General features: G+C 37.0%; 1 protein-coding gene across 1 annotated transcript; it reads left to right on the top strand.

Annotated features, from left to right (window-relative positions):
- Positions 1 to 8297: 8297 nt before the first annotated feature.
- Positions 8298 to 36200, top strand: ITM2B (integral membrane protein 2B). The gene is made up of 6 exons (XM_058685457.1): positions 8298 to 8599; positions 30358 to 30486; positions 32001 to 32207; positions 33673 to 33783; positions 34211 to 34361; positions 35460 to 36200. The coding sequence occupies exons 1-6, from the start codon at positions 8483 to 8485 to the stop codon at positions 35543 to 35545; spliced, it is 801 nt and encodes a 266-aa protein (XP_058541440.1). The 5' UTR covers positions 8298 to 8482; the 3' UTR covers positions 35546 to 36200.
- The last annotated feature ends 35889 nt before the right edge of the window (positions 36201 to 72089 follow it).

Raw genomic sequence — 72089 nt, forward strand, 5'->3', positions numbered from 1 at the left:
TGTGTGGTCTCTTAACACAAATGGTAGTTAAACGTGCTATTTCTGGCTTAGGTCAGGTATTTTCTCACAGTGGATTTTATAGGCCTTTTATGCAGTGTGATCAATCAGCCCCAAGCATATCCTAAGGAGAAACTTCTGCGTTGAGTATACCTCACATGGCTGAATTTCCCCTGGCCTTCAAATTTGTATATCCTGGGGGCGCCTGGGTGACTGAGTCGGTTATGTGTCCGATTTTGGCTCAGGTCATGATCTTGCAGTCTGTGAGTTCAAGCCCCACATCGGGCTGTGTGCTGACAGCTCGGAGCCTGGAGCCTGTTTCAGATTCTGTGTCTCCCTCTCTCTCTGCCCCTCCCCCATGCATGCTCTGTCTCTCTCTCCCTCTCTCTCTCAAAAGTAAGTAAACCTAAAAAAAATTTTTTTTATATCCTGAATCAGCTCTTATTTTATCTGTCTGAAACATCCTTTAAGGGAAATTACGAAAATAAAAAAGAGGTTTTTACATAAATATTTGGGTCTAGGTTCTTCCGAGTTTTAATAAATCAAACCTTTGTCTCTCTTTGCTTAAAATAAGCCGAAGGAGAAGGAGATGAAAGATAACACAGAAACCGCCTCTTTAGATGCTGTCTGCCTCAAAGTACAAACAATTTTTCTCTTGGGTTTAAGTCCTCTCTGTTATGCAATGATTCGAAGCATAACAGAAGAAAGTGGATTATACCAGATTGAAAGTAAAAATCCAAGTAGGTTTCTCCAGCTCTGGTGGGCCTATTTGCATTTCCCATATTCTTTTTCAGGTTAGTTAAAGTGGTCCGGGACCCAGGCAGATGTGTCCAGTATGGACTGGGGAATCAATAACTCCTTTTGTATCTGAGTGCTTTGTAGGGAGTAGTCTGTAACAGGCAGGCTCTTAAGCACATTTCTTTAAGACCTCTTTTTTTTGTCCCTGGTGTGGGTCACACAGCACAATGTATTTCTTACATTTTTATGTCACCTGGAGCTCCTTTCATTGTAAGCTCTCAATTTCCTTTACCATTATCACCTTACTAAAGAGATAAATATTTGCAACAGTTTTCATCATCAAAACAATCTTAAAAATTTTTTTTAAATAGAAAGTATGGGGGCAGAAGAAGAAACCAGCTTATTTCACCAGCCCAAGGATCTTGCAATTATCACCAAATTTAAGAAACACAGTTCCTCAAGTATATGCCCTACCTAGGAGTGCAGTAGCATGGAGACTGATCTAGGTAACATAGGTCAACAATGTCAGTTGGTTCTAAGGGTTTCTTTGTCAATAACTCATTGTGAGATCTTTCCTAGGTCTTTGTGTCTATTAAGAGCGAGGAATGCAGGGGACAGTTTTAGGCAGGCATAGACTGTCATGTTGCTCTAGGACATGATATCTGAGTAAATAGGAAATAGACTTCTCATCGATATTTATGGCGGAAAGCCATCTAGACTGGAACCTACCTAAGAGTCATGAAGACTAAGTGTGGCAAAAAGCTCTTCCTGTTTTTGTGCTGCTAATTATGCTGTTTTATGAATGATTTTGTTGTTGTTGTTGTTTAGTAACTATTGGCAGGTGCAATGTATCTTGGGGTTCCGAGGTGGAAAGGTCACTTTAGTGATCTTTGACCACAGTTCTGCAGGAGACCAAAATCATTCAAGTTTTTCTTTGATTTTTGAATATTTTGCTTAATGATCATAAGAAAGTAATTTTGTGGTGGCTTTTAAAAATAAGTCTGTCTAAGTAAGTGTGACCTTCCCATTAGCTTGAATTGCAATCTGTTCTTGGACTAGGCAGAAAAAGAACTATCAGAACTTCTTGAAGTCTTTTTTCCAGGACTTTGATTCTATTAGCTAGAACACTGTTTGAACACAAGGCAAAGTCCTTTAGCTGTTCAGTCTGAAAACATGAAACTTCACATTTATGGTTTTCAGAAATTTGAGTGTCCCAAGCCAGCCATGTTTGTTTTGTGATTTCCTGCCCAGTGCACTTTTCCTATTTTGACTTAATCAAAACAATTTTTTAATGTTTATTAATTTTTTTTTTGAGAGAGAGAGTGCAGGTGGGGGTGGGGGGGTGCAGAGAGAGAGGGAAACACAGAATCCAAAGCAGGCTGCAGGCTCTGTATTGTCAGCCTAGAGCCCAATGTGGGGCTCAAACTCACGAACCGCGAGATCACGACCTGAGCCAAAGTCAGATGCTCAATGACTGAGCCACCCAGAGACCCCCTGATTTAAATTTAAATTGCACATATTTTTTTTTAAAAATTGCACATATATCTTAGATGTAATTAATGAGTAGGTATGAAATATAAGATATAATATACAAGCATATTTAGAGATGTGGAATATCAAACTCTGATTAGACTATCTCACCCATTCTCATACAGGTTCTAGACAAAAGAGTTTTTAAAATTATTTAGCAGTTAAGTTTACAAAATATCTCTGGGAGATAATGTATGTTATCATATGTTCCACCAAGGAGTGCAGCTACACTTTAAACTATTTTCAGAGTTAGGATTAAGTAATATTATTTTCTATATTTCATGAGAGTGTCACAATGTTAAATAATTTACCAGAATTCACATAAAGTTAGCATTGTTTTTGTCTCCACTGTGGGGAAAAGGTTAAAAAACAAGAAAAAATTTTTAGGGATTGCAGGGGGCCTTTTAATTAGATCCTAGGGTGATTAATACATTTTTAAAAAAATCAGTGTTTTTTGTTTTTGTTTTTAGAGAGACAGAGAACTTGAGTGGGGAAGAGAGGTAATATTAAGCAGGCTCCATGGTCAGCTCGCTGCAGGGCTTGATCCCATGACCCTGGGATCATGACCTAAGCCAAAATCAAGTTGGACACTCAACTGATGAGGCCACCTAGGCACCCCTAAAAATCAGTGTTAAATGGAATCTGCCTTCAGGTGCTTTTTATGTGTGTCCTATTATATGTACCAGGTTTATCTCATTTTAGGAAAGTGCACAAAAAAGATGAATTAATGGTCTGAAAATTTAGTCAAGCATCTAAGAAACCCACTGAAAGAAATTTCGTAGTACTAACTTCAGATTCCTTTTCTGTTATAATAAAATGGCATTAAAAATGGCAAACTATTGCTTTCTCTGTATTAATTAAAATAATAATTTTGATAAAGATAGAAGGAAGGCAAATTCCTGTACCGAAAGCCAGCCAGAATAGAGTGACAGAGCGCTGGGGATATAAGTCTGGCTTGGTGACAGAGGGCCTCAAAATTTAAATTATATACATACACACATTGTGTGCATAGCAGGGGGCTGTGAATCATATATGTAGTCATGACAGAGAAATATCAGTGCCTCCTCCCACAATTCATGTTGCCAAAATAATGATTATGATAGTAGCAATACTCTCTTTGCCTTCTTGGATGAAGCCCAGTATGATACTTGGTAAGATTTAACTGGAGTAGGGTAGGCTTTTTATGATATTTGGCCAGGCTTTGTGCATATGTCTTTTACTTGACTTAAACACACACATGCTCTCTATTATAAATTATCAATAATATTGGTGTTTACAGTATCCCTTCTTTGAACATAAATAAAATAGCCCTATGACCCAGCAATTGCATTACTAGGTAGTTATCCAAAGGATACAAAAATGCTGATTCAAAGGAGCACAAGCACCCCACCCAATGTTTATAGTGGCATTATCAACAATAGCCAAGTTATGGAAAGAGCCCAAATGTACAATAACTGATGTGGTATCTATATACAATGGAATATTATTTGGAGATCAAAAATAATGAAATTTTGCCATTTGCAACAACGTGGATGGAACTAGAGTGTATTATGCTAAACAAAATAAGTCAGAGAAAGATAAAAATCATATGATTTCACTCATATGTGGAATTTAAGAAACAAAACAGATGAACCTAGGGGAAAGGAAGGAAAAATAAGATTAAACCAGAGAGGGAGGCAAACCATAAAAGACTGTTAAATACAGAGAACATACTGAGGGTTGCTGGAGGGCTGTTGGGTGGGGGGATGGGCTAAACGGGTGATAGGGATTAAGGAGGGCACTTGTTGGGATGAGCACTGGGTGATACATGGCAGTGATGAATCACTAAATTCTATTCCTGAAATCATTATTACACTATATGTTAACTAACTTGGATTTAAATACAATTAAAAAATTAAAAAGAAGAGTATTAGAAACTTATCTAATTTATCCTCATCAAATAAATAAATAAATAAATAAATAAATAAATAAATAAAGGAAGGAAGGAAGGAAGCTTTCAATGGCCTGGAAACTTCCTTCTTTCTTATTCACCCAGAATGCCAATCAATCTTCACAGAGCAATCTTTTTGTTTTGTTTTGTTTTGAACAGGCTATTTGCAAAAACTCTCAGCAGTTTTCTCAGAAAAAAAATTCCACACTACTCATTTTAACACAACATGGAGATTTATAGCTCCATCCTGCCTATCCTGCTGTTATGCCCCACATTACTCTGCATGTACCTGCTGGAGGCCTCTCAGCCCTCTCACGCAGTGGTCTTGGTGTCCTTGTTCATGCCATTTCCTTCACTCAGGCTTTTCTTCCTCCTCCTTTCTCTGCATCCAAATCTTTTCCATTCCTCTAACTAAAATCCTGTCCCCTCTATGAAACTTCACCAGGCCACTCCAGGTCGTTCCGGACCTCAATGTCATACTTAGAACAGTTGACTTATTCGAGTATTACTGGTAAAATATGAGGCATGGTGAAGTTTAAGCAAGACTAGGGCTCATGTTGTTTGAGTGGATTCTGACCATTGGACCCATCTCTGTGCCTCTCTTCTATTTCTCACTCTATCTCTATCTCTGTCTCTCACTCTTTTTTGTTTTTCTCATCTTTTCTCTCTTTTCTTCTCTCTCTCTCTTTTAAAGGTGAAGGGACATACTCCAAATGTGGAGGTACTTGGAAAGCCATGCTTTGAAGGGGGAAGCTAATAGATGGTAACTGGAGAACTGGAGCATCCAGTGTGGGGGCATATCCAGTCATTCCACCATCAACACAACACAATCCCAAATGCCAAGAGAGCTTCATTTATTGTTAGGACAATTCCCAAAGGCATATTACAGCCTGAGATTCTGAGAGGAAAAAAACCAAAGCCCTGAAAAACTAATTCAGTTCATCAAAGAAAAGAATGACATGATATAAAATAAAATAACTGAAAAACATATATGGTATTGAGGTAGGGAGGTGATAAGAAATATAAACTTGGGAGGTAAGACATTTAGAAACAATAAAATATATTTAAAGTTTTGGAGAGAAGAGCAGTGCCTGCTTAAATCTGAAGAGAGGTAAGTTGAAGCCTTAGCATTGCCTGGAAGAAATACATTTTTTGTTTTTAAATTTTTTTATTTGAGAGAGAGAGAGAGAGAGCACCCTTAAGTGGGGGAAGGGAGCAGAGAGAGAAAGAAAGAGAATCTTAAGCAGACTCCACACTCTGCATAGAGCCAGATCCCACAACACTGGGATCATGACCTGAGCAGAAAATAAGAGTTGGAAGTTCAACCAACTGAACTACCCAGGCACCCCTGGAAGAAATATTTCTTAAGTAAAAGTTGAGACAAAGGCACAAAAGATGCCCAGCCAAGCCACACACTGGGTTAAGAGAGAAGATATCAAAAGCACATTTCAAAGGGCATACTGAGTAATGTTGTTTCACTAGGGGCCCCAAATTTGCAAAAATTTCCAATCCTCTTGCTAAATCTGAAAGAGAATGAATTGAAAGCATGGAGATGTAAAAAACCTAAAAAACGAAAATCCTTATCCAAGCATTTAGATTTATAAATCTAAATGATCTAAGATTCTTAAATACTTTTTTAAAAAAATGTTTATTTTTTTAGACAGAGGGAGAGACAGAGAGAGAGAGAGAGTGCGTGAGCAGGGAAGGGACAGAGAGGGAGAGAGAATCCCAAGCAGACTCCTTGCTGTCAGCACAGAGCCAAAGGGGGAGCTGGATCCCAGGAAACAGTGAGGTCATGACCTGAGCCCAAGATCAAGAGTCTGATACTTAACCAACTGAGCCACCCAGGTAGCCCTGATCTAAGATTCTTGAATTAAGTTCTCTATGTTTTGTTTTCCCTGATGGTCTTTTTTTTTTTTTTTTTAAGGTTTTATTTTAAATAATCTTCACTCCCAATGTGGGGCTTGAACTCACAACCCTGAGATCAAGAGTCTCATACCCTATGGACTGAGACTGCCAGGCATCCTGTCTTCCTCCCTGGTTAAACAGAAAAACAAACACCAACATCAAGAAGAAATTTAAAGCAAGGATCACTTTTAAAATAGAGTTTCCTTACTCTCTCAAAATTAATGTGAAAAAGGAAAACAAAGGTCTTCTAGAACCCCTTTACTTGCAGTAGTTAATGGTTACTTACCATTATGTTTTTAGCTTTCTTTTGTTGAGTCATCAACTATTCTCCTCCCCCACTCCTTAGATTCCAGGGTCAACAGGCAACCTTTTATTAAATCATGGGACTGCGTTTGCTATGTTTGGTCTTGATCCAGCTTCTTTATTATCTGTGCTGTTGTTGTGCACTACACTGTTTTGTAGACACATCAGATAAAATGGGGAAACAAAACCGGGAGACTATTCCCAGACTATTTGCCAACTGATTTTAGACTGTTGCTGGGTGCTGGTATGCAAAATAATAAATAGTCTTTTATTCCTAAGTCTTGTAGAATAGAAATGGGGGGGGGGGGGTTGTTAATTTCCGATTCTGTCAAATGCCTTCATTCTTCCTTTGCCTCAGTTTCCTAATTTAATAGTGTCCAGAATTTTTTCTTTTCTTCCCTAATTCTATGTAATGCAAATGCCTTCAATATTTTTCCATCATCCCATCATAACAAAAAGAGAAGCAGGAAGGATATATGTATAATCATTTATAATCCTCCAGATCTTGTTCTGGAATTCCTTAGTTTTCAATGGTAGTGTCTCAGGAAATCTATGAAACTATGCCAGTAGTTCACAAAGTAAACCTCACAGGGTTGATCCCTCATCAAGTGAGGGTCAGGGAGTATCAGTAAGGTGCTGCAAGACATATGGCTAGCTGGGATCAGAACTCACCAGAACTGGAATTCAACTCTTGGCCATTCTCAACTGAACTCTCAATTTTCAGTGGAATTTCAGAATGCCTAAGCAGACTTAGGGTCTGGATTGGGTTTCTGAGTCCAGTATGACCTTTGGAAACATGGTCTGAAAGATTTGACAATCTTGGGTTGTTTCACAGGGATTTTGGGGTCTGATTCTACCGAGTCTGGGACCTAACCTCATTCTGGAGCAGAGCCACATTCCCAATGACCTCGGCCTCAACCTACTTCCTTCACAGTTGACCGAGGTCAGAGTTGACACAGCTGAAACATTCTACACTGTATCCACCTTTCTGGTGGAACAAGGACAGAGTGGGGGTGGAAGAGTACAAGATCAACCATTTGTTCAAAGAGCTACACAATCATTAACCCAGTTAACAGTGCAGGCCAGTATCCTCTCTCACATTAGTTATAAGAAGAATCTTTTCAAAATATAATTTTGCCTTACCCTGATTATTATTTTTAATTTTGCAGAAAATTACTAAAGACTCATCATTGAGTACCTTGCCTTTGAATCACAAATCATCCGGTGTGCACGTGGGTTTTGTTCAAATCTGCACCAGAGTGGAACATTTTGTTTTAGGAATGTGAGAAGTACGAAATACAAATCTGCCAAGAGTCTTCCTCCAAAGTGCTCTGGGATTAGGCAGGGTAGGTATTGACCTTCCAAGGGAGGGGGTGAAGACATGGCAAGTCTGAGTCCGGTAACGCCCTTGGGTGAGGTCCCAGGAAGATAAAAGTAGTCAGATCACAAGGATAGATTGTATTAAACATTTCTGCCCTCCACTGGGCCAGTTCCATAATATAGAGAGGAAACGGAGGTGTGGACGCCCAAAACTTCCAGTCTTTGGACTTGCGGTGGGGGCAGCGAGCAGGAAAGGGCCTGCCTGCTACTGCCTGAGGTGAAGCCACTGTGCGCGGCGAACCCAGCAAAGTTCACCTGACTTCGTTACAAACCTGCAACATTGAGCCCGGAGGAAAACTGGGTGTAAAAGAACTCAGAACCGGAAAATCCAGGCCCGCACCCAACGAGCGCCCGTCCCCGCTCCCCGCCAACCGGCAGGATCCTGCGTGGGACCTAGGGCGGGGGCAGAGTCTGGCGCGGCGCCCGGCCCCGCCCCTCCCGCCTGCGGTCCCGCCCCTCCCGTCCTCCCCGCTCCAACCCCGCCCCCGGGGGTGCGAGCCGTCTCCGCCCTCGCCCGGGAGCTGTGAGGCTGCGGGAGCGCTGCAGCAGTAGCCGCCTCAGCAGCCGCGGAGCCGCTCGCTTCACCTCCGTCGTCGCTGAGCCGCTCCCGGCCGAGGAGGCTGCAGCCGAAGCCAGGAGCCCTCAGCCCTCGCCTCGAGCTCGCCGCCGCCCTCCGAGGGCGCCCCAGGCCGCGCCATGGTGAAGGTGACGTTCAACTCGGCTCTGGCCCAGAAGGAGGCCAAGAAGGACGATCCCAAGTGCGGCGAGGAGGCACTCATCATCCCCCCCGACGCCGTCGCGGTGGACTGCAAGGTCCGAGGGCCGGGGAGGTCGAGGGACTGGGAGCTCGGCTCGGCCCGCAGGGCTACGAGGGCCCCGGGGCGGCTCTGCGCTTCGCGGTGGCGCGGGGGTGCGGGCGAGGGTCCCCGGGAGGGTCTCCGGGCTCTCCTTCTTCTGAGGCTGCTCCCCCTTGCGTGTCCGGCCGCAGCTTCTCCTTTGTAAGAAAGTGCGTGTGCAGGAATCGGTGCTTAACACGGGATCGGGGGCTTGCGAGGCCTGGAGAGAGGGATCGAAGAATTGTGCCGAGTTCACGGTCGTTGTGCAGTCGGGGGAAGGTGCGTTGGGTCGTGACTGGGTTCGTTCCACCTGGAGACCGGCGGCGACATGCAAAACAACAAAAACAACCACAGAGTTTGGCACTTCCTCCCAGTGTAAATAATGTGCCTAAAATGGCTGACATCATTACAAGCCTAAACCTCTGTTGCTTCCTACTTTCGTTTCCAGGCTGAACAGCACTTGGACTAAGTCCAGCTGCTGTAAGTCTCTTAATTTTAAAAGCATTTTCTTTACTTCCTTTTTCCACGGCCCTTCGGTATTGGCAGGTGAACTTCACTTTGGGGTCTGGAGAGGGGGGGCTGAGGAACGGGTGACGGAAGGAAGCGAAATGACGATCTTTTCAGAGTAGCCTTTGGCTACTGATTTTATAGTTAAAACAAATATTCCCGGTAAAGATCCGTAATTACTGTGTACATGTTAGTGTCAAACCGACAACTGGTTTTTCAATTATATAAGCGTCTTTATGAGGACCCCTTACGCTAAGTGAAACTAAACGGGAGAAACTTGTCCAAGTCCCTTATAAAATTCTCCTTTATTTCGCAAACTCCCCCTTTTAGTCCTAATTAAAAATCAGGAGTGGGACCATAATTGTGGTAGCTTTTAGCGGCTTACAATAATAAATCATTTAGAATACGATTGTAATTGTCTCAAGTTAAAAAGGAAAGACTCCTAGCCTATTTTCTACGAGATCTTCGGGCTGCAAAAATTCAGTCCTCTAGAAATTAGCTGTAGAAGTTACTTATGCTGCACAACTTACTTTTTCCTTAGCATTTTTCAAGACGTGTTATCAGTAGGGCACACTTAGTTTTTACTTAAAAAACAATAATTGTGTGCCGGTGTGAGTAATAAGTTATTTTTTTTATATGGTTTAGTGAAAGTTACTATTGAAAAATATGGCACTGACATACTATAAAAAATTTGAGATTGTGTGAAGCTGGATGTGCCTGTACTTATTTTTTGGGAATGTTCTAGTTAAAAACAAAAACATCAGGGGTTGATTTTTAAATGACTGCCTTGCCTTGAAATAGGAACAGTGAACTGATTCCCTAAAAGGATTAAGAGTTTTGGTATTGGTATTGTTTTTCTGAATCCATTGCAAACAGTCTTGGTCTTAAAAGAAAATGTTTGGAATGCACAGAGGATAATTCCAGTAGCAAATTATTATCCTAGCTCTGTGTTTATTTAACATTCATTGCACCTAAAATAGATTGTCAAGTGCCCTGTCATAACAGTCACAGTCTCAGATACATATAGAGATTTTAATCGTATTATGTATCTTTTAAAAAATCCTATAAATAAATATAATTCCTCCCGTTTAAAAAAAGGGAGGGAGAAAGCATCAGATGATGTCACTTCAGAGAGCTTTTCTCTGTTTCTCTGTACTGAAGGAGATTTGAAACTCTGGATGAACGACAGAATTAATTTGCTAGGCAGCTTTAAATCTGACTTTTAACATTTTCTGTCATTTCTGAAATGTTAACTTTGTTTTCAGATTTTCAGAATTTCTCGCAGTTTCACCATACGCTAATTTTGTTTTCCCAGCAGTTGTGAAAAAGTAGCCATTGGTAGCTCTGTGCTTTGTTTTCTATTTTCTTTTTCTATTTGCTTTCTATTTTCTTAGATCCTATATCTAAATAAAAATACTTGAACTAAGCTGTGAGGGCCAGAGTATTCCTTTGTAACCACACAGCAGTCATGGATGAATAGGCAGATAAAAAAATGACTAATTCTTTTTCTAGCAATAAGCTCAAAGACTTCTTTTCTTCAGTGAGTGACAAAATATTGCTCTACATTAAAAGTAGAACCCGTATAATCAGTCACTTAACGGTAAATGAAGACTTTGCTTAGTAATAGACGTTGTGAAAGAACTTCTGATCTGCATCTTAGCTTGGGCTGTGATTACATAATGTGCTCTAGCTCCTTGGGGTGACTTTACCAGTAACCACTGGTTTGACTGCCCAGATTCTGCACCGAATCAGCCTTCCTTTTTTCCCCCTGGGGCATTTCCTTGCCTGCCTGGTTGGTTGAGAGAATCAAGTAAAGCTAATTATGGACCAGAACTCCTGAACAAGACATTTTTAATACCTTTAAACCCTCCTGGAACTCAATGTCCAAAAGACATTTGTTTCTCAAAATGTACAGTTAAGGGCCACCTGCCCTGATGTCATTTTGGATTCTGGTTAAAAAATGCAGGTTCTATTGGTTAGAATCTACCAAAGAATTCTGATCTCTACCATCAAGAATTCTGATCACTCCAGCCATCTGTCTTATGTAACACACATTCCAGTACTTTAATGTTGCTTCTGTCTTTTGCTGTTTCTTTAGCTCTTATTGCAGGTTCCATTGCCCCATTTTTCAGTCTTGTCTTTGCAGTAGCTGTCAACTCCCAACAGCCATGTCTCTTGATTATCTCAACTAGCTCGCTATTTACTATTCTTAATGTTTATTTATTTTTGACAGAGAGAGAGAGAGAGAGAGAGAGCGCGCGCAAGCGAGCATGAGTGGGGGAGGGGCAGAGAGAGAGGGAGACACAGAATCTGAAGCAGGCTCCAGGCTCTGAGCCGTCAGCACAGAGCCCAACGCGGGGCTCGAACCCACGGGCCACGAGATCATGACCTGAACTGAAGTCAGATGCTCAGCCAACGGAGCCACCCAGGCGCCCCTATTTACTATTCTGTCACTACATTTTCCCTTTAATTTTTCACCTTCCTCTGCCTGTCCCAACTGTCACAAAGCTCAGAGATAAAGATACAGAAATAGCAGAGTATGACCTCTGTTCTGTGTAACAGGTGAATTTGAAATCCCATGCATGTTTTATGTTAGGTGCAGCAATTCATTCACTTACATTTGTGTCTATAACTTTGAGCCTTGGAAAACTGTTATATATTTGCAGATATGAAAGAAAATACTTAATGTACTGAGTCAGAAGTCCCAGTTTTGTCTTTACATAACTGAGCTTGGGCTTAAGTTTTTCATTTTCTTTATCTGTTTGATGAGCGGGTACAGCCACATGGTCTATAAGGACTCTTCCAGTTTTACAATTTGATGAAGATGTTAGGATTACATAATTATATTTGGCAGGAATTAAGTTGTTTTAATTGTGAAAAATAACAACTAGCTCCTCACCCTAACCAGGCTGTGCCCTTTCTTCTTCCCCATGTTTAGCATGTTACATTCCTTCTTCGTATTAAGTAGCAGTGGGTCAAAGAGAAAAGAAATGGACCAAGGTTTTATGTAATAAACCAATTTTTTATTTTGGGTTACCTCACCAAGAGAGTGCACCCACATGAGCAAGGGAGGGGGCAGAGGGAGAGAGAGAGAGAGAGAGAGCGAGGGAGGGAGAATCTTAAGCAGCTCACTCTCAGCTTAGAGCCGGATGCTGGGCTCAATCCTAGGACGCTGTGATCATGACCTGAGCAGAAATCAAGAGTCAGACACTCAACCAACTGAGCCACCCAGGTGCCCTTTGGGTTCCCTCATTTTAGAGCAGTAGTTGGTAACAGCTTTTTTGGTAATGCCTAATTATGAAACACCTTTCCCAATATCAAAACTCCGAAAGCTTAAATTTGCTTCATAGGTATTCCTGCCGCTGTACTGCTGAAAAATAGCATTGCCTCTCTTCTGCCCTGCATTGTAGTTGTAGATGCAAAAGGGGAGAAAAGGAAACTGCTTGTGTGGGAGAGAAGATGGGGCAGGATGGAAGTGGGAGAAAAAGTACAGGACCACTACCCCAGTTAAGTTCTGAGTTACCCATTACAGAATGGCTATTTGGACTTAGTTCTTTACACTTTCTGGTGTTTCCTGTTTGCATAAATAGGACTAATGGGCTCAGTAATTTAGCTTTGTGGTGGTGGTGGTGGTTGGTTTTTGTTTTTTTGGTGCGGATGAAGGGGAAGGAGGAACATAAAATATATGACATTTACTGAAATAAATGTGTTGACCTTTAAAGAAGAGATTGGGAGCTTGGTTGTTTTTAAAGAATCTACATATCATTACCTAGTTGTGTAATTTAGTGCTTGTAAACAGTGGCCAGTAAAAAATTTATAGTCCTTAACATTTTGGTTCTCCAAGAGGGTATTTATCGATAGTTGAAGTGTGAGGGTTTAATATTGGGAGATAAATTAAGTGTCCCCTGTGCATACCACATGACTTGGCAGGACTTGACCCCTCCTTCCACATGCCTCTGGGGTTGCTGCTGCTACTGCAGAGGGTGGACAGGGTTGCATATTGCGCATTTGGAGGACAAATTTACCTGCCTGGGGTCTTCACAGTGTCACCTTAAACATATTTTGTCTGTACTAAACAGAAGCAAGTGTATCATCCTTAGCAAAGTAAGCGCATCAGATGTTGTAGAATTCAAATTCAGCTCTGCCATATAAGTGAATATAAGCATTTTTTTTTTAACCAGAAATATCTTTTAGAACTCATGGCACAGGCTTAATTATAGTTGATTTAGAATTTAACTTATAAAGTTTTCATTATATATTACTAAAGCTTGACGTGCTTTAAACTAAATGTTCATTGAAAAATGTAGTAAGTAGTAATTCTGGGACATTTTATTTCTCCTTTTCTATCATATCATAACTTAATATCTAGAGTGCCTATTTAAAAGCATTTTCTTTTTCCAAAAGGAAATACTTTCTGAATTCATATTATAACTAAAGCTACTTGGACTGCTTTGTGTATCATAGTGTCAATAGAGGAAGATCCAGAAAATATTTATGTCTTTTCAAATACAGAATCGGTGAATTCATCCTCTTAAACCTTTTAGGTAAACTGTAGGTACCTTTTAGGTAAACTTGGCAATTCTTATTAGAGCTTAGACTGAGGAGTTAAGGAATTTGCCATCAAAAGGCTTTTTCAGGTCATAACTCCTGCCTGTTTTAATACAGGATTTGACAGTTCTGAGTTTCTCAGGTGGTTTTTGTCCAAATGATATAGAAAACAGTCACACTGGAACTAGGTTTTCAAGAAGCTTATGTGCAGAGTTATTTCCTGGCTCTCTTATTTTCTTTGCACAAAACTTAACAATGAATGTCTTTTACAGGGTAGATGGCTAAAAGTTTAGAAATTTTAGTACAGATAGGACCCAAAGAACATCATTAAAAAATCATTTAGTTGTGATTATCCCCTTTAATTAGTATTTATGATACATATTCTTAATAGCTTTAAAGATATCTACAATATAATCGCAAGTGAATGAACAAAATTATTTTAAACAGTTGAATATTTTTTTTTAAGCCCTTTAATTGATTTGAGGGGAAAAACAATTTTATGAAGTATTTCTATAATTCTGTCACTTGGGGAAAAATCAGGAAAGAATGAACATAGGCTTTATTCTTATGCAGAAGAATTTTAGTCTTGAGTTATAGAAATGAAGAAAGTATTCTTTTTTATATGCTAAGAAGGATATTCTGATTTTTCACTTAATGTATTATCTTTTAATGTTGATAAGGTTCCCACAGTAATTATAGGACTTAGATCTAGTGTGTGTGTGTGTGTGTGTGTGTGTGTGTTTGTGTGTATGTATCAGAAGAGAAATTAATGTTGAAATAAAATTTGTGTAAATGCCTGAACATTTTCAAGTTAAATATCTAGGAACTTTATTTGAAAATTGACACTAATTATGGTGTTAGATATTGGAGATTTAAAAATATTTGCATAAACCTTTTTGGCATAGTTGAATTTCATACTTTAGGAAATGAAGTGTTGATGGGTTTTTGTATATTTGAAAGTTTGTTTTAATGCCAACATTATTATTATTATTTTCTATTTGAGAGAGAACTCTCATGGGTATATGTGCATGTGGGCTCAAGTGGGAGAGGGGCAGGGCAGAAAGAGAGAGTGTGAGATAGAATCTCAAACAGGCTCCTAGCTGTCAGCCTGATTGGGGCTCTGTCTCAGGAATACTGAGATCATGGCCGGAGGTGAAATCAAAGACTCAGACTTTAACCAACTGAGCCATCCAGACAACCCCTGGCGAAAATTATTTTTAAAAGTTTGTCTGTTTCCCAAAACACCTAAGTGGCTTAGTCAGTTAAGTGTCCGACTTCGGCTCAGGTCATGATCTCACAGTTCCAGGGTTCAAGCCCTTATGGGGCTCTCTGCTGTCAGTGTGGAGCTTGCTTCAGATTCTCTGTCTCCCTGTCTCTGCCCCTTCCCTGCCGTCTGTCTGTCTGTCTGTCTGTCTCTCTCAAAAATAAACATTTAAAAAAAATTTGTCTGTTTTGCAGAACATATTAAGATTAAAGCCTAAATCTTGAATTGTTTACTCTGCTTTAAATATGATTATTATGTTTAAAATTATTTAATACAAAGCCCCAAAAGGTGAGTTGCATTGTTAAATAAATTAGTTGGGGGGCGCCTGGATGGCGCAGTCGGTTAAGCGTCCGACTTCAGCCAGGTCACGATCTCACGGTCCGTGAGTTCGAGCCCCGCGTCAGGCTCTGGGGCTCTGATGGCTCGGAGCCTGGAGCCTGTTTCCGATTCTGTGTCTCCCTCTCTCTCTGCCCCTCCCCCGTTCATGCTCTGTCTCTCTCTGTCCCAAAAAAATAAATAAAAAACGTTGAAAAAAAAAATAATTAAAAAAAAAATAAATTAGTTGGATCACTGTAGTGTCCAAAAGAAGACCCAGCTTTGTGTTGGGAAAAATGATTTCCAGAGTCCCGTCTGTCTGCGTCTGCATTTCTTAAAATTCATTTTCTCAGCCAACCTTTTAGTATTTCTGTTCTGCTATATACACTCTTCTATCAGTTTTTATCTTTTATTTTGTAGCTTTCGTCTTCAATTTATTTTTTCCTTGCTTTCATCTTAGTGCCAAGAACATTTCCCAAGCGAGACATCAGTATTAGCCAGGACAGTGATAGACTCTTTAAGCAGAGATCGCAAACTCAACACCTCCTGGGCCCAAGCAGATAAATTAGTGAAGCTGGGCTTTTTACCTATTAAACGGTTAGAATATTCTTCATTTTCATTTAAAAAAAAAAAAAAGGATCCAGTGTTGTTTGATTCTCCAGTTTTTAAAGGCAAGGTAGAATCAGGGTTTTTATTTGAAACCTGAGTTTTAAATATTAACAACTAATTAATACAGGAATTTCAGGCAAGAATTGACAGCTTGACATGGGCCACTGTTTTAGTCTCCTTTATAGTAGAGAGCAGGGCTGGCAAATTATGGCCCATGTGTTCAAATGTGGCCTGCTGCCTGTTTTCATATGGCCCATGAGCTAGGAATTATTTTCACATTTTTAAATGGTTGAGGGGAAAATCAACCAGTTTCTCCCTTTTGCCCCAGTATCCTCACTCAGTAAAGGGGTACAGATCAGGAAGCCGTTGAGTCTAGTAACTGAGAACTCAGACTAGGCAGTTCTACTTTAGGATTTAAGTCCTATCTCTACTAGCCCTTACTGTGATACTCAGCTCTCTATGTCTCATTTTCTTCTTCTGCAAAATGGGGAGTATGATAATCTGTAAAAAGTTTATCACTGTGCCTGGAATAGAGTGAGAGTAAGACTCCATAGACATTAGCTGCTGTTATTACTACTACCATTACTGTCACTTATAACTACAGCTGTCACAGGGTTTGGCATTCCTCAGATTATTAAATAGCTATGTGATGTGAGACCAGATGTAGCATCTGTCTAGTTTTCCTGTTTGCTTTGATTCCACTTTGCACATGTCACTTGTTTTAAGGAAACTTACCTTAAAGATTTCTAGAAGTAAGATTTAAAGATAGAAGTAAAGTTAACGAAGCAGGGCAGTTACTAATTTCAGTTTTGTTTTGTTTTTTTATAGACCAGTGCCCCACACCTAAAGCCATTTTCAGATAGGGTGAGATCCTACTGGCAAATGTTAATGTTGTAATCTGGATCTGGTAACTTGCGCAAGTCAGGAAACATCCCCAAGACTCAGTTCCCTCGTTAGTAGGATAGTGTGGTGACACTGGCCTTCTAGAGAGTTGTTGGGATGAAATTAACAATACTTGCTACATAGAAACTTAAATGTTAAGGCATTTCCTTCATCCCTATCTATTAAAATAAAGACCCACTTTTCTTTCTCATCATTCTTGTTCTGGAATATTACTTCTTGTGTTTACTGTTATTGTTTATCTCTATGTCACATGTCAGTTACATAACAATATTGTTATTAAATCACGCTCTCCAAGGATTCTGATGAGGATTCCTTTCTATAACATAAAACCCTTAACCTTCAGTAGTTGTATTCATTTTCCTGCGAAAGTGGGTATTTTCCATCACATAAAGGATGTTAATAGAGTTTTATAAATTTAATTTGGGGTTTTACCAAGTAATACTTTATTTTAAAATGCAAATAATCCTGCCCTATCACAGAGGAACCCACTTTTTAAAAATCACACTATAATTATATTCATTACAATGCAAATTTTGAGTGTACAGTTATGTAACTTTAAACATACGCACCTGAATAACAACCCAATCAAGGTAGAATGTTGCTGTCAACTCACAAAGTTCCCATGTCCTTGTAGAGTCTCCTCCTCTCCCCTTAGAGGCAACCACTATTCTAATTTCTATCTTTGAAGATTAATTTGAGGCAATTGGGTTCACTCTGGCTTCTTACGATCTTTTGTTATCAGAGTGGCCACTAGGCTACACTCTGCCTTTCTGAAAATTAGAAAAGGCTGCCCTCTGTGGTTTTGGTGAGCAGAGCACAGACTGGATTCTGGCTTCACTGATCTCCTTGGCCCTGTATCCTTGTACTCAGAACAATCTGCCCAGCTGTATACGATGATCCTAGCTCCGTGTTTCTATAAATTAGTGGTTCTCAAACTTTCTGGTCTCAGGACTCTTTTGTACTCTTAAAATTTGTTGAGGATCCCAAAGAGTTTTTGATTAATGCAGTTTATATCTATTGATATTTACTATATTAGAAATTACAACAATATTATTAACTTAAAATAACAATAATAAACCTATAAAACATTACCATAAATGACAATTTTATGAATACTGAACTTTTCCAAATAACCAGAAAAACTTTTTAAATTTATATTCAAGTCAGTTAGATGGTTACAGTGTAAACTGGTTATAGTGTAAAATAACCAGAAATTTTTAAGAAGGGTAACACTTTTACATTTTTTCAATACTCTACTGAATAGCTTAGTAGAAGACTATTAATAATAGCTGATTCTCACATCCGCTTTTGTGGTCAGCTTATTGTGCTATCACACATTCAGCTTCTGGAAAAGTTGACTATACACTAGTCAGAGAGTGAGAATGAAAAAAAAAAACAGTGTCTTAGTTTTTTTATGAGAATAGTTTTGACCTTGTGGAACCCCTAAAAGTGTCCCTGGACCACATTTGGAAAACTACTCTCCATATTTGCTTATGCTGCTGTTCATAGTTTTTGTTTTGTTTGTATTTTTTGCAGTTTTAGCTTATCACCTACTGGCTTCCTTATATGGAAAGTGAATATTTAGCCTTTTCTATATATTAACATATTACAAACATAGTCTATTCTTAAGGTATAGTTATAGTAATTTCTGGTTAAATTGATATTCTTTCCTTTTATTGTAATTGACATAAACATCATTTACACCTGAGTAATGTAGCTTTATTCTATTTCTTTTCTCATACAAAACCTTTTTATTATCCCTAGAGTTTAAAAAAATGTTTATTTTTGAGAGAGAGACAGCAAGAAAGACAGAGGATGAGTGGGGAAGGGCCAGAGAGAGAGGGAGACACAGAATCTGAAGCAGGCTCCAGACTCTGAGCTGTTAACACAGAGCCCAATGCGGGGCTAGAACTCATGAACTGCGGGATTGTGACCTAAGCTGAAGTCAGGCACTTAACCAACTGAGCCACCCAGGCACCCCATTTTTCTTAGATTTAATCATTGTTTCTTGGGCCAAGGAGAGTTGCTTAATTTTCTATGTATTTATTGTTAATTCATCTTCAGACTCTGACAGCAGGTCCTGCCTGTCTGTATTTACAGACTTACTAGGTAACTCATCGAGTTTTCTGTTTTTCTTGGTGGTATTCCACTTGTCATTCTTCACTTTTGCCATCCCAACTGGTTGTACTCTAAGCATGTTGCTATACAAATATCCAAGAGTAATTATTATCTTAGAATTGAATTGCCTTTGTCTTTATTCTGTGTTGGATCTGCAGTTGTATGAATCTGAGAAAAAGTGTCTGAAATCAGTTTTTTTAAAAAACTTTGCTTGTCTGAGAATCTTTATCCTCACATTTAATTGACAATTGGTAATTTATTTGGGTATAAAAATCTAAGTTAGCAATTTTCTTTCACCGTTTTGATGGCATTGATTCATTTAACTTCTGGACTGATGTCATTCTGACTCCTGGTTCCTTATACATGACCAATTTTTTTTTTCCCCTCTAGAAGTTTGGGATTTTTGTCTGTATGTTTTTGGCTTTCAAAATTTTTATTGACATAATTTGTTTAATGTCATTCATTTCCATTCTCTGGCTTACAGTTTATTAATTTGCTTATCCCTTTATTATTACTCTGTTGAGCTTTCAGGAAGAAGTAAACATGACTATTTAACTGGAAATCAATAATAGGACTTTTAACTCTGCTGTCTTGGTAGCATTTTAAAGATTAAAAATGGATTTTATGGTAATAATAGCTAATAATGGAAACCATTATTATCTGCATTATTATCAGCACTATTTTTTAAAGTAATCTTTACACCTAACATAGAGCTCAAACTCATGACCTCCAGGTCAAGAGTCCCATGCTTTTCCGACTGAGCCAGCCAGGTGCCCCATATTAGCATTAGTTTTAAGGTCAGACAGGATGGCCTAGAAAGATAGATGAGGCATCTTCTGGTTTCCCTCTATAAAGTTCTAAAACTGTCTCCTTCATGAGTTATTTTAGAAAGCTGGTTTTGCTTTGTGGCTTTATTACTCTACTTAGGTTCCATTTTTAAAAAAAAAAATTTATTTATTTTTGAGAGAGAGAGAGGGAGACAGAGAATCCCAAGCAGGCTCTGCACTGTGAGCACAGAGCCTGATATGGGGCTCAAACTCATGAACCATAAGATCACAACCTGAGCCAAAACTAAGAGACAGATGCTTAACCAGCTGAGCCACCCAGGTGCCTCAGGTTTCATTTTTATAATTAATATCTTGCCTTTTCTATTTATTTTGAAATGTCTATATGCTGGTAAGCCTGACTTATTTTCCTTTGTTGTTTTTGCTTTGTGTGCATAGGATTTTAATACTTTCTGTTACTGTCCTTTGTAATTTGATGAGCAACAGAAAAATCGTATTAATTTTCAACATAATAAATACAATACTACTGTTATAATAGTTAACACATAGTGCTTAATATGAGTGTGCCTCAGTTCAAATAAAATTATGATAGCAGAATTCTGAAGAAACTCGGGCTAAGTCATTTCTGATTGGATATGAGGATTATCCAATTATTACCTGGTGTCACTTCACTTATTATCAGTGTATTTGCATAAGCTATTTAGTCAGGTGGTTTACATAATAGCCCCATGCTTTTCCTTCCCTAAGATGTACATGGAGTGAGATGATATTCAGGCCTTACTAGTTCTGTGATAGTACACAAATAATTTCACTTAACTTCTCTGGACCTCATTATATGTATCTGTAAAATGATGTGTTGGACTAAATGACCTTTCATGGTACCAGTAGATCTTTTCTTTCTGAAAACTGTACTGATCACGTTTTCAGAAGCATCTACTTCATGGCCAGACACTATTAGGAATTTAAAAATTACTAAGCATCCTAGCCTTCAAGAAAGCACCTAGTACAGCTGAGAGAGACCAACCAATTGTGTAAACCAAATTAGTAACAAACCTATTTAAATGTTGCAAAAAACACACACCCCTGGACCCTAGAGCTAGGAGAGTGGTGTGGGATAAGGGAGCAAGATCAAATGTGAGTGACTACTGATGTATTGTGCGTGTATTTGGTGCTAGGCATAGGTTCAAAGCACTTTTTATGTGTTCATGCTAGACAAGTATCTCTCATCTCAAGAACTGGAATTTTTTTCCAGTAATTTTGTCTAACTTTAAAAATTCTAAACTTGGACAGAAGATTTAACTTTCTACATTTAAATTATTTGATGCTTTTAGAAAAATATAGTTGGAATTTTCTTACCAAGAGTTCTGCATTTTAAATGGAATTACTCATACTTGAATATGAATATGAATTATCTTGTTGAATGACTTTGACATCCAAGATTTTTACAAAAATGAGTCCAGAATGAGTTTGCTTCCCCCCACCCCCAATCTTGACACTTAATTTTATAATGAGTTATAGCAAGTAGAGCATTCCTATCACACTTTTACTTTGAAGAAGACAGTTGATATTCTTATTAGGAGCAATATGAACTCATAATTCAGCCAGTGGCAGAAGAACTCTATCTTGACCACTTTATCTGTCTCTGGGAAAGCCTATGATTAATAGTAAATAGCAGTTGTGGATAATGCTGTTGTTTACAAACGTCTGGTTGTTACTGTTAGTGTAGGCTTTTCTTTTGACTACTCAGTACCTTTTGATCTCACTTCATAAAATAGAAAATGCTCTTCAGTGGAGATTGAATAAACACTGAAGAATAATGAGTACCTTTAAAATACGTAAAAAAACCAAAAACAGAATAGAAAATGTTTAAGGTATGCCTATATTAATATTCTGCTTTGTGTTAGATACTCTGCTTGTCCTTAATGATATAAAGTGATTAAGTTGTGATCCAGCACTAAAAGCATTTTATAGCCAATTTTTTTTTTTTAGTTCTGACCTATATATATTTTTTTAACCCAGGCCTGTACCAATTTATATAATGCCGGTAGTCTGGTTCAGATTTCATAATTTTTTACAGTAGTTAAATTATTATAAAGTGGCTTAAATTTTTCATTTTTTTTGTTTGTATTGCTGCTCATGTATTGTTCTAGGATTTATTCACAAAAAAAGACATTAATGAAAATCTGTTTTGTAGACATTGTAATTTTCTATTAATTTTGCACTTTTTAAACCTCTCTCTAGTTCAAGTACAAAATAATGCAGTAACTTTATTATCCGTCTAATGCCAAGCACTTAGAAAACTCTTCCTTTTTATGTGCCAGACACATTTGTCATGTGGACTTTATCATCATAGTTGAGATTATAGCAATCTTACTTGAAAAGTACGTGAAAAGCATAATTCAGATACTAATTTAAATGAACAAGACAAAATGCAAACAAATCTTTGATATTTTTATAGAATTTAGCTTCTTAGCCATAGATTTTGTGTTCTACATATAACAGACTATTTAGCAATAGTGCTATAAATAATGAGCAGACTGCTGGATCATGTCTTTTTTTTTTTTAAGTTTTATTTTATTTATTTAGAGGGAGAGAGAGGGCCAGCGGGGGAGGGGCAGAGAAAGAGGGAGTGAAAGAGAGTCCCAAGCAGACTCCCCACGTGGAGCCTAGGCAAGCCCAAGCAGAGCTCAGAACTCAGGAACCATGCTGAGATCATGACCTGAGCCAAAACCAAGAGTTGGCCACTCTACAAACTGAGCCACCCAGGTGCCCCGGATTGTGTCTTTTTGATTCTTTCATATGCAGGAAAGAAAACTAATGTAGGAGTCAGGTGAATAGAACATATACAAATAGTAAATGAGTGGCACTGGTATTCTACACAGCAGTGATTTGTTGGAGCAATCACCTACATAACTTTTGTGGTTCTAAGAATATAGGTAGGAAAGCATTTTTGGAAAATGCTTTGTCTGTCATTTTAGAATTCTTGCTTGAGTAAGAAGCGATTTAATTTTCCCCTCTGGTACTGTAAAATCTTTTTCCAGTTGGCCTTTTCAGTACTGTTGTAGATTGCTTTGTATTGGCTTCAACCCCAGTGGATACTTGTTTCAGCTTAACCTTTCCTAGCTAAATTAGATGGTGGCAGGATAATAATAGCTGTCATCAGTTGAGCACTTACTGTTTCCTACATACCAAGCTGTGATCTAAATGTTTCACATATATTTCGTCATTTAATCCTACAACAACTCTGTGAGATAGGTGCTATTATTAATCCATGTTTATGATGACATAATTGATTCAGAGAAGTTAAACTTGTCCACCTGTTTCCCATCCTCCAAAATTCTGACATTTTTGTCTGCTGTCTTTTCATTTTTGTCTTCTCTTACAGGTTTATATCTTTTCCAGCTTCTTTAGTAATCATTTACTTGATTCTGAGGAAAAAACCCTGTCCCGTTCCTTGCAAGTTGGGAAAGGAGAGGAATTTGAGTTTACTGGAGTATTATTTGCATACTGAAAATTCAGCCTTTTTAGGTATACAGTTGTGTTAATTTTGACAAATGTAGTTGTATAATCATCACAGTCAAGATGCAGAATAGTTTCTTTACCCCAAAATGTTCATACCGCTTCGTAATTCTTTCTCTCACTCCATTCCTATTTCCTCTTTATGTAGTTTGCTTTTTCCAGAATATAGATGGTATTATACCTGTAAGTAGCCTTTTATCATTCTCATTGTCTTTATATTTTCTGGGAACTGGGTGTTGTCTAGAACAGATCTTTCATTCCTGTAGTTCTTGGTCCATGATTTTATCTAGGCTTGTTCAGTTCCAGCTCTTCTCTGTTACCACTTTTGGTTTGCTGATACTATCCATATCCAGATTTATTGTTTATAGGAGAATTCCTGTTGTGTCATTTAAAGCATTGGGGTTTTTTGGTTTTGTTTTAAATTTTATTTTGTTTTAGAGAGAGACCGAGCAGGAGAGAGGGGCAGAGGGGTAGAGAGAGAGCGAGCCAGACTTGGGGCTTGATCCCACGACCCTGAAATTATGACCTGAGCTGAAATCGGGAGTTGGAAGCTTAACTGACTGAGCCACGTACGTGCCTCAAGCATTAAGGTTCTTTATTCACCATACTAATTCAGTCTGAAACTCAGAAGTCAAAATCCTTTATATAAGGAATGGTTTAGACTGGTTGTTTTATAAAAATTGGTTCTCAGAAGGAAGCACACCTAGTCAGAGTAGGAAATGAAGATCAAGGTTAAAAACTAAGCAACACGGTAGAAAAGAATATGGTATGTTGGCCTTCAACTGGGGAGAAAAATGATGAGAAGTTGAGAAAACTAGAACAATGAAGAGAAACTCATTTGTAAAAATTTGAATCATTAGATTCTTTTTAAAAATGTTGCCAGCTAATTCTGTATTTTGGAAAATAGAATATAGGCCAAACACATCCCTGGGCAGCTGGCCTGTGTAACTCTATATTTATCTATATTACTAAATGTGTTTTAAAAATGTACATGTTTCTAAGTAACCAGATCTATTTCTGCAGGTTCAGTAGTTCATGCTACTTTGAGTTGAATAAACTGTATTGATTCTTGTCCCTATTGGTCTCGTTGTTATACTTAAAGCATTTTTATGCCTTTTTTCTTCTCCTTTTTCTTCTTCTTTCCTTTTCATTTTTCTTTTCTTTGCTTTCTATGGTGATATAATTTTTAACCCTAGGAGATGTTTTCTTCTTTAGTATTCTGGTTCCTAAAGCTTTGTTATTGCATTTGCTATAATAAATTGCATAATAGTATAAGTGGGAGCTTTGGAAAAAATGTCTCTTCATTCATCCTATAAAGAAGTCTCAAATGGAAGTGCCTGAGGATGTGAGGGGATTCGTTAGTATAGGAACAGTATAAAAATTATATGAAAACCCTTGTGTTTTGTCTGAGTTAAGTTGATAATGGAGGCACATTTACTGAAGCCTCTTAGGGAACTGACTGAGGTGACCTAATTCTTAACTAATTGAAGTACCAGAACAGAATTTACCCTTCATTTTGCATAAAATATAATTTGTTAAGTAATTTTACTTCATCATATGATGATAAGATTTATTTGAACCAGAAATTAGTTCAGTGAGAGAGCGAGAATGCTTCCAAAAACTGTCTTTCCATACTGCTGTGGAGGGATGATTATAGGCCAGAGTGTGCTTCAGTGTCTTCATTTATAAACTGGGGTAAAAACTTGAGGTTTTAGGAAGATTAATGAGATGATAATTGTACAGCACCTATGGGAGCTCTTTTACCTCATCAGCATAATTTAAGGTGCACCAGTTTTATTGCAGTACAAGGGGAGGAAATGTCTCTAACTTGTTTTAAATTAGGCCAGGTAAACTTATATACCCTGGCAAGGAAGCCCTTGTTCATGGGTGTTTCCCCTTTTTTTGTTGATATTTTTGTTGTTGTTGCTGTCCTTTAATTATGAAATAATCCAAGCATAGAAAATCAGAGAATGTGTAGTACCATTTGATATGTTTTTAAGTCTTAAATATCATACACTGGTAATATCCAACTTACCTTTTTTTAAAAATTGGGCATTATGTTTCTGAGATTTATCTCAAAATCAACTATGCTAGTTGATTTCATTTTGATTATTATTGTGTGACCCTAAATACTTTATTCTCCACTTGATGGACATGTAGGTTATTTCTAATGTTTTTCTTAATTGACCATTCTGCAGTAATCATTTTTAGACCTTTGTGTACATGTATAAAACTTTATCTAGGGCCATATTCCTAGGAATGGAATTGCTGGGTTAGAGGATGTGTGTGTGTGTGTGTGTGTGTGTGTGTGTGTATCTTCAATTTTATTAGATTCTGCCAAATTGTTCTCCAAGCAGTTGTACCTGCCAACTGTATGAACATTCTCAATTCCCATTACTCCACCCTTTTCCTAGCATTTGGAAAGCATTAGGCTTTCTCTATTGCCTGGTATTATAAGAACTTGTTTGATTTTTTTTTTTTCTCTGCACTTTCCATATTGAAGTATAATTTGCATGCAATAAAATTTGCCCATTCTGTGTGTATAACTTGATTGAATTTATGGTAATTGCATAAAGTTGTATATCCCCCACCATCAAGATATGAAACATATCTGTTACCCTAAAAAATGCCCTTATATGCCTTCAATTTCCCTTCACCAACCCTTGGCCATGGCAACCACTGAGCTACTTTTTGTCACTTATATTTGCCTTTTTTAGAATTTCATAAAAAATGGAATCATGCAGTAAATAATCTTTTGTGTTGGATTTGTTTCACTTAGCATATTTTTGAGGTTCAATATGAAACATACCACAATTTATTCCTCATTTAGTGGGTATTTGTGTTGTTTCTAGTTTGGAGCTATTATGAATAATGATGGTATGACTAGTCACATATATAAATCTTTGACTCAGTTGATCTTTAATTACTGATGTTCAGCAGTTTTGCTGAACTTTAATTAGTTTGAATTATTTTTCTTTCTCAGATTTTCTAGACAGTGATATCATTTACACATAAGGATAGTTTTTCATCCTTTCTTTCTTTCTTTCTTTTTTTTTTTTTTAATGTTTATTTAGTTTTGAGAGACCTCAAGCAGGGGAGGGGCAGAGAGAGAGGGACAGAGGATCCGAAGTAGGCTCTGCGCTGACAGCAGGGAGCCCAATTTGGGGCTGGAACTCACGAATTGCATGATCCTGACCTGAGCTGAAGTCGGATGCTTAACTGACTGAGCCATCCAGGTGCCCTGATAGTTTTGCTTTCTTTTTTGTAATCTTTAGATCTGTTCTTGTGCTTGTCCGTTGTGTACTAGGTAGGATGTGTAGTATAATGTTAAATGGAAACATTTGGTTTTAGTGAGCAGCCATTATAATTCCCTGACTTGAAATATTATGGTATAAGTCTGAAGTTTCACCATTAAATATGAGGTTTGCTATGGGTTTTTTATCATTAGCCTTATTTATGTTAAAGAGTTTTACCTCTTGGTGCACCTGGGTGGCTCAGTTGGTTAAGTGTCTGACTTTGGCTCAGGTCATGATCTCATGGCGTGTGAGTTTGAGCCCTGCATTGGCTCTGTGCTGACAGCTCAGAGCCTTGAACCTGCTTTGGATTCTGTGTCTCCCTCTCTCTCTCTGCCCCTCCCTTGCTTGTGCTCTGCATCTCTCTCTCTGTCCCCCTTTCTTGCTTGCGTGCTCTCTCTCTCTCTCAAATAAACATTAAAAAAAAAAGGAGTTTTACCTCTTTCTAGTTTGCAAAGAGATTTTATTATGAATAGGAGTTGGAGTTTGTCAAATGCATTTTTGACCTATTTTGAGATGGTCATGGGGTTTTTCTTAAATTTCATATATGTGGCTTTGGGCTTTCTCTTTACAGTGTTAATTTAATCATTTAAATGCACTTTTAATGATCACTTAGATTACAAACTTTTCTGTCTTCAGTATGTTTTAATCCTTTCTCCATAATTCAGATTGTAATATGGAATGTCATTTATCTGTCATGAATAATGTTAATTTTGACTGTAAATTGCTTAAGGTATGAGCCATGTCTTAATCACATTTGAATTTCCCACGGGATCTAGCACAGTACATTGCAAATAACAGGTCCCTAATAAATGTTGAACTGGGCTAAGTACTTAGGGCTGCTTTCCTTTGCTAAATAGCCACACTCTGTTATGTGTCATGAATTCTTATGTTGCCCCCACCCTTCATTATCATGCTGGCTGCTGATGTAACTCTTATGGGTCATTAGAAAAGTAAATAACCAAGCTTTAAAAACAAATCTAAATTTCATTCACTCATCAAATATTTGTTGAGTGCCAACCAAGTACTAAACTTGGCTTGGAGCTACCAGTAATGCAAAATGAATATGAATGGATACTCACAAGAACCTTATAGCCTAGTAGGGAGAGAGAAGATCTGTATATGAAATATTCTAATGCAAGGTAGAAAATGATCACTAGAAATTAAAAGGAAAAAAAAGATTAGATGGACTTTGAAGATCTGATAACTCTTCTAGGAAGTACATGACTGTGGTGCATGGACATGGATCTATAATTTGGCCAAAGACCCTTAGTTTCTGATTAAAAAAAAATTTTTTTTTTAATGTTTATTTATTTTTGGGAGAGACAGAGAGCATGAGCGAGGGAGGGGCAGAGAGAGAAGGAGACATAGAATCTGAAGCAGGCCCCAGGCTCCGTGCTAAGCTGTCAGCACAGAGTCCAACATGTGGCTCAAACTCACGAGTGATGAGATTATGGCCTGAGCCAAAGTTGGACCTTTAACCAACTGAGCCACCCAGGTGGTCCTCCATTCTTAGTTCTTGTACCTTCCCCACCATGTTGGACACTCAGCCATACCACATGTGGTCTTTGGAGATGCTGTGCATTCTGGCTCCATGATTTTATTCATTCTTTGCCCTAAATATAATTCCCTTTAACTCTGTCTTCCGCGTAGGTAATGAGCATTTGTCCTTCAACATTCCACTCTAGTATTGTCTCCTCTGGGAGCTCTACTCCAAACACTAGCATCCCTTTTTCTGTGTTCTCCATTTTTCTGTTAGAACCCATATCATGTTTATGTTCTCTTTGTATATTTATTTTCCAGGCTGATCTGAATGATCTCTTTCTTGGCAGAGGTTATTTACACCAGTGCCTAGTACAGTTCTTGGCACCTAGTAGACATTTATAATTTCTTAAAATTATTGTTTGCTGACCAGTTAAAAATGATATATCAAAAGGCCTAGAAATTTGTCATCAACTTGACATTTGGGGCTGCATATTCTTTTACAAGTGGCAGCCCATGCTCTTTGGGTATTCATTTATGTGCTACTAGAGAAGGGAGTCTGCCAAGCAGGGTGGATGTTGTACGTACATTTGACTGTCTCAGCAGCTGATACCAAATGTTTGGAAATGACTGTTGCCATCTGTCATTTTCATCCCCCCCACCCTGCTTCCACCCTAAAATTAATTATGCTAGGAACTGTTTATTGTCTCCTTACATATTTATATCAGACAGGGGCTCAAGCAAAATACTAGACTTTATCATTCAAGTTTTATAATACCTTATGACTCTGTGGAATTCTTAAAGCTTTCCGTTCACAGATGGAATATCTTCCATGATTTGATAAATTGCTCTAGGCTTATTCTTTTTACACACTATTTTGTAGTGCACTTGTGTTAAGTATTTGTACAGTACTTGGACAAGTTCACCTACTACAGCAAAGCGTAACGCTCTCACAGTGTTTGATCCAATCTTTAAGTTATAAGGCATTTGTTCTATATTGTTAAATTCTGTTTAAAACCTCAGTTAACCTAGGCACACACTGTCTGGCTCTAAATTGTTCTTGGTTGACTGGGACGTCTGGGACTGGGCTTTTTCTCAGTAGTGTCATGTTGAAATTTCTCATCTTAGCATTGAAAACATAACCTTGACTTTCATTCTTTCTTGGTTGTATTCTTGCTTCAACCATATCTAGTATTGTTCATATAGTTTTTCTTCCTTTTTATTTATATTCCCTGTATTTATCTGCAGAGGTGTGGGTCAAGTCTACTTTCTCCCTTAAGCCATCCTATATTCAGTTTTCCAAGTAAAGATCAGAGTCATGTACTTGAGTGGCTGTACATACATACTACTAACTAGAACATCTTTTATTATGTTGGTTTCCAGTCAATTGGAGCTTTTCTTTTGCTGTCTGTACTATGTGTCTTGAGCCATGAGTTAGATAACACTAGCAACTAATCTCGTTTGTCACCTTTTTGACATTAACCCAGGTACAAATCAGAAATTAGCTGTAAATCTGTAGTGACAGAGTAGTGGAACTGAGTTAGAAGGGCAAAGGGAGTATTTAAAGGACTGGATATTGTGACCCCAGATGGCGTTCTAAGGCTAAATTATTTCCTTGAGTGGATCAAAATAAAAATTCTAACTAATTGTATGTCTCTTACCTTTGTAAGTTTTTCTCTGTTGAATCTTTCCTCATTTTTCTACTGCTTCTATCTTAAAAATGAAAACATTTGTCAAACGGGGATGTTTTTTAGAGTAGGGCAGTGGAATTATGGGATTATTTATGGATAAGTTTGTCTTATTTTTTAAGACTCCAGTTGTTTAAAGAATTTGTTTCATATTATTTGTTCTGTCCCTTATTTTCCTGTTACTTTTTCTTGTGTATTGTTAGGATTGCCTTTATACCTGGTGTGAACTATTAGCCATCTGTAGCAGGCTAATACATAATTTTACAGTATAATGTAATATACACTGAAGTTATAGTATAATGTAATATACACTGAAGGCTCAGTACCATAATACTTCATGACGAAGTTGTGTTGTAGCCTTTCCTGAATTTTTAAATGTTAGAAGATATTTTAATCACCAAAAGTTGTGCACAGACAATAGAAATTATAGACTATGTTATTGTTCTAGAGGTATGAGTAGCAGAGGTGTTGAGAATTAGAATAAAAACCCTCCCAAGAGACTGATGGCTCAGCTTGAGTGGCATTGTGGTGACTTCTGGCACCACAACCTAATAATTCCTGGGTTGATTTTGATTAAAGAACTGAGTCTTTATATCTTGGTTTATAAAATGATAATCCTTTTTAGACTTCTTTCGATCCTGACCTTTCTATGATTCTCACTGGATATATGATACTGACCATTTTTGGTCTTTTTCATATTTTAGGACCCAGATGAAGTGGTACCAGTTGGCCAAAGAAGAGCCTGGTGTTGGTGCATGTGCTTTGGACTAGCATTTATGCTTGCAGGTGTCATTCTAGGAGGAGCATACCTGTACAAATATTTTGCACTTCAAGTAAGTGGAAAATGCTAAGGACTTTTTTGCCTTTCCTTCACATGTATTAGAAAATTGGCCCAAATTTGTTCTAAGCCTGCACTTTTTGTCTGTGGCCTTTAGCCAGAGTGGTGGTCCTACTTTAGAGTTGTGTGTAAAAATCTGAACGTTAAGTTTGCTGAGCCTTTTGGAAAGTCACTAAAAGCAGAATAGTGTTTTGAAATGTTGCTGACTAAAGAGTATAGATTATTGGATGATTTTTCAAAATTGACTAACCTTCATTTTCCTACTATAATTAGTGGCTAAGGTGTAATGTTATTAATTGCCAATTGAGTAAATACATCAGACAACATCACATGTTGTCTTGTTGATAGACTATAACTTGATACTCAGTTTGGACTCCCCTACAGTAGCCTTTGCTCCTGGGCACTGAATTCACTGGCACCACATCTCTCTGACTCTTTCCCAGTTTTTGGTTTCTCTTTAAGAATTGCGTGACTTCAGCAGTGATGTTGAAGTAATTTAGGATGAATGTTGTTTTATAACTTGAGAGTGTTTAATAGTAATCCTAGTGGGTTAAGACATGAGATTTTTCTTCTCATGATACTCATGATTTATGATCTGTGTTTTGTGATCTATTTCTCTTGGCAATAATTTCATAGGTTTATATTTTCTAACATTTTAAAATTTGGAGAAACTGTTGGCAAATAGATTTTATTAAAATAATGAAACATTCTGCCATAGTATGTATACATTTCATGTTCATTTTCTATAATTTTCAAGAAAATTGCATGTTGGTAGACATTATTGAAATACTAGTCATCTTTTTCAATGCCGTTTTTTTTTTTTACAAGAATTATATTTGATGTAGAAAAAAACATTTTGCAATTACCTGTCCAGAGATATTTTTTTGCCTTAACATATTGCTTGTTACATGCTCCTACCTAGTCTTTATGTAGATTTTTTAAAAACAATCTTTATAGTGGTTTCTCTAATCTGTTAGGCTGCCTGTTATTTTCCACTTCATTGTAATACATTTTAAGAAAAAATCACAACTACTTGTATTCCTGTAAAAATTACAGAAAAACGACTCCTTTTTTGGCTAAAAGAAAAATCATTTAGTCAGTGAATCATATCAAAAAGTTTTAAAAGTATATTTCAGAAAAAAAACATTCATTTCTGAATATATTCTTTTATAAAAATAATGCCTACAGGTAGAAGTAGGCCTATGTGTTTCTTCAAATTTAATTGTCACCAGTTGAATAATTGCTTTTATATTCTATTTTTGTCGACTATAAAAAGTAAAGGAAAAATCAGCTGCTTTTCTCCTTCTGAAACAATTTTTTTTACAATACTTCAAATCCCTGTCTTAAAGAATGTGTTAACTGTGTAATTAAACTGTCTGACTTGTCATCTAAAAGTAAGAGTTTGCAAGCAAAATGCTATTTAGATAAGCTGTGGCAGCTTAAGTAATGCTTACATTTAAAAACCTATCTCCCTCTGAATTGCTGAAATAGTGTTTAAACTCTCTATAGCCAGATGACGTGTACTACTGTGGAATAAAGTATATCAAAGATGATGTCATCTTAAACGAGCCTTCTGCAGATGCCCCGGCTGCTCGCTACCAGACAATTGAGGAAAACATTAAGATCTTTGAGGAAGATGAGGTTGAATTCATCAGTGTGCCTGTCCCAGAATTTGCAGATAGTGATCCTGCCAACATTGTTCATGATTTTAACAAGGTGAGTCAGGTGTCTAGAACTGTAAAAAGAATGCACGTTCTTTAATTTGTGCTTTTTGCAGTTTTAATTTCAGTATTTTCTGATTTATTCTATTTAGAGTTTACTTTTTACTTAAAAAGAAAATGGACTTGGGTTTCTTCTTCCCTACAAAATGCCCTAACATTTGATGGATTTCTTTATCTGAAGCCGACCCTCAATGGACTTGGCCTTCTTCCATGTTAACTTTTCTTCCCATGGCTGTGTTTACCTTATGGCTGCTTCTCCTTTGCTAGTAAATTGCTATTTCTTATGTGCTCTCATTTTCTTAGATAAGAGGTGATTCACGCTCCCATTTCTGTGTAGCATTTTCCAATATTAGTAATCTTACTTCTGTATCATTTTATTAATCTATTTTTAAGTTCTCATTTTACATTTCCCCCTAGTTTTGAATATTGTTATGCAATACAAAAAAGGTGAAGTGAGAATACAGTGACTATCCCAGATCCTCCACCTATTTCCAAAATTTTATCACATTTTCTTAATTTCTTTTCTCACATTTGACACTTGACCCCTAGACACTTGAGCTGTTGTCTCTTGTACATAACGTCTACATAACCATATCATTTATTACCTCTAAGAAAGTGAACATGATAATATGGTATTATTTAATATCTAGTTAATAGTTATATTCCCCCAATAATTTTTTTCCCAAGAATTTTTTGTTTTCTTAAAAAATTTGGAAGTTTACCTATTATCTGTGGATTTTGCATCTCTGTATAGTTTGCCAGTTTGAACATTCAGGCATGTCACTGAATTGAGCTTTGCAAATATTTCATGCCTAATAAATACAACTGATAAGTGTTTATAAAGTAGTTTGAGAAATTACATATCTTCAAGGTAATAAGCCTATCCAAAGCAAATAGTAAATAATAACTAACACTGAGCTCGTAGAAATCAAAGTGTTTACATGATTTAATTGAACTCCTGTTAATCCTCAAAACCATCCCATGAGATAATCCTTCTCAACCACAGTCTCATCTGAACCACAAGAACACGGAAAACCATTTAACTGACTGTTATTTCAGTTTCTCTAAGGATGGTAGTAACTAGTAGTATTCTAGATGCATAGGACAGAAGTTAATTCTTACATGTAATGGATGGATACCTTGGAGGGCATTGGGGTTTACTACATGTGAGGAAACTGATTATATCCCTTAATCAGATGATAAGGCTATTAATTTTAATAGTTTTTTGTTAATCACTTATAGAAACAAACCCCTGATAAGAATTTTGTTTACTAGTAGTGATAATTTTTCCTCTTTCAATACTACCTTCTGTTCCTATCCCACCAAATACTTCATTTGTTGAAATGCAAGTGATGTACACATTCTAAAGCCAACCCATTTTAATGGTACAAATTATTCTTAAAAATCAGTTGCTATGTTACAAATATTAATCTAATGAAAATTTATCTTTTTCTTTCCAGAAACTCACAGCCTATTTAGATCTTAATCTGGATAAGTGCTATGTGATTCCATTGAATACTTCCATTGTTATGCCACCCAGAAACCTACTGGAGTTACTTATTAATATAAAGGTATGAAATGTTCAGATATTTCTTATTAATAATGCTGTTATCTTAGAATTCATGGTTGAGATATTAACCCTGTAAGTGCCCATCTTACTGGAAATACAGCCAAGAATTTTATAAAGAGGAATTAAGATGTGTGGTTTTGGGTTTTTTCCTTTTTATATTTTGAAATAAAATATAATTTCTTAAATCATATCTTTGTTTTCCTAATGGGCCAGATAATCAGTAATAGACTTTTAGGAAGTACGATCTGTGTTGCAAACTATTCAACTCATAGACAATATGTAAGCAAATAGGCATGATTGTACTGCAATAAAACTTTATTTGTAAAAACAGATGGTGGGAAGTAGTTTGCAAACCTCTGTTGCACACATTTCCTCATCTGTTCAATGTATGTTTTGAGGTATTCATAGAATTTATTTTCCAAATGTAGGCTGGAACCTATTTGCCTCAGTCGTATCTGATTCATGAACACATGGTTATCACCGATCGCATTGAAAACGTTGATCACCTGGGTTTCTTTATTTACCGACTGTGCCATGACAAGGAAACTTACAAACTGCAACGCAGAGAAACCATCAAAGGTAATACTTTTTACTGTGCTTGCAGCAAAGTTTGTTTTACTTCGTTGTGTTGAACCTAGATTTAGATGTAGGCTGATATTGTTATCATATGCTTCCACGAGTGAGAAAGTAAAACTATATTGTATCACTATATAGTATTTCTAAATTCCCAGAGAATCACCTAAATTCTAAATTCACTCTTCTCAGATAGAATAGGTGAATGTGAAATGTCAGTGCCTTGAGATGTTGTCAGCTCACGTTCCATGTAGTCACCCAGTCCAGCCTTCCATCCCGCCACTTTGGTTCAGTGACATTGTGTGAGAGTTCTTATCCAGAAGGTCTCTAGAGGAGCTCTTCAGGTGTGTGCTCAGGGATCTGGATTCTAAACAGAGAGTTTGCCTTTTGGATCACGTTGAAGATAATCATAGTCAGGTTAGTTAGAAGGGAATTTGGCTAAAGAATTAAGAGCATTGACAGAAGTAATGTGGCTTTGCCAAATCATTTAGCCTTTTTTTTTTTTAAACCTGAAAAACAAGAGTGACAGTATCTCCCCCTTTCCTTTCAAGATCTTTGTAAAAATAAAATGAAAGTACATGTGACAAAGCTGTAGAAAGTAAGAAGTGCCACTTGAATCACTGTGGTGTGATTTCTTTGGAATTGTGGCACCTAGTAAAAGTGCTTTCCTGGCTTTTTGTTAGCACCTTAATAATGTTCTCTCACCTTGGATGATGAGTCACCTGAAACCTGCTTGATTTCTTACATTTTAAAATTATCTTTCTAGCTGATATTTTTTTTAAAAAGCCAGACTTACACGTATAATGAAATACACCCTCTTTAGTGTGCACGTCTGAGTTTCAACAAATCACCACCACAGTCAAGATATAGAACATTTCCACTACAAAGTCATAAATTTATGTGCGGCATTATCATTGTTAATAAGATCTGTGAAGATACTTAGTTCAGACGAGAGAGACAGATTATTTTCTCCAGTGTTAAAAAATCAAACCATAGAAGTTCATGGAATAGAGTATAATATTTCTGTATATGTAAATAATAACTATGAAGATTAATATGAATTACTAAAGAACCAGAAATTTAAAAACTTTTCCCTCCAAACAGGTATTCAGAAACGTGAAGTCAGCAATTGTGTTACAATTCGGCATTTTGAAAACAAATTTGCTGTGGAAACTGTAATTTGTCCTTGAACAGTCAAGAAAAACATGGGAGAAAAATTTAATATTGCATCATAACCCCACCCTTTGTATTTTGTGCAGTGATTATTTTTTAAGATCTTCTTTCATGTAAGTAGCAAACAGGGCTTCACTATCTTTTCATCTCATTAATTCAATTAAAACCATTACTTTAAAAAAATCTTTTCTTCTTTCCAAGTGTGGTGTCTTTTATCTTGAATTAGTAGTTGTATGAAGTCATAGATAATAATACACCATAGATCTTATGTGTTAGGAAGAATTTAAATTTCTTTAAATCATTTATCCAGATTTTTATGTTTGAATTATGCATTTTCCAGAGGAGGGGTTATCTAAAGAAAAATCATATATATGCATACGTTAGAATGGACCACAGTGACTTATTAGTAGTTGTTAGCTGCCCTGCTACTTAGTTTGTTAGAGCATTTGAGCACACATTTTAATTTTCCTCTAATTAAAATGTGCAGTATTTTCAGTGTCATATTTAACTATTTAGAGTATGATTTCCACCTTGATGTTTTAATATCCTAGACATCTGCTGTAATAATATTTTAGAAAATGTTTGGAATTTAAGAAATAACTTGTGTTACTAATTTGTATAACCCATATCTGTGCAATGGAATATAAATATCACAAAGTTGTTTGACTAAAAGACTGTGTGTTGTTTTTCCCCTATAACAAAACCAAAGAGTAATTTGGTTCTTTATATCTTAAGGTAATCTATGTAAAGGAAGAAAGTATCTCTTAAAAATTCAGTTCGCTACATATAGTGGGTAAAAATACAGATTTTTAAAAAATAAACTTTTAAACTAACTAAGGTACACTCTTTGTGGGTACTATTGAAGTAACGTCTAAGACTCAACCTTGAGCGATGTTGTGTAGTACATTTTAAACTAATGCTTTTGTAGTTAATGGAGGGGCTATTATTAAACCTAAGGCTTCCAAGAAGCATAAAATATACTGCTTTTCTGTGAATGCTTCCCTCCCTCACAAATGGAGCATTTCGAGTTACAGAGGTGATTCTCTTCTATTTCCAAGGTTACTTCCTATCTGAAATAATTCAGAATCCATCACCATTTTAAATATCTAAGAGTAATTTCTCTGTAAATCCCTAAGAAAAAAATTTCAGTTCTGAATCTAAGAAGTCAAAATTTTTAGTTTCACAGAAATCCATAAATGATCTGGTCTAGGAACCAGTTCTAGTCCAAAAAGATACCATTTGATTTTTGGCTCTTAGTTTTATTTCAGTAGTACTGTAGGAACTTTAGGCTGGCTAGTAAGATATGCAGAGATTGAGAATTTATTTTAGAAGAAAATATATTCTGATGAAATGAGAATTGTTTTTTTCCTACCTTCCAGGCTCTAAAATTTCATGTTTTTTAGGGAGCTATGAACATTTAAGAGCACATTATATATTCATTCAGCAGATAACTTACTGGCATCTTTTAGTGCATCCGTAATGCACTAGCATTAAGTGTGAAAGATACATCTGTGAGGAACAACTGCTGCTTAGAAGAGACTCTCAAGTCTAATGAAAGGAACTGGTGAATAGCTACCTAATTACAATACAGTTGTGATTGGTACTGTAATGGGGAAGAACAGGCCCAGGAACTTTGGGAGAATTCAGGAGAGACAATGAGATATTGGAGATGTGAAGTGCACTGCAAGGTCATGGAGGACCTTGTATGCCAGGTTGAGGACTTCCTTCAGTAGATCATGAACTGCTATCGAAGGTTTGTATTTTAGTTTCTGCTTTACCACCTTTAAGAGTAATGCTGTATTAAGATAGATGAACTGCTTGTAACAGCCACCATCTGAATGGCTTCAGATAGTAGGAGTTTATAAGCTTTTATCCTACTCCATTGTGGCAGGCAGGCTCTAGGCTCCCAGGGACCCAGAGTTCTCCATCTTGTAACAGTTCCAGCTTTGATTCCTCAAATTTCCCATGGAAGAGCAGGAGTTAGAGTGGTAGATCCTGCAGAGTTATGGCTGGGCCTGACCAGTGGGCGTACACCATTTCTGCCTATTTCCATTTACTGGAGCCCAGCCATATGACCCCAGGCCAATGGTAAATAAGGTGGAGAAATGCAGTTATCCTGTGTGTAAAGAAAGAGAACCAAAATATCTTGCTTAACATACAGCTTTTTTACCACCAGCGGACAATTCAAATGAATGAACAAATGAATGAAACAAAAATCACCAGAAAATAATGATCATCCATGGTTCCATCACACAGAAATAAATAATCATAACAAGATTTTGAGTGTGTATGTTTAAAACTTGTGTTATCTTACTACAATAGCAACATGCTCTTGGTGGATTTGGAAAATATATAAAAACACAAGGAAAATAGAAGTTGAATATTCCTCACCAAGAACTTACTGTTTTTTTGGTTATTTTGGTTATGTGTCTTTACTGTTTTACAGTCTTTTCCCTCCATTTATACGTTATAAACACTTTCCCCTATCATTCAAAATTATACATTTTAAAGGCTGAAATTACATTTATTGTAGATGTACCACAGTTTTTTAATGAGTTCTCTTTTATTGAACATTTTGGTAATTTATGACATTTTTGCCATTAAAAACACGGAGATGTGTTTCTTTTAATAAGTTTTTATACACATATCCATGATTATTTCCATCTGTTCTTGAAATTATTTTTCTTTTTGCATTTGCTCTTCAAAAAATTGTTGAAGTAATAGATGCAAATAGAAATCAAATAGTATCAAAGGGAACTTAAAAAAAAGAAAGGCAGTCTCCTTTCTCCTTCCCTAAACCCACATCAGACTCTTAACTGTTAATTCTGATACTTTCTCCTTCTCATAATACTTAACAGTGTTTCTCATACTTACAATGCTATTTTAAATATCTCTTTATGTTTTCCTCCCCAATCTATACTTTTTATTTCCTATTCTTGCCTTACTGCATTAATAAGGATTTCCAGGATGACATTGAGAAGAAGTGATGAGAGGGCAACATCTTTGCTCTGTACCTGATAGTGGGAAGGCTTCTAGTTTGTCACCATTGAGTGTGATGTTAGCTGTAGGGTTTTTTGTAGACAGTCTTTATTAAGTTGAGGAAGTTCTTCTCTACTTCTGGTTTACTGAGAGTTTTTATCATGAATGGGTATTGGAGTTTGTCAGATGATTTTTCTCCATTTATTGATATGATCAATTATTGATAATATAGTTTTTCTTTTTTAGTCTGCTGAAGTGGTGGATTACATGAATTGAGTTTTGAATGCTAAACCAGCCTTGTACCTGGGATAATTCTCACTTGATCATGGTGTATAATTCTTTTTATGCTTCTTTCAATTTGATTTGCTAATATTTTGTTGCATCTGTGTTCAAGGGAGATTTGATCTGTAGTTTCCTTGTAATGTCTTTGTCTGGTTTGGGTATTTGGTAATGCTGGCCTCATAGAATGAGTTAGAAAGTGTTCCTTCTGCTTCTGTCCTTTGTAAGAGATTGTAGAGAATTGGTATACCAATTTCTTGCTTAAATGTTTGTTGGTAGAATTCACCAGTGAAGCCATCTGGGCATGGTGCTTTGTGTTTCAGAAGGCTAATTATTGATTCCTTTTCCTTAATAGATACAGGTCATTCAGATCATCTTATTCTTTTGAGTTTTGGTAGATTGTGTCTTTCAAGGAATTGGTCCATTTCTTCTAGGTTATCAAATTTGTGGGCACAGACTTGTCCATAGTTTTCCTTTATTATCCTTTTAATTTCCATGGGATCTATAATGATGTCTCATTTCTGATATTAGTAATTTGTGTCCTGTTTTTTTTCTTAGCCTGTTTAGGCACTTAACTGATTTTTATTTATTTTTTTCATAGAAGCAGGTTTTGGTGTTGCTGACTTTTCTTTGTTGATTTCCTGTTTTAAATTTCATTGATTTCTGCTCTGATTCTTACACTTTCTTTTCTTCTGCTTACTTTAGATTTAATTTGCTCTTCTTTTTCTAGTTTCCTGAGACTTAGATTATTGCTTTTAGATCTTTCTTCTTTTCTAATATATGCATTGTCTATAATTTGCCTCTAAACACTGCTTTTGTTGCATCACACAAATTTTGACAAGTTGTATTAACATTTAGTTCAAACTACACAGTGGACATTGTGGTTTGAGAGCAGACATTGATTTCTATTCTTTTAAATGCGTGTTTTTCTTAATTCTTTTAAGTTTGCTAAGATGTGGGGTTTTTTTAATGTTTATTTTTGAGTAGACAGAGTGCGAGTGGGGGAGGGGCAGAGAGAGAGGGAGACACTGAATCCGAAGCAGCCTCCAGGCTCCAAGCTGTCAGCACAGAGCCCAATGTGGGGCTCAAACCCACAAACTGTAAGATCATGACTGATCATGAGCTGAAGTCAGATGCTCAACCAACTGAGCCACCCAGGCGCCCCTAAGATGTATTTTATTGATCAGAATGTGGTCTATATTGGTGAATGTTCCATGAGAGCTTGAGAAAAATGTGTCCTATTATTGTTGAACTAGTTTATAGATTGATGGTGTTGAATTTAACTATGTCTTGGCAGTTCCATTGTGTAATGGTGAGCCCTCTGGACTCTGAATTTAACTATGTCTTTACTGATTTTCTGCCTGTTAGCCTTGCTTTTTGTTGTTGTTTTAGGTTTGTTGTTTTTGAGAGAGGGGTGTTGAATGGCCTCCAGCTATGATAGTGGAGTAATCTGTTTCTCCTTGTAGTTCTGTCGGTTTTTGCCTTGTGTAATTTGATGTTCTCTTGTTAGGTGCATACACATTAACAATTACTATGTCTTAGAAAATTGACCCCTGTATCATTATGTAATGCTCTCCTTTGTCAATGATAACTTTCCTTACTTTGTATTAAGCTCTGTCTGAAATTAATAGAGCTATTTGTACTTTGTTTTGAGTAATGGTATCATGGCATATTTTTCTCTATCCATTTACTTTTAATCTGTCTGTGTCTTTATATCTGAAGTGGGTTTCTTATAGACAACATATAGTTAGGTTGGGTTTTTTGACCGTTGACATTCAAAGTGATTATTGTAATTGGATCAGTATCTGCCATTTTTATTACTGTTTTCTGTTTGTTGTTCTTGGTTCCTATTTTATCTTTCACTCTTCTGCCTTTTGTGGTTTGGGGTGAGCATTTTCTATGATTCCATGGTCTCATCTAAGTCAATACTAGCTTTTTTTCTCTCTGGGTCTTTCTCATTAATATATAACCTGAGGAAGAACCCTGGTTTAGTCTCTGTTTTCTTACTATTGATCATTGTGAGCCTTTTATCTTATTGAGAAAATATTAATCACAATTTAAAATTTTAAAAACTATTTACTGTAGATCCCACACTTAATTCTTCCAACCTTATATTGTAAATTAATCCTGAGAAGCAGAATGGGTGGGAATGGGCTCTTGAGAGCTCAAAATCCATTCCTAAATGGCATAAAGCAAGATAGTCCTAGCTCTTTACTGCTTACATTTGTAAATAATTTGATGGGATTTTTGTATTTATTTTTTAAACTTACATTTATATTCATATTTTGATGGTAAAAAATCACATAGAAGGATTGATGGTAAAAAAAAATGAATGCCCCCCTCTTTCTACCATCCTCTTCTCCAGTCCCATTTTCCAAGGGAGACCATTGTTAGTAGTTTAACATGTAACAAAATTTTTAGATGACTTTGTTCTTACGCTAGTGGTAAAAGAAGAAAATGTCCTCTGGTCAGATGATGTGGTCTTATGTGTCAAGAACTATGTGTTTGAGAAGTCCGGGGCAGAAACTTCATACTCTGCACAGCTTCCAAGTCATCCATCTCCCAGCATCCTCTAGTTGTTCTTCTGCATTCATGGTGTAACTCACTTCACTACATCCACTTCTGTGACCCTACAATAAATTTGAAGTTTTATCACATGCCCTGCTTCAAACGCTTTTATGGCATCCCCTGGCTAGGATAAAGGCCATACTTAATCTGCATCCCAACCCAGCCTCTCCAACCTCATCTTAATATATAATATTAATTTGAGAAATATATATATTTTTTTGAGAAATTAATTTGAGAAATATAATATATAATATATAATATAATAAAAAAAGTTCAATATCAACACTCCCTTTTGTTCTTTGCATTCTGCCACACTGACTGCCTTAGTTTCTTGGTAAATGCAATTTTCCCTCCCTTAAAATTTATTCCCATCCATTCCCCATTGTGCCCTTTAGTTAGCTTCTAGTCAGCTTTCAGAACTTAGTGCAAATGCACTTCCTCAAGGGAAACCTTTCTTGAAGCATTAGGAAAGGTTCTGTTTTTAAAATTTTGTCATCTTTGCTTGTTTAATATAGACCCTTGTTTAAACTAGACCCTTCAATATATATAGGATGGCTGACACCTAGTTGGAGCTTTTCCTTATTTATTGAGTGGATTAATCCTTCCTTCCTGTACCACCCTAGTCTTATCCACTGTTCCCTTTATTCTGGATAGTATGTCCAGATGTCTCTATATATCTCTTCCAAAGTCTTTGCTGGCTAAAACCTATTCATTCTGGATCTTAGTGAGTTGACAAATATAAATCTGATTATGTCTTTTATAAAAGTTTCTGAGGTGTTCTATTGCACTTAGGAAAAAATACAAACTCTTTTCAAGCTCTAAAATTCTGCTCTGGGTACATTTCTGTTCACCACTTAACTTTTTATCCTAACTTCTTTCTGTTCCAGCCTTCATGTAAGCTGGTGGCCCTGCCTGAAACAGTTTTCTCTCTGCCTGTCCCCACCCCTGCCTCCGCAAACAGAACATTTAACTCCCACTCACCCTTCAGATCTCAGATTAAAATTAAACATTTCCTCAGAGAGGCCACAATGCCTATCTTTATTTCTTTTAACTTCCATGTTACTTTATTATCTGTCTCCCCAAAACCTTTCTTTAGGCTATCGCAAAGCTTATGCACCATCGTGTCCTGTCTACCTGGCACATGGTAGGTCTTAACATTGAATGAAAGAGTAAACTAATTTCTTGGTCAGTTGTAGCTACAGAGGAAAAAAAAAAAAGTTCAATATCAACTTCATTAAAACCAAAGTATTTTTTTGGCATGCAATCTTCGGCATTTGAGTGGACCGTTTAATTAATAATAAATGGGCTACGTTTTGTGGTTCGAGTCACTCAGCTGATAAGGGTTTTACTTGGAGGCAGCTTCATCCTGGCTGGCATACTGTGCAAAAGACACAGCCTTGTTTTAAGTAAAATGTTCTGTGGGGGCCCATATTAAGGTTTTTATAGGACCAAGTGGTGACTGATAACTATATATCCCCGAATGTTTCAAGCCAAGATTGTCTTTTTCCGTATCATGTCATTACATGGAATTTGGGACCAGATGCTCTTTGATATTCAAAAGGATGCCAACATTCTTTTAGGCCCAGTGAGGACCAAAAGGAAGTAGAATTAAGTTTAAAAATGTAGGCAGACTACTTGGTTGTCACAGTCCTGGAGATAGCTATTTGTATTTATTGGGTGGGGCCACAGATGCTAAATGTCTTAAAAGTACGGAGTCCTGCACAACAAAGGATTGCCCTGCCTGATTTGTCAATTATACCCCTGCTGGGAAGCATGAAAAGAGACTTTCTTGAATACCAGGGAGAAAGGCATCCATTAGACTGCCGCCAACTCAGTGAAGCCAGGCATAGTTTTCCATTCGGGCACGACTGTGGCAGTTTCTTAGAATATTTTTTGTAACAAAACATATAATTAGCTAAGCCCCATGTATCTAGTTCTCCCCCCCCCCCCCGGATCTAGTTTTAATCAGCTCCAGAAAACATTATACTTTAGTCAACCCTTAATTATCTGATATCCAACTCCTGTCACAAACCTGGCTGAGACATGCAGGAAGGTAAGCATACGAAGTGAGAATGCTCTATTCCTTGGGAATGAGTCTAGATTCTTTCTATCCCTGAAGCTAGGGCACTGTAGAAAACCATTCTATTGTGAATAGCTTCCTTTAATTCTTCATAAAAATGCTTTCATAGAACCATCACTTAGTATCCTCTTGACTTTTGTTAAGAACTGATAGAAATAAAAATGAACCAAAAGTGTTTCAACTTTTATAAAAATTCTGGTGAAAGTATGTAATATCTAGTGCTTCTTATCAAAATATTCTTAATTTGGTATTAGGAAAAATTTGTGTCTCCTGGTACATGCTAATATTAGCTAACAGAGCTAAGTAGTCTCTTTCCCCTTTACTTGGTGGCTGGGAAACTCAGAACAAAACTTTGTGCTCCATTAGATTAATTGCTTTTAGCCTAGGTTTTTGTGTATGTAACCTTTTAAGTAGTAATCTCATGTTTTGTTGTGTATTTTGGGTAGAATTTACATGCAATAAAATGCACACGTGTTCGATGAGTGTTGACCATTTTCTGTGTCTGTGTTAACAACGATCCGAACATTTTCATCATCCCGGGAAGTTCACTTGTGCCCCTTTGCACTCAGTACCCACTCCTGTTGCAACTGCTTTCTGGCTTCTATGCCCATAGATGAGTTTTTGGCTGTTCTTGAACTTTGTTTGAATGGGATCATAGAATATATATGTAATCTTTTTGTCTAGCTTTTTTCACTCAACATTGTTGACATTGTGCTGTTGCATGAATCAGTAGTTCTTTTTAATTACTGAGTATAGGGGCGCCTGGGTGGCTCAGTCAATTAAGCATCCAACTTCGGCTCAGGTGGTGATCTCACAGTTCGTGAGTTCGAGCACCGCATCAGGCTCTGTGCTGACAGCTTAGAGCCTGGAGCCTGCTTTGGATTCTGTGTCTCCCTCTCTCTCTGTTCCTCCCCTGCTTGTGCTCTGTCTCTTCTTCAAAAATAAATAAAAAACAAAAAAAATTAATTACTGAGTAGCATTTCATTTAAATATACTTCAATTTATCAGTTTCTCTGCATATTGATACTTCAGTTTCCAGTGTTTGGCTATTTTGAATAAACTTGCTGTGAACATTTGTGTACAGTTCTTGATGGACAGATCATGTTTAAAAATAATGATTTTATTGTGAAAGCATCTTCAGTGTAAACTTCATATCTTTATGAAAGGAGTTGGTAAAGTGTAATAAATACGTGGAAATATAGCCGCCCCCTAGGATTAGATTTATAGTCATTAACTTAAAACACTAAAAACAGCTTCTAAATATTAGTTTCCCATTGTTTTAGAATTGAAGGTCAGGTCAAATATGTAACTTACCTCTTCAAATAAACTGCAAATTGGATACCTTCTCATTTAAATCCCTTCTAAGGTATAGGTTGCTATCTTCAAATCCCCATTTTTTTTGTCCAATAGTCACACCAAACTTAACATATTCAAAGCCAAATTTGATTTTCTTCCCCAGACCTAACTCTCCCATGGTTTCCTCACCTCAACTGTTTTTCAGTTGTTCAGCCTAAAAATGTGGGCTCGTCCTTGATTCCTCTGTTTTGTAAACGTCGCATTGCACCCATCAGCAAATCTGGTGCACTCTGCCTTCAGAATGCAGATTATCAGCGCTTCAGCCACTTCCCACTCTCTCTAATGCTAACATGCTAGTCAAAGCCACCATCCTCTCTTGCTTGAATTGGTGCCATAGCTTCCTAACTCACCTTCCTGCTCCCATCTGTGGCCCCAAGAGCCTATTCTAAACAGGGGAGGGATCCTTTTTCAATCTCAGTCACATCAGGTCACCCTGCTCAAAACCCGACACTCATTCAAAATAAAAACCAAAGTTCTTACAATGGTCTACAAAGCCATAAGTCATCTGGCCTTCCAGAACCTCTCCTCACATCATCTCTGACCACTCTTGCCCTTTCCTACCCCTCTGCAATCACGTGGCTGCCTCACTTACCTTTGCACGACCAAGAGCAATCCTGCCTCAGCCATTGCACTTGGTGTTTCTGGGCCGGGAACCCCATTCTCCTCCAGCCCTCACATACATCTCAAGTCACACTGCCTTACTTTATTCTTACCTCTATTCACTGTCCCTTCATTCATTAGGTCTGCCTTGATCACCTTTGGTCACCCCCAAAGTTGGCAGTGTCTGTATTGTATTCTTACTTACCTCACCCAAGCCAGACCTTGAAGACTGCTTCAAGTCTGAGGATGGGCAGAAATGATGGCTAGAACTTGGCTCAAGATTCCAGAAACAGCTAATACTCAATGTAAAGAATAACAAGGAAGTGATTGAGGACACTTTTCTCATAGTTTCCCTGGTTTTCTCATGGAGGCTCCTCTGGAGTTTGAAGGTCTCCACAGCCCACATGGAGTGAGATGTCCATTAGCTAGAGAAGCATAGAGCTGTGGGCTCTGCCTCATCCCTTCACTCCCCTGCAGCACTCAGCAACCAGAAACAACCTGTACTGTCTTACTCTGCTGTACAGTGAACCTGATCAACAAGGCCTTATAGCTGGGTGTCCTTGTGCTGTTGACAACCTCCCATTATCTGTGTCTGCACTCCACTGGGGTCTAAGAGTTTGCAGTCTTTCCCTTTATAGGCCACCTTGGCCATAGCCTATCACAATGCCTTATTTTCTCTATGGCCCTTATCACCATTTGACCTATTATATACTTATTTTTTGTACTTGTTTATTGTCTGTCTCTCCAAGTAAAATGGAAGTTCCCTGAGAACACAGACTTTACTCTTTCTGTTCATGCTGTATTCCTAGTACCTAGAATAGCACCTGACACATGGTAAATACTTAGTAAATATTTACTGAGTTAATTTTGTTCAATATATTTAACATGGGTTTATGTAGTTCCTTCTAAAAAAATAGGCAGCACTGTATAGATTTCAGTGGCTGCTAATGTCAAATCACTCCAAACCTCCCTTTTTGCTTTTCTCTTTCCTTTTCATTTCAGAGTCTTATTTAGGGGTTGGAATGACCATGGGAATCAAGTTGCATATACCCCAGGTTTGGTACTAGTTTTGTTGCCGTGTTGCAGTAAGCTGGGAATTGTGTCTTTGGTAGCCAGGGTGAAAGAAAATGTACTATTTTAATGTCTCAAGTTCAAATTCCCTCTCATATAGGGATCCCTTGAATGTGATAATGTTGAATCACATTGGAGAATAAAAGATGGCAAAGACTGTATTGGAATTCAGACTGATTCACAAGTAAAGACCTCTTGGAAATAACATTCTGAGAAAGGTCCTTCGTATTTGAAAATCTGCAAGTTTTGGGATCTGGATGATGTGAGTGGTACAGAGACTTGAAACGGAAATTGTAGGGGTGCCTGGTGGCTCAGTTGGTTAAGCATCCAACTCTTCAGGTCATGATCTCACAGTTCATGGGTTCAAGCCCCTCATCAGGCTCTGTGCTGACAGAGCCTGCTTGGGATTCTGACTCCCTTTCTCTCTGCCCCTCTCCCATTTGCTATCTCTCTAAAAAAATAAATGAAAATAAAAAAAATTTTTTAATGGAAATTTTAGCTTCTCATTGATTCATTCCAATAAATATTTTATCAAATGTCTAAAATATCAGATACCTCAAATATGTAATCCTAATTGTGATCTATTTTTTTCAACAAGTCAACATTGTTTCTATAGTAAGATATTTTCTGCTCAATGACCCAGAAAATCCCACTCCCTGGTTGTCAGTAAGTAATATTCATTGAATACCCACGTGTGCAGATTACAGCATTAACTTCTACCCTAAAGCAGTTTGCAATTTCTGTCTGCTCAAGGGGCTTGGTTGAAAGGAAATTAATAAATAAGCTTGACTATAAGACTCATTGCTTCCAATGGAAGAAAGGATGTTGACTACTAAAACTTTTATAAATCACCTCTTTTTGTAATAAGGAAGCAACTAAAATTTGTTTTTCATATTTTGAGAGGATATTTGATACTGACACTATCGAACTGATACTATGTTTGAGGGTGGGGCTTATACTTGGGAGGGTTATGAATCTTGTACCACCTTCCCCAAATACTCAAAAGACCATGGTCAGGAAGATGGTTATTGCGAGAACAAGGGCATTACACAGCACATTCTGGTCAAGAATAATAAATAAGGAAAACAGAGTAATCAGCTTTTAAAGAAGACATGTATATATAAAAACAATCTGCAAAGTCAAAGTAATTTGCAGAAACTTCCTAGTTTCACCATTGAGATGCCTCTTGTCAATACTATTTACTTAAAACAGTCTAAGACAAGGTGCAACCTATTGATCAGTTTCTCATAATCAATTCTTAGCCAGAAAATTTAAGGACCCTTCTGTGAGTTCTACCTTACCAGAAGCCATGGGCTTCCTGGAATGACTTAGAAATCTCAGATCTGACAATGATTTTGAAACACATTTTTCAATATTATTGACCCACCCAGCCATTCCTAGATGTACAAATTATATGGCCACATGGCGTGTGACCAGAACAGAGGACCAGGCAGAGGGCACAGCAAGGAGAACAGGAACAGAAGAGACACTTTTGCCCATTGACCATTACCTTTGTATTTTTTATAAGATCACATTTTTGAATTTTTATTATGGAAAATTTTGAACATAGACACAAAAATAGAACAATAATAAATGCACATGAACCCATCAATCAGCTTTACCCGTCAGCAACATTTTGTCTTTCTCAATGTATCCATCCCCTATTGTATTGTATTGTATTGTATTGTATTGTATTGTATTATGTATTTTATTTTTATTTCTGCTGGAATATTTTAAAGCAGCTCTCAGACATATCACTTCACCCTTAATTAGTACAGTACACATCTCTTTTTAAAGCAAAATCACAATACTGTTATCCCCATCCTAAACAAAATTAACATTAATTCCTTTTATTAGCTAATAATAAATTATTATTTATTAGACCTCTAAATCCATGTTCATATTTCCTCAGTTGGTTCAAAATGGCTTTAGTATAGTTGGTATGTTTGAAATGGGATTCAGGCAAGGTACGCCCCTTGCATTTGGTTGCTATATCCCTTAAGTCTATTTTAATTTATGAGTTCATTTCCCCTTCTCCACCCTCTGCCATTTACTGACTGAAAAGTTGGGTCATGTGTCGTGTAGAATTTCCCAAATTTTGAATTGTGCTGATTGAGTTTCTATGATGTCACTTAAAATTTTTCTCTATCCCCTGTATTTTTTGTAAACTGATAGATCTGGAGGAGGAATTCAATTCACGTAATTGATTGATTGATTGATTGAGGCAAGAATACTCATTGGAGGTGCTGTAAGCTTTCTATTGCATCACATTAATAGGAAGTGATATTAAGCTTGATTAATGGGTTTGCTAGGTTTATATCATTTTATTTAAAATTCTTAATTATGAATATAATACACTCACTATGGAAAAATTTAAAAAATATAGATAGCAATCAAGAAGAAAATAAAAAGTAAGAGTATGCCTACATTCCAAAGAAGACTACTATTTGTATTTGGTGTACATCTTTCCCAGTTTCTTCTGTTTTGGTTGAAACTTTCTCTTTTTGCTCCCTAATTGGACTTATGCTGCCTTTAAAAATATAATCCAGTAAGCCCATTCACTAATAAATATTTTGGGTGCCTATTACATTTTTGTGATAATAGAAGAAAAGGAGGAAGGGTACGATTTGAGCCTCTGCTGTCAAGCTTTTGCTGTTATATTATTTTTTACTTATCTTCACAATGACTGTGTGAGAGAGGTATTCTATTCCCATTTTATGAAAGAGGAAATAAAGACTCAGACCTCTTGGAATCTTTAACTTTGAGTCCGAAGAGTCTTGAAGTCTTTTGGTTACATCTGAAGTCCTGGCATTCATTTTCTTCCTGAATTTGGGGGGTAACTATCAAACAGAACCATTCTATCTCGTCAGTTAAGAATGTCTTGATGGTCATGAAAAAACTTTAAAGTTGCTTAAAAGGCTTGAGAGATTTTATTTGATAAGTAGCAAGGCAAACTCATTTAGGTGTATGAAAATAAAGTACAGAATGTTGTGCATTTTTCAGAGATTAAGAAAGTTTTGCATGTTTCCTATGTTTTACTTCATCTTTACTGTTTATCTTTTGTAGTACTGGCAGTTAGTCTTTAACTTAAAATAGGTAAAGGAGTGAAAAAGAGGACAAAAATCTGATGCAAGAGTTTGGATTTTGGGTTATCTATAAATCCTTTGACATCAATTCTTAATTGCATGAGTTAATTCAAAGAAGTACAGAATTTTATTTATTATTTATTTTTAAAAATTTTTATCTAAATCCAAGTTAGTTAACATATAGTGTAATAATGGTTTCAGGAGTAGAATTTAGTGATTCGTCATTTACATATAACACCCAGTGCTCATCCCAACAAATGTTCTCCTTAATGCCCTTCACCATTTAGCCCATCCCCCCACCCAACACCTTTCCAGCACCTCTGTTTATTCTCTGTATTTAATAGTCTCTTATGGTTTGCCTCCCTGTTTTTATCTTATTTTAACTTGCCTTCCCCCATGTTCATCTGTTTCATTTCATAAATGCCACATATGAGTGAGATCATATGATTTTTGTCTTTCTCTGATTTTGCTTAGCATAATACATTCTAGCTCCATCCATGTTGCAAATGGCAAGATTTCATTCTTTTTGAGCGCCAAGTAGTATTCCATTGTTTATATATACCACATCTTTTTTATCCGTTCGTGTTGATGGACATTTGTGTTTCCATAATTTGGCTATTGTTGATAGTGCTGCTATAAACATTGAGGAAACACAGTATTTTAGAACTGGAAGGTGTCTTAAAGATCACCTTCTGGAACATTTTCAATATATAATGAAGAGTCTACAGCCCCAGTGGGTTCAGTGCCTTTCCTCAGGTAACTCAACTACTTTGACATCAAGGTATGAGTTGAACTCAACATCTTTAACCTTCAGTTGTATATTGCCTTTGTGTGAATTTAACCTATTTTAACAATTTTTCCCCGCTATGAACAGAAGGAAATGTTTAAACAATCTTTTCATTACACTTAGGGTGGCCACTAATTTACCAGACTCAGAAGCACGTCCTAGTGTTGTAAAACATATGCCAAGAATGGTTTCTTACTATTATGAAAGCTGAGGGCCAGGATACAAAGGGCCCTGTCTTTAGACAGGGAGAGAAAACACGTTTGAAATAAACGGTGATTATATTTTCTAGACTTTCTTTAATCCTCTTCAGGAAAAGTTTAAATAAATGTATCTTTTAGAACCACTGAATGGTTTAATTCCAAAATAGAGGTAGAAGAGTAATAAGCTTGATTGTAATATTACTGATCATGCTTTTTTTTTTTTTTTTTTTTTTAAATGTTTTTAACGCTTATTTATTTTTGAGACAGAGAGAGACAGAGCATGAACGGGGGAGGGTCAGAGAGAGGGAGACACAGAATCCGAAACAGGCTCCAGGCTCCGAGCCGTCAGCCCAGAGCCCGACGCGGGGCTCGAACTCACAGACCGCGAGATCGTGACCTGAGTTGAAGTCGGACGCTCAACCGACTGAGCCACCCAGGCGCCCCGATCATGCTTTTTTAAAAGTAGAAATATTTGCATATAGAAAAGTAGAAATATGTAAAACTCATTTGGGAAAATTGAAGCAAAATCTTTCATCATGCTAACTTAAAATGCAAACATAAAAGTTGGAAATAAATGGCAGGAAAGAGCTGAGTAATAAGCCCTTGGGACAATGGTTTGAAGCAGCTAGATAATGTGTTTAGTATCCAGTTTCCTACCATTTTGTATAAACATTGCCTCTCCGTTTCCTTCGTGGATAAATTTAACCTAAAAATCAGTCTCAGTGTCTCCAGTGCTGTCCTGTTTGTAGGGCAATAATCAGTCCACAGGTTTTTGACAGTTTGTGGCTTACAGGATATCCTTCAGCAGACAGACATGTGCATTAGTCATCCATTTTCTGATGATATTTCTGGACTGCATACAGGGACTGATGGTGCCATGTGGTACATGGCTATTTATTCTGGTTTTTAAGCAATTGGAATGCAGGGAACTATTTAGTTCCATGGTACTTGACAGAAGGGAACAGATTTGCTAGACAAGGTTGAAAACAAGCGTGCCATTGTAGGCTGAGAATAAATTGGCATAAATGTAGTATCCTTCCTATATGCATAGCCACTAGTAAAGAATAGTATCAGGTACCATTAACATTCAAACCAAAGTTTTTAAAAAATACACAATGGAGGAAAGGGAGCTTTGAAGTACCCATCAATTAACTTCACAATTATCAACTCATAACCAGTCCAGTTTGTCCCTATCTACTTCCCAACCCTGACTATGGTAAAGCAAATTCCAGACATCAAATTATTTTATCACAAATATTTTAACATTTATCCCTAAAAGACAGGGGTCTTTTTTAAAAAAGACAACCACACTACCATATCACAACTGGAAAATGGACAAAAATAACTTAATTCATTAAACATACACTTGCTATTGAAATTTCCTGGGGTCTCATAAATTTTTTTCTTTATTTTGAAGTTTATATGTTTGGATCAGTATCCACACATTGCAATTGGCTGTTTGTTAATTTTTTTTTAATTTAAAAAATTGTTTTAATTTACTTGTGGTAAAATACACATAAGGTTTACTATCTTAACCATGTTTACATGTATAGTTTAGTAGTGCTAGGTACCTTCGCCCTATTGTACAATCATCACCACTACCTATCTCCAGAACTCTTTGTATATTGCAAAACTGAAACTTTATGTCCGTTAAACAACAATTTCCCACCACCCATTCCCTAGACCCTTGGCAACCACCGTTCTACTTTGTCTCCTTGAATTTGGTCACTCTAGGTACCTCATTATTAGTGCAATCATACAGTATATATCGTTTTGTGACTGGCTTATTGCACTCAGCAATAATGTTCTCAAAATTTATCCATGTTGGAGCATGTGTCAGAATTTCATTCCTTTTTAAGGTTGAATAATATTCTATTATATGTGCGTACCACATTTTGTTTATCTAGTCATCTGTTGTTGGACACTTGGGTTCCTTCCACCTCTTGGCTGTTTTGAGTAATGCTTCTATAATGTGCATATACAAGTATATTTTTGAGACCTGCTTTCAATTCCTCTGGATGTGTACCCGGAAATGGTATTACTAGATCCTATGGTAATTCTATTTTTATTTTACCTTTATAAGGAAGCACCACACCATTTCCCTTAACGGTGTGCCACTTTACATTCCCAGCAACAGTGCACAAGAGTTCCAGTTTCTCACATCTTTGCCAACTCTTGTTATTTTCGGTTATTCATGAGTTTTTCTTTGTTTTAATAGTAGCCATACTAATGGGTATGAGGTGGTATCTCATTGTAATTTTGATTTGCATTTCCCTAATGACTAGTGATGAGCATCTTTTCATGTGTTTCTTGGCCATTTGTATATCTTCTTTGGAGAGATGTCTATTCAAATCCTTTTGCCCATTTAAAAAAAATATATATTTTTTAATGTTTATTCCTGAGAGAGAGAGGGACAGAGACAGAGCATGAGCAGGAAAGGGCAGAGAGAAAGGGAGACACAATCCAAAGCAGGCTCCAGGCTCTGAGCTGTCAGCACAGAGCCCGATGCGGGGCCCAAACCCACGGACAGCGAGATCATGACCTGAGCCGAAGTTGGGCACACAACTGACCGAGCCACCCAGGTGCCCCCTTTTGCCCATTTTTTAAGCAGGTTTTTTGTTTTTAGGTTGTAGGAGTTCTTTATATGTTCTGAACGTTAACCCTTTATCATATAACGATTTGCAAATATTTTCTCCCATTCCATAGACTAACTTCTCAATCTAATTGTGTCTTGATGCACTGTTTTAAATTTTGATGTGGTCCAATTTTCTTATTTTTACTTTTGTGGTCTGTGCTTTTGGTATTATATCCAACATATCACTGCCAAATCCAATGTCATGAAGCTTTTCCCATATGTTTTCTTCTAAGCACTTAAAAAATTTATTTATTATTTTTATTTTGGAGAGAGAGCACATGCACGAGCTGGGAAGTGGGGTAGAGGGAGAGAGAGAGAGTGAGAGAGAGAGAAAATCTTGGACAGGCTGCATGTTCAGTACAAAGCCCAATGCAGGGCTTGATCCCACGACCCTGTGAATATCCACCTGAGCTGAAATGAAGAGTTGAACCCTTAACTGACTGAGCCACCCAAGCACCCCTCTTCTAAGCATTTTATACTTTGAGCTCTTACGTTTCGGTGTTTGAACCATCTTTAGTTAGTTTTTGTATATGGTGTGAAGTAAGACTTTTACATGTTTTAATCTATAAGTTCTTCCCTTTTTTTCTCTCTCCCCCACCCACTTATTTTTTCCTTGCAATTTATTTATTGAAGACACTGGGTTATTTTTCTTGAAGACTGGCTTTTGTTAACTGCATCCTTGTGGTTTCACTTAACAGATTCTTCTGTTTCTCTTCCTTGCATTTTCTCTAAACTGGTAGCTGACTCTAAAGGTGTAGTTTGATTTTGGCTCAATGTTTTTGGCAACAAACTTCATAGGTATTATAGGCACATCAGGAAGTACATATCTGGTTGTCTTTTTGTTGTGATGTTAACCATCACTGAACAATAATTATTTGTATCCATTCATAAGGGTTATAAACAAGTGATATTCTAATTCACTCATTCTCTCTTCCCTTATTTACTGGAAAAATTCTGAATGGTGAAACTTCTCATTATCAACTAACTAATATCTTAGTTTATAAGTTCATATAAGAAAAATAACACAAATATTAGATTCTTATTCTTAATTTAACAATTTTCAAAATAACGAGTTGGTTCCCTAGTATTCTCCAATAGTGACAAATGCACCTTTTTTTTTTTTTTTGGTTTTATTATAAACCTATCATGAACTTATTATGAAAAAATGTTTTATGTACTTCAATTCATTTTAGTTATTAATTTCATATGTGCTCACATTGTCCCATCTTTTCTAGTGGGAGCCTCTTCAGTTTAACTCTTGACTCCTTTTGAAATAATCGTTAATCTTTGATCTTTGATAGCCTCCTTGCAATCTGAAATGACAAGCTATTCCAGGCTTGTTTTTAACATTTTCTTCTCCAGATCAGGAATCAGCCAATTTCTGAGGAGCTCTGATTCATTTTCCTGAGAAATGATATGTAGAGATTACAACTTGGGGCATAAGATATATTCGTTGCTATTAGGTTTGCCATTATTTCTAGACCTTTTCAATGGACTGACAAATATATGATATATATCATATATATGCCATATGTATGCACATATATATATATGCACACACAACATATATATGTGTGTATATACACATGCTCTATGTGTATAAATATGCATATATTTGTATACAGTCAGTCTAATATAAAAGATAACAAAACATTAATTCATTTTGATACTGCCAATGCAGGAGTTTTATTTAACTTAATTGATCTTACATCTGTAGACCTTTCCCCCATGCTTCACTTTATTGTCACAACGCATACACACCTCAGCATAACAATAGCAACACTGCTGTCCACAATATGATTACTGAAAACAGTTTACAAAATATTTTCTTAGTCCATTTGTCCTTAAAGTGTATCTTACTAAGAATGTACAGTTAAATTGCTGAATTTGTCTAACTTTTAAGTAATAGCTTTGTTGAGATGTAATTCATAGATCATACAATTCACACACATCATAAAATTCAGTGTTTTTTTTAAATTTTTTTTTTTAATTTTTTTAACGTTTGTTTATTTTTGAGACAGACAGAGACAGAGCATGAACAGGGGAGGGTCAGAGAGAGAGAGGGAGACACAGAATCTGAAACAGGCTCCAGGCTCTGAGCTGTCAGCACAGAGCCTGACGTGGGGCTGGAACTCATGGACCGCGAGATCATGACCTGAGCCGAAGTCGGCCGCTTAACCGACTGAGCCACCCAGGCGCCCCAAAATTCAGTGTTTTTTAGCATAATCACAGTTGTGCAACCATTGTGGCAAAACAATGAATTTTAGAACATTTGCATTATGCCAGAAGGAAATCCTATACATATTAGCAGTCAGTCCTCATTTTCCCCCAACTGCCCTCCCAGCCGTAGGGAAACACCAATCTACTTTCCATCTCTATGGATTTGTCTAATCTGTATATTTACATAATGGAATCATGTAATATGTGTCATTTTGTGTCTGACTTCTTCACTCAGCATAATGTTTTCAAAGTTCATCCATGTTGTATCTATTCATTCCTTTCTATTACTCAATACTATTACGTGGTATGGTTATACAAAATTTTATGTATCTGTTCATCAGTTGATAGACATTTGGGTTGTTTCCACTTTTGCCTTTGATGAATAATGCTTCTATGAACATTGTATACAGTTTTACATAAACATATGTTTTCATTTCCCTAGGGTACAAGGTTTTGCATAAACATATGTTTTCATTTCCCTTGGGTATATACCTAGGAGTTGAATTTCTGGGCCATGGGGTAACTATGTTTAACTTTCTGAGGAACTGCCAGAATGTTATCCAAAGCAGCTGTACCATTTTATATTTCCACCAGCATTGTAGTGGGTTCCAGTTTCTCCATACCCTCCCTAACACTTGTTATTTTCTGACTTTTTGATTACAGGCATCTTAGTGATATCTTAGTCTGGTTTTGATTTGTATTTCTCTTTTTTTTTTTTTTTTAATTTTTTTTTCAACGTTTTTAATTTATTTTTGGGACAGAGAGAGACAGAGCATGAACGAGGGAGGGGCAGAGAGAGAGGGAGACACAGAATCGGAAACAGGCTCCAGGCTCCGAGCCATCAGCCCAGAGCCTGACGCGGCTCGAACTCACGGACCGCGAGATCGTGACCTGGCTGAAGTCGGACGCTTAACCGACTGCACCACCCAGGCGCCCCTGATTTGTATTTCTCTTGTGGCTAATGTGTGGTTTAAGTTTCATGTGCTCTTTTGCCAATATCTGAAGGTGGAACATTAGGCTTTGATTTCAGATTTTTCTTTTTTTTTTTAATATAGGCACTTAAAGCTATAAATTCCTTCTAATCATAGCTTCTGCTGCATCCCATAAATTTTGGTATGAGTTTTCATTTTCATTCATTTTAAGGTATTTTCTAATTTTTCTTATGATTTCTTCTTTGGCTTATATATATAGATTATATATGTATACATATTATATATGTTATGTATATATGATTTCTTTGATGAGTGTTGTTTAATTTTAATATCTTCAATTTCTTTCTGTACTGATTTCTATTTTCATTCCATTATGGTTGGAGAACATAGTTTGTGTGATTTCAATCATTCTGAATTTAATGAGTTTGTATTATGGCCTAGAATACGATCTGTTCTGAAGAATGTTCCATGTGATCTGGAGAAGAATATGCGTTCTCTTGCTGGGATAGATTCTACAGATGTGTTAGAACTCGTTGGTTTAGGGGCAACTGGGTAGCTCAGTTGGTTGATCGTCCAACTCTTGATTTCAACTCAGGTCATGATCCCAGGATCCTGGGTTTGAGCCCTGCATGAGGCTCTGTGCTAAACATGGAGCCTGCTAAGATTCTCTCTCCCTTTCCCTATGCCCCTCCCCTGCTTGTGTGCATGTGCATGCCCTTTTTCTCTCTAAAAAAGAAAAAAAGAATTAGTTGGTTTGTAGAGTTCTTCCAGTCTTCTGTTTCCATGCTATCTAGTTATTCTGTTTATACTGAAAAGTGGGGTATTGAAGATTCCAACTATTATTGAATTGGCTATTTCTCCCTATAATTGTTTCAGTTTTTGCTTCATGAATTTTGGGGCTCTACGATTAGAAACATGCAGGTTAACAGTTACTAAATCTTCCTAATATATTGACCCTTTTATCATTACAAAATTGTTCTTTTTATCAATACTAAATAATTTTGGTTAAAGTCTCTTTTGTCTGATATTAATATAGCCACTCCAGTTTTCCTATGGTTGTGGTTTGCATGATATAGCTTTTTCCATCCTTTTCCTTTCAGCCTTTTGTATCTTGAACTGAAAGTGTCCTGTGGACAGAGATCTGACAGTCTCTGCCTTTGACTAGTTTAATCCATTCACATTTAATATCATTATCGGATATAGTTGGATTTACATCTGGCATTTTCTTTTTGTTTTCTATACATCTCATGTCTTTTTTTCTTCCTCTCTTCCTCTTTTATTGCTGTCTTTTGCATTAATTGGAATTTTCTAGGGTAACATTTTAATTCCTTTAATATTTTTCGCTGTCTATTTTTGCATTATTTTCTAGTAGTAGCTCTAGTGTTTACACATCTTGTTAGAATCTACTTCAAATATGCGCTAGCTTATTTCTGGTTCTATAAAGTATATGAAGATATAAAACATTACTCCTATCAAGTTTGATTTGTTCTCCCATCTGGGCTATTATTATTAAACATTTATTATGTATGTTACAAATTCAATTGTACATTGTTATAATCATTACTTTGTATATAGTTTTATGTCTCTTAGAGAATCTCTCTTTTACTATTTCTGGTTCTTTTCATTTGTTCCTGTGGATTCAAGTTCCACCTGGTGTCATTTCTTTACTCCCATACAGCTTTGCTTCTACCCACCTCCTCTGTGGTGTTACTGTCAAGTTTATTAAATTTCTGTATGTTATATACACAACAGTATATTTATATACATATTGTTTTATGAAATTACTTTTAACTCAGTTAAAATGGAAAGGAGATAATATGTTTACTGGTACTTTTTGTTTTTCTTTGTGGATTTTAATTGCTGTCTGTTGTCACTTGCTTTCAGCCTGAAGACGATCCTTAGTATTTCTTGTATGGCGGTCTGTTAGCAAGGAATTCTCTCTGTTATTTCTCTAGAAATGTCATTAATCCATCTCCATATTTGAAAGATAATTTTGCTGGGTATAAGACCCTAGGTTGGCACTTTTGTCTTTTCAGCACTTTGAATATGTCATCCCATTACTCTCTGGCTTTTAATCAGCTGTTAATCTTACTGAGATTCTCTCGTATGTGCTGAGTCATTTTTTTCTTGCTGCCTTCAAGATTTTCTCTGTTTTTGGCTTTCAGCATTTTGATGTGTCTGGGTGTGTGGGTCTCTTTGCATTTATCCTACTAGAGTTCATTCTGGAAAACTTGTTAAAACACAGACCACCCCAGAGTTTTTGATCAAGTAGGTCTGAGGTGGGGCCTGAGAATTTGCATTTCTAATAATCCCCAAGTAATGCTAATGCTGCTGATTCAGGACTATACTTTGAAAATCACTGCCATATAGTTTTGAAGATTTAGAAAAATTTGGTAAATTAAAAACATTTTTTAAATGTTCATTTATTTTGAGAGGGAGAGAGAGAGAAAGAGCGCAAGTGAGCACTAGTGGGTAGGGGGCAGAAAGAGAAGGGGAGAGAGAATACCAAGCCGGCTCATGCTGTCAGCATAGAGCCCAGTGTGGGGCTCGAATTCAACAAACTGTGAGATAATGACCCGAGCCAAAATCAAGAGTTGGATACTTACCCAATTGAGCCACCCAGGGACCCTCCAAATTGGGTAATTTTATCAAATTAAAAAATAAATTAACATGTGCTATTACTTTAATTGTACTAAGATTTATTTTGTTTTATTATTTTTTTTTCCAATATATGAAATTTATTGTCAAATTGGTTTCCATACAACACCCAGTGCTCATCCCAAAAGGTGCCCTCCTCAATGCCCATCACCCACCCTCCCCTCCCTCCCACCCCCCATCAACCCTCAGTTTGTTCTCAGTTTTTAACAGTCTCTTATGCTTTGGCTCTCTCCCACTCTAACCTCTTTTTTTTTTTTTTCCCTAAGATTTATTTTAAATAAGAGATGTATAATCTTAAAATCAAACACAGAAATATACAATTGATAGATGTATCCTACTATAATGCATGTACTTATGCTATTTGTCAATCATGTAGCTGCAAATCAATTTATGGTCCTTTATCTCCCTCTAGCTTCTAATTAAAATTTTGCAGGCTGGACATCTGCCCCCCCGCCCCGTCCCCCCCAAAAAAGCAATTACAGAGATTCTTAAAATTTAGCACTGACTTATGGGGTCAAAAGCTAAATGAAAGGCCATTTAAATACATAAATATAAAAGCTGACTCAAATGTGGTACATAGTAGGGTTCCTTCCTTGAAGGAACCCCCAGGGAAGGAAATTGGACAGAGGAAGTCATTGTCTCAATACTCCATCCCCCTTCTTGGTTTTAAATCTGATTGAGCCCTCAGTAACAACCTGAGTAACAACCTCAGTAACAAGTGGAATGTTAAAAAGGTGTTGATCCCTTTTCTAGATTTTGGGTTTTATAGATTTTGGGTCTTTTATTTTTCAAAACACCTGGTGTTAAAAGTGGTTAATTCAGTTGAATCTAGAGGGTAGGCTATGGAGGATTGAAACTGTGTTGTGTTGATTATTGACCTTTGCTCAGAGCATTCTGTAGTACTCCTCTCTTCTCCTTTTTAAACAGACTGCACTTGCCACTTGCTTCTGCCTATGATACCTCCTTTCCATGCTGTCAGTTCTTGCTTCTTGCTGGGACTTATGCTATCTGCCAACTCCTAGGTTTCTCCTGGGTGAAACTGTGGGGAATCTAATCACATATCTAGGCACCCTACATGCTGGAAAAAACTCTGTCGGCACAAAGAAAAGACTTGTCCACAGGCTCCATAGTTTTGACATAAGGCTTCCTGATCTGCCAATAGCTAAACCCTAGAGAGAGCCCTGAGCAGTTGAATACTCCCAGATTCCTTTATTTAGCTAACACGTGGCCCTGTATCTTATAGCTGTGGCCAGAATCTCACATACAATCAATCTTCTGTTGGAGTGAAAGAACATTGTTGGCTTCCTATAAACATAACTAGAGGGGCACCTGGGTGGCGCAGTCGGTTGGGCATCCGACTTCAGCCAGGTCACGATCTCGCAGTCCGTGGGTTCGAGCCCCGCGTCAGGCTCTGGGTTGATGGCTCAGAGCCTGGAGCCTGTTTCCGATTCTGTGTCTCCCTCTCTCTCTGCCCCTCCCCCCTCCCCTGTTCATGCTCTGTCTCTCTCTGTCCCAAAAATAAATAAATGTTGAAAAAAAAAAATTAAAAAAAAAAAACAAACATAACTAGAGCCCCTGATGGAACCCTTTACTTGGGTTCCTCAGGAGTTCAGTGATCCACCAGAACTGATAAACAGTCCATAGTTTCATTCACCAGCATTCTATAACTTCCATCTCCTGCACCCAAACAGAGGTTGGCACAAACTTTGCCATGTGACTAATTTCAGGAGTAATTAATGGATCCCATCCACAACAGTGGCAGTAACTCCCCGAACTCAACCAAGCAATGAAACCAGGTAGAGTGAAAGTTTGACATCAGTTCAAGTTTCCTTTATTTTGGGATCTCAAATACTCAAGACTGACATCCTTATGCCTCCATCTCCGAGGATTCTATCCTCTAAACCTGACACCCAGGAGTGAATCAGTGCAGCCCAGCATCATCACCCATAGGGGGCCCAGCTTTGTCTCTATCAAATGGTTTCAGCTCCACCCGGAGGGGTCTCTGTCTTATTTCTGGCCATTTGATCTTAAGCACTGTGTTCCCTACAATCCTTAACCAGAACTCATGCATCTCACACAGTTCATCAGAGATTTGGGTGCAGCAGTGGATGGATGTCGTTGTCCTGAAAGACCCCCTGCTAGTGAGTACAAGGGCTGACTTGGTGGCAGGGGGCTCTCCTGAAGAGCTTTCTCCTGGTGAGGCCCATCCTCCAGATCTTGGGGTTGGAGGTCCAGATGAGAGAACATGAGGATATTCTTACCACATCATGCAGACATGCAGTGGCCTCCTAACTGGTCTCCTCCTGTCCATGTTTTCCTCTTTTCAATTCTCCACACGGCAGTCAGGAAATCTCATGGTGGCTTTCTTTTATTGAAAGCCCTTCCCTGTCTCACCTGTATGCCCTTGTCCTTGCCAGTCTTTCCAGTCCCACCTCGTGCCACCTTCCTCCTGTGCTGTGTTCCAATTTTTTTTTTTTTTAGTTCCTCACATTTATTGCTCCCTCCTGCTTGAGCTTTCCCACATGCCGTTTTCTTTGACTTTTCAACGTATTAATTCCCACTCATCTTTTTGAGCTCAGTTCAAATGTCATCTCTGCAGGGAAGCTGTCCTTGAGTCCCCCATTACTCCCTTTGTAGCTCTACATCAATTCCTTCCTAGTTTGTAATTTTATATCTGAGCAATATTTCCTGTCTACCTCCCAACCAGCTTGTAAGCTTCATGAAGACAGAGTTTATGTCTATAAAGGTTTCCCCTGGATCCCTGAGTACCCGCATGGTAGAGGCTTGATAAATATTTACTAGACGAATAAATTCACGAAAATAAACATGGAAAATTACTACTATCAGAGGCTCCACCAGATGGTGAGTAGATGTAGTTCCATGACCTCATGCACTTTCAGTGGTTCTGTCACATGTGTGACAGCTAAGAAATTTTTCATTCTATGTGACACAGAAATTCGATATGACAGCTGCAGGAGTGGGTGCCTGGATTCTTGTCCAGTTTCTCCTCCCTCAGTCTCTCTCTTCTTCCTTCTAGCTCACCCAAAATACTCACTAGACAAGTGTGGACACATACACATACACACACATGCACATACATACACACACACAACTTTCCCATAGCATATGAATGGCAAATTCTGGCTTCTTGAATTCTAAAAAATGTTTTTGCCTACATTATTTATTTAGTGAGATCTGTGAGTTGGCTTTGTTCTGTTAAAAACAATAATATCAATCAGAAAATAACATAACCTTTCTTTAAGATTCACACATTTCTTAAAAATCTCATTTCCTAGAGATCTTAATAGAAACTTTACACCACTTGGAATTATTTCCTAAGAGTACATTTTTCACTCAAACTCTTTTCTGGCCACTTAACTTTTCACTTCGTCTAAATTTTTTTTTTCTAAAAAGATCATGAGGTACTTGAGGGGAGAGTCTACGGATCTTCTAGTTTATACTCTCCCCAACCTATATCTGTGCACAAAAAAGTGTTTAACAAAATTCTCTCAATTGTTTCCAGAAAGAGAATTTAAGTTGAAGAGGAAAAGAAAATGAAGTTATTACAAAATTGTATATTCTATAATTATATTTCATGTCCTATGACAAAGGAAAATGAAGACTGTAGGCAAGAAGGTAAATCTGTATTCTAGTTGGTTGAGGTAAAAGCCATGGTAACTGTGAAAGTAAGTTACTGTTAATAACCAGAAAGAAGACAAATTCACAAATTATCATTTTCATGGAAAATTATTATTGCAAACTGCTCTGGATTAAACAGTCCTTGAGGCTTAAACATTCTATTATGGCCAACTTTAACTCTTATATATGATTAACACTCTTTTTATTATCCCACTGAATTTCATAAACCCTACGAGGAGGACTCAGAGTGTAAGCAATCATGTAGAAGAATGTCATGTGAATCAGAAGAACTTCCTGACTTCAGACTATAGATTCTCTGGGTTGAGAAGAAAGGTCAAGTCTAGATGGCAAATGAACAAGAGGAGAACTAACCTCGGTGGGTCACTGAAGAGGGAACTGGTCTTGCCCCACTGGGGTGGAGCAAACTAACAGAAGCACCATGTAAGTTTGCAGGAACCGAGAAGAGAGACGATCTCAATGTTTTCTTAAATAGAAACTCAAGGAAACCCAAGATCTCAGAGACTAAAAGGGCTGTGTGGCCGATATGAGTCAGGGGCAGCTTACAGAGTCTCATGTGTCACAATGTGACCTGCAAGCAGGCAGGTGGTTCTGTGGCCTGAGTGACCCAGGAGATGGGGTCTTAGATAGCACCCCACAGTTTCCAAGCCCGCCAGTTTCTCAGCCTGGCAGTGGAATGAAAATGTGTGTACCCTGTACAGTCTGTATGTGTGTACAGTGTGTACAGTCTGTATAGAAGTTGAAAGGGTGGTTGTCAAACCTGCAGGGACCTTTTTAATGGAATCATGAAGATGGTGCAGCAGTCAGACCTATATGTCCAGTGAACAAACATGAAACAGGATGATGGGTGGCTGAATGAAAACCAGGGTGACAGCAGACAGTTAAGGGCCAGACGCCACATCTCCCAGTGCTTTAACACTCCACAAGCACCCCAGAAATTAAATGTATCCCTTTGGTATATATTGACTAAATTTAAATTTTTACCACTTAGAGGCCAGGGGCTCTAAATAGAAAATCAGAGGAAGATAAAGTTACTATTTCTTTTTTTTTTTTTTCAACGTTTTTAATTTATTTTTGGGACAGGGAGAGACAGAGCATGAACGGGGGAGGGGCAGAGAGAGAGGGAGACACAGAGTCGGAAACAGGCTCCAGGCTCCGAGCCATCAGCCCAGAGCCCGACACGGGGCTCGAACTCACGGACCGCGAGATCGTGACCTGGCTGAAGTCGGACGCTTAACCGACTGCGCCACCCAGGCGCCCCTAAAGTTACTATTTCTTACACAGCTGAGTTTGTGAGCTGAAAGTGAAACCAATACACAAACCTCTTTAGGAATGCTAATGTTCTGCATTCACATATTAGTATGTGAACAAAGTATTTCTTTGATTAATAGCATCCCTTCACCTAGTTTTGAACTAACGGGAGAATATAGCGTATTTGGGTGAAGAAGAAAGGTGGGAGGATTGTTGTCAAAGGATTCTCTTTCTAATGGGAAGAGAAGGAGGAGAACATTAAGAGAAAAAGAAAGAAAAGCAGACAGATGAATAACCAACATCTCCTCTGTTCTCATTTCGATATTCATCCTGAATTAATGGGACTGTTTTTCTAGCATACTCACAAAGGATACTTTAATCTAGACTACTGAAGATGCAGTGTTATCGGAGGTGTGGAAAAACAATGGTAGGTTTAATAACTCAACCCAGGTTTAATTTCTAGCTTTGCCATTTCATACAGGTGTGACTTTGGACAATACCTTAACCTATTTGAACTTCAGTTTCTTCAACTGTAAGAAAGGTTTAACACAGCCCATTGAATCACTGAGAGAATTGAGTCAGTGTACATGAAAGAGATTAGTAAATGGTAAAAAACCCAACAGCAATGCACAATGTAGGTCATTTTGTGGTAAAGGAGACTATGGGGAGAGATAAAACAGGTGGAGAAGGCACATGGGGGTGAAAGGTGCTATTCTGGAGTCTTTGAACAAACAGTTCAACACAAGGACATCAGGCTTACTGGAAGAAAGTAGTCCAGAAGAGAAAAATTAGGAAAGGAGTTTTGTGGCCATTAAAGACAGACCCAGATATCCTGACTGGAAGTCTAATAATTACAACATCAAACTCTGTTTATTTATGCTTAGTTGTAGACTCTCTTGCTCATTTGCCTTAGAGATCTACTTACAATTAGTATTAGGTACCTTGCCCTGTACTTAGAATTCCATAACAGGGCAATCACTACTCACACTTTCAATATAAGAAATCAACGGAAATTGGGAGGGGCATGAGGGGATGGGCAAAATGGGTGAAGGGGAGATACAGACTTCCAGTTATAGAATGAATAAGTCAGGGGAATAAAGGGTACAACACAGAGACTATAGTCAATGGTATTGTAATAGTGTTGTAGGTTGACAGATGTGGCTACACTTGTGGTGAGCACAGCATAATGTATAAGCTCATCAGATCACTATGTTGTACATCTGAAACTAATGTAAAATTGTGTGTTAACTACACTTCAATTTAAAAAAAGAGAGAGAGAGAGAAACCACAGTCATTGGGGCTTTAGGAACTGATAGTTAATCTTTCAACCGTTAGAAATCCTTCTTAGTTATTGTCCTTACCATGAAAACCCCTGGATACTAATTCAACTAGTTGTTTTTTTTCTGACATCTCTGGAAGTTTCACACTTCTGTGCAAAAATCTTTGTCAGTACTCTTTGAAAGCTGGGAATTAGGAAGTAGGCTTTAAATTTAGCTTCAGATGACATACAGAAAAGTCTGAAATAGCAGCAATCTTCCTGATTTAATTCAGGGTTGGCATCCTTTAGTTGTGAAATGAGATGAAAATCCCATTCCCCAGAATTCTTTTGAAGTAGTGTTTGGTGGGAATATTTTGTTATGCTACTTAGGGTGTGGATGATATCTCAAAAACATAGCTAGCACATAATGGTCACTAGAATGTCTTCTCAGGAGTGTAGGCCTGACCAACTAGAGCCCTCTGGGTTTCACAGAAAATTTTGATGGGTTTATGATTGTGACTTTTGGTGTAGAAACCAACAAGAGGTACATGTTTTGTATAAATAGAGAGGAAACATAATTGAAGTGGGAGAGAAAGAGATACCTTGTATAAAACTGCAGAGCCAACAAAGGTAGGGCAGTATTGGAGAAGGAGAATTAAAGAGAGATCTCTGGTACTGGGGAGCCAAAGGTGGATGTCAAAGAACAGATATAGTAAGGGGATTCCCACAAATGTTTTATTTTGAAAAATATCAAAACTTTAGGAAGTTGCAAGAATAGTATAATAAACACTAGTATACCTCTTACATATACATACACATGTATATAGAAGGACAGAGAACATACTTTTATAAATGCGTGTATTCACATTTTATATATAGATAGGCAGATAAAAAAGTAGATACAGAGAGGGGTGCCTGTGCGGCTCAGTTGGTTAAGCGTCTGACTCTTGATTTCAGCTCAGGTCATGATCTCACAGTTGGGGAATTCCAGCCCCACATTGCACTTAATGTGCGGAGCCTGCTTGGGATTCTCTCTCTCTCCCTCTATCTGTGTCTCTCCATCCTGTCTCTTCTCTCTCCCTCCCTCCCTCTCTCTCTCTCTCTCTCTCAAAAATAAATAAACTTTAAAAAAGTAGATACAGAGAGAAATGTGTGTGTGTGTATTTTTTTCCTGAACCATGTGAAAGTTGTCTGTAGACATGAAACTTTATCACTAAATACTTCAATATGTGTTTTCTGAGAACAAGGCCATTCTCCTATATGACCACAATACAATTATCCCACTCAGGAACTTAAACTTGATACAATACAATATCTAATATTTGGTACATATTCAATTTCCCCGATTGTCCCAATAATATCCTTATAAATCTCCAATGTAAAGGGGATTTTAAAATTGTTTGCCATGTTTGGCATAAATGTCTTTTCCATTTTCCCAACAAAATCATCAAAAACAACTACATTTTCATTAATGTTTTTTGCAAGTAATTTCTACAGGGGAATTTATAGATGTCCCACGTCCAGATTGGCAATGAATGAAAATAGAAATAATAGCAGCTGCCACAAGAGAGATTGGTTGGTACTGATCACATTTGAAGCAACTATTTGGGGGAGAGGAGCTTTGTAGAGACAATAAGTAATGGAGACATTTAAAACCACTTATTCGGTTCCTTGTATCCTGCCCCTTTTCTTCCTACCCATGTTTTAAATCTGTTCTCTCTTAGTTGTTAGTATGTGATAAGTGTTTCCCAGATCCTACCATGATACATTCAGCTTGCTCTCATAGATCTTTTGTAAAAAAACAGATTCTATTTTTAGAGCAGTTTTATATATACAGAAAAAAAAAATGAGAAAACAGTACAGAGTTTCCATACATCCCCTCTCCCTCTACACACAATTTCCCCTATTAACATCTTACATTAGTATAGTATGTTGGTTACAACTGATGAACCAATATTCACAAATTATTATTAATGAGATCCATACTTTATTCAGATTTCCATAGTTTTTAACCTAATGTCCTTTCTGTTCCAAGATCCCACCTAGGAATCAGAATTACATTTAGTTGTTATTTCTCCTTAGGCTCCTTAGACTGTGACAGTTTCTCAAACTTTTCTTGTTTTTGATGTCCTTGACAGTTTTGAACTCATAGGTCTTTTGATAATTTAATCTCCATACATTGCTTGGCAGAGCACCACAACAAATACTATTTTGAATTAAGTAAAATCTTTGATAATTGGTGAAAATCAAATCCTGTTTGAAGTAGCTGCATGATAAAGATGATAAAGTTATTTTAGCAGCCTTGCTTGTATTAGGTCATATTATGACTACTTATTGATTAAATATGGGATATAGAGTTCACAGCATTCATTGGGTGGCATGGTCTTCTTTGTGTGGATTGAGTCAATGGAGCCCGAGGCACAAAGATCAATTGAGAGAGAACCATTCAGAAGGTGCCTTTTCCCCTGGGGCCTTGTGTTCTTACAGACTACACAAGGCAGATGTTTTATGCTTTTCTCTCGGGGGTAATTTGGCTTGAGACATGCTACTATCCTTTACCAAGCAAGTATTTCTCTTGTCCTTTTAACTTTTTTTAATTAAAGTACAATTTACAAATAGTGATAAGCACAGATCTTATGTACACAGTTGGAGGTGTTCTGACAAATGCATTCACCTGTGTAATCCACACCTTATCAAGAGAGAGAATATGTTCATCACCACAGACAGTTATCTCATGCCTTTACCAAGTAAATGCCTGCCCTTAATCCCCAGAGGCAACCACTGGTTCAATTTCTTTCACTGTAGATTAGGTTTGCTTGTCCTAGGACTTCATATAAATGGGATCATATATTTTGTACTCTTTTGTGTGTGGGCTTCTTTAGCTTAGCATAATGCTTGTGAGATTCATTCATGTTTTGCATCTATCAAAAGTTTATCCCATTTTATTGCTGAGTAGTATTCATTGTATTGTATCAATATGCCACAATTTCTTTATCTACTTTTATATTGATGGGAATTTGTTTTTTCTGATTTTTTGGCTGTTTTGAATGAAGCTACTGTGAATATTCTACTTTATGTCTTTTATGTGGACTTTATGTTTCTCTTGAGTGTGGAATTTCTGTGTCATGTAGTTGGAGTATGTTTAATGTTATAAGAAAATGTCAAACCATTTCCCAAAGAGTGTGCAACACTTTACAGTCTGTGTTAATTATCTATTGCTGCATAACAATTTAACAGCTTAAATCAACACACACTTATTATCTCCCAGTTTGGGTCAGGAGACTGGGCGTACCTTAGCTTATCCTTTGCAAGACTGTAATCACAGTGTTGACCAAAACTGGGTTCTCCTATGGAGGCTTAATTGGGGAAGGAAGAATTCTGTTGACAGGATTAACTTCCTTGTGTTGTGTGATTGAGGACTTCAGCTTCTTGCTGGCTGAGGTGGTTGCCCTCAGCTGCTAGAGGCTGCCAGCAGTTTCTTACCATATGGTGTTCTTTAACATGGGCAGTTTGAGTTGCTTCCTCGAAGCCAGCAAAGGAGCAAGAGATTCCAGCTAGGTGAGTGCTATAACCTTATAAGATGTAGTCATGTAATCAAATATATTCAATCATATACATCTCATTACCTTTTCCATATTCTATTACAAGTCCCACTTATGCTCAAGGGAAGGGATCACATAGGGCATGAATACTAGGAGGTGGGGATCAAAGGAGACCACCTTAAGGGTATGCGTATCACATACTCCCACCAGAAATGAATGAGAGTTTTGGTTGCTTCATATCTTTGCCAACATTTGGTGTTGCCACTTGTTTCATTTAGCCATTATAATTGTTGTAAGGTATACCACTATGGTTTATTTTTTAGTTTGTTTTGTTTTATTTTTAATTTAATTTAATTTAATTTTTGTGAGTATGGTTATAACACAATGTTAAATTAGTTTCAGGCATAAAACACAATGTTTGGCAAGTTTATACGTTATGCTATGCTCACCACAAGTGTAGCTACCATTTGTCACCATAAAAAGCTATTAAAATATCACTGACTATATTCCCTATGCTGTGCCTTTTATTCCCATTGTGGTTTTAATTTGTATTTCTGTAATGTCTAATGATACTAAACATTTCTTCATGTGCTTATTGGCTGATTACATGTCTTCTTTCAGGAAATGTCTTTACCTGTATTTGGCCCATTTAAAATATTGTGTTGTTTGTCTTTTTATTGTTGAGTTGGAGGTCTTCCTTATATATTCTGGATAAAGATCCTTTGATAGATATATGTATTAAAATATTTTCTCTCTGTCTAGGTCTTGCCTAGGTTTTTTTGTTAGCAGTGTCTTTTGATGAACAGATAATTTTAACTTTGATGAAATTTAATTGACCAATTTTTCTGTAATGTTTAGTACTGTCCTGGTGAGAACATTTCTCTCTCAGTAATTGATAAAACAAGTAAATGGTAAATTTTAAAATAACTCATGATACAGAGAAGAAATCACATGGGAAATAAAATATTTTGAACTGAATGTTAATAAAAATACAACATACTAAGCCATCTCATATTTGTGAGATATAGCAGTTGAATCATTGCCTAGAAGGGAGTTTATAGTGTAAAATGCTTAAATTAAATTTAAATTTTAAAGTTTTGAAGTTTCCATCGTCCAAAGCAAAAGGGAAAAAAGAGTAAATTAGCCCAAAGGAAGCTTAAAAAAGGAAACAAGAAATGTAAGGAAAATCAATAAAATAGGAAATAAATTAACCAGCTAGTTCAGTGAAAATCAGTGTAATGAAAATTTGGTTCTTACAAAAGAACAGTGGAGGCAATAAAGCTCTACTTAGACTGATCAAGAAAAAAAAATCAATAAAAAAACAAAAAATTAATAAAATAAAAATTTAAATCAATTAAAAATTCATTGATATAACACATTGCATCATATTAGCATAGAGGACAAAAACCACATTATCATCTCAATAGATACAGAAAAAGCATTTGACTAAATCTATAACCCTTTCATGACAAATACTCAACATATTAGGAATAGAAAGAAAATTCCTCAACCTGATAAAGGGCTTCTAGGAAAATCCCCCCAGAAAATATGATACTTAATGGTAAAAGACTGAATGTGTTCCACTAAGGAACAGAAACAAGACAATGGTGTTTGTTCTCACCACTTCTATTCAACATTGTATTGAAGGTTCTAACCTGGGAAGTTAGGCAAGAAAATAAAATAAAAGGCATCCAGATTGGAAAGGAAGAAGTCAAATGATCTCTATTTTCAAATGGTATGATCTTGTATATACAAAAGAAAAAGTCCTAAGGAATTCATTAAAAATAATGAACAATCTAAAAATAAGGAAAACAAGTCCACTTGCAATAGTACCAAAAAGAATAAAATACTTATAAATAAATTTACCTAAATAAATGTAATACTGATATTTTGAAAACTGTAAAACATTGCTTAAAGAAAATAAAGAAGTCCCATTAAATGGAAAGACATTTCATGTTTATGAATCATAATATTTAGTATGGCAAAGTGAAGATACAAATATTCCCCAAACTGACCTAAACTTCAGAGAAATCCCTATTAATATCTCAACTGGCTTCTTTGCAGAAACTGACAAGCAGATCTAAAATTCATATGTAAATGAAGTTTCAGAATCATCAAAGAATTCTTGAAAAAAAATAATAAAGTTGGAGCACTCACACTTTCCTACTTTCAAACTTAATATAAAACTCAGTAATCAAGACAATGTTGTACTGACATCAAGGTAAACATATAGATCAATGGAACAGAACTGAGAGTCCTGAAATAAGCCCTCACATTTCTGGTCAATTATTTTCAGTAAGGGTGCCAAGACAATTCAATATAGAAAATGGTGCTGTAACAGGTGGTATCTGCATACAAAAGAATGAAGTTGGATCCCTACCTCACATTATATAAAAAAATGAGCTCAATATGAATAAAAGACCTTAGTGTAAGAGCTAAACTACAAAACTCTCAGAGGAAAATATAGGCTAAAACTTTATGGCATAGCATTAATTTCATCCCTGACTTATTTTATAACTGGGAAGCTGCATCTCTTAATTCCCTGCACCTGTGTTGCCATTACCCCACTCCCTCTTCCTTCTGGCAATGACTAGTTTGTTCTCTGCATATATGAGTCTCTTCCTGTTTTTTTGTTTTGTGTTTTAGATTCCACATGTAAATGAAATAATGGTATTTTTCTCTGTGTGATTTATTTCACTTAGCATAATACCCTCTAGGTCCACCCATGTTTTTGCAAATGGCAAGATTTCATTCTTTTTAATGTCTCAGTAAAATACTCCATTGTGTATATATACCATATATATGGTATATATACACCCATACACCACAGCTTCTTCATTCATCCAACCATCTATTTAATAGACATTTAGGGGTTGTTTCAGTATCTTGGCTATTGTAAATAATGCTCCAATAGACATAGGGGGTGCATATACTTTCTTGCATTAGTATTTTTTTTCCTTTGGATAGTGGAATTATTGGATTGTATGCTATTTCTATTTTTACCTTTTTTAGTGACTTCCACACTGTTTTCCATAGTGGCTGCGCAATTTTACATTGTTAAGAAGAACAGAACATGAGCGTTCTCTTTTCTCCATATCCTCGCTAACACCTTATTTCTTTTCTTTTTGATACTAGCCATTTTGACTAGTATAAGGTGATATTTCAGTGTGGTTTTGATTTGCATTTCCCTGATGATTAGTCATGTTGAGCATCTTTTCATGTGTCTGTTGGCCATCTGTATGTCTTCTTTTGTAAAATGTCTATTCAGGCCTTCTGCCCATTTCAATCAGATTACTTGTTTTTTGGTATTGAGTTCTATGAGGTCTTTATATATAAATTTTTAATTTTTAAAAATGTTTAATTTTTTTTTTTTTTTTGAGAGAAAGAGAGAGACAGAGTGCG

The sequence above is a fragment of the Neofelis nebulosa genome, chromosome 1, assembly GCF_028018385.1.
Source record: "Neofelis nebulosa isolate mNeoNeb1 chromosome 1, mNeoNeb1.pri, whole genome shotgun sequence".
NCBI lineage: Eukaryota > Metazoa > Chordata > Mammalia > Carnivora > Felidae > Neofelis > Neofelis nebulosa.

Excerpts from the sequence above, each read along its gene's own strand:
- ITM2B (XM_058685457.1), top strand. The coding sequence starts at position 8,483 with ATGGTGAAGGTGACGTTCAACTCGGCTCTGGCCCAGAAGGAGGCCAAG. Across the intron at positions 8,600-30,357 it reads CCGTCGCGGTGGACTGCAAG|GACCCAGATGAAGTGGTACC; the intron begins GTCCGAGGGCCG and ends TTCATATTTTAG. Across the intron at positions 33,784-34,210 it reads AGTTACTTATTAATATAAAG|GCTGGAACCTATTTGCCTCA; the intron begins GTATGAAATGTT and ends TTCCAAATGTAG.